This window comes from Bubalus bubalis, chromosome 2 (genome assembly GCF_019923935.1).
Source record: "Bubalus bubalis isolate 160015118507 breed Murrah chromosome 2, NDDB_SH_1, whole genome shotgun sequence".
NCBI classification, from domain to species: Eukaryota; Metazoa; Chordata; class Mammalia; order Artiodactyla; family Bovidae; genus Bubalus; species Bubalus bubalis.
Window position 1 is genome coordinate 156939077 of NC_059158.1, and position 71762 is coordinate 157010838.

A 71762-nucleotide genomic window follows, 5' to 3' on the forward strand; every position below is an offset into this window, starting at 1 on the left:
CTTGGAAAAGTTAATGCAAACCTTTGACAGAAAGGAAGGAAGAAAGGGGTAAAAAAAAAAAAAGAAAGAAAATAGACTTATATGCCTATATATGACTATATGGAGCCTTGTAGATAAATACAAGCCCACTTTTTTTTCAGCCTATCCTCCCCCACGAAGGCTGCACTAGCTGTGAATTGGATGCAATGAAGGGCTGAAACCACAGGCTTCATTCGGCGCTGAGTTTTAGCCACCCTGGAAGCACATGTCTTCCCACTATCGGAGTGTGGATTGATTTCTCAGAGTCTGCATGGGGAGTGAAATATACACACATACTTCATATTCATGGATCTGCTTTAGGAACACCTACCATCTAGTATCACTCAGTTATGAATCTGCCTTGTGTTGAGAAGGATGGAATGCATCTTTGTCTTTGTAAATTGGAGGGAGAGAGAACGCAGCACCGAGGTGGGAAGAGAGCAAGGACAGGGTTTGAGCCGTGCGAGCTGCTGGCTGCAGGAGGAGATTGATCCAGGAGAGGCACTGACACCTGCTGTCTGTTTCTCTCTCCCCCTGTGACCCATCCGAGCTGGGCAAATTCCAAGTGTGGCATCAAAGGCCACACCTGCTCCTGCCCAGATGGCTTCCCCACTCGGGCCAGGGCTGGACGTAAAGATGGATGCTTCTGGCCCAAGCTCTGTTTCTCCTCCTCGTGACTACTCATCCTGCCCTCTCTTACACACGTCTGCTTTCCTCCCTTCTCTTTCTCTTGTTCTTCCTCTCTTGCTCTCCTTGTTCATTCAACTTGCCTCAAAAAGAAAACCTTTTTTTAAAAGGGGGGGGGTCTCCTTAGCTTTTCACATCTCTGTTGTTGCCATTTTCAAACTTGCGACCTTGCCAGAGATTCCGAGGTCCTCAGTTTCCTCAAATAGATAGATATATGTATTTTTTTTTTCCCTTACATGAGATGAAATGAGTGGCGTCCTGGGGTGGAGGGAGGCGCTGGCTGGAGTCGGGGCTGGGGGTGGGATGGGGTGAGGGAAAGACGGGGAGGGGATGCGTCACTCAACATTGCTGCTGTCGAAGGTGTGGCACTGAAAGTCCCCGTCCACGTACTCCATGCCCGGCAGCTTCATCCCGTACTTGTCCACGCACCAGCAGATGCCACGCTTGCGGCCACGGGAAGGTTTGCACTGGGGTGGGGAGAGGGACAGGCCGTGAGCATGGCTGTACCCTGAGGCTCTGCTCCTCCCTGACCCTTTGCCTTCCCTGCCCCAAGACAGACTCTCATCCCCAAAGAGTTGAGGGCACTGTATCACTGACTCAATGGACATGAACTTGAGCAGACTCTGGGAGATGGTTAAGGACAGGGAGCCTAGCGTGCTGCAGTCCATGGTGTGATGACTTAGCGACTGAACAACATCAACACCCAACCCTTGGGGTTCTGGTGTCTGCATTGCATGGGACAACCCGGGGAAAGGTGCTCGTTTAGGCAGTCTGTCCTTGGCTAGCTCTTGCGACTTTGTCTTGTGTCACCCAAAACAAGTTGGTTTATTTCTCCAACTTGGTATTCTCCAGAGAGCGACATAACCTGATCATGATCATGATCATGATAGTGATAATAAATTAAATTCTTAAATAACGTGGTGGTGGTTGAGTCACTAAGTTGTGTCTGACTCTTGTTCCTCTGTCCATGGAATTCTCCAGGCAAGAATATTAGAGTGGGTTGCCATTATCTTCTCCAGGGGACCTTCCTGACCTAGAAATCAAACCCAGGTCTCCTGCAATGCAGGCAGATTCTTTACCGACATATCTGGTTACCCTTGGAGCTCAGCTGGTAAAGAATCCACCTGCAATGTGGGAGACCTGGGTTTAATCCCTGGGTTAGGAAGATCCCCTGGAGAAGGAAAAGGCTACCCACTCCAGTATTCTGGCCTGGAGAATTCCATAGACTGTATAGTTCCTGGGGTTGCAAAGAGTCAGACATGACTGAGTGATTTTCACTTTCACTTTCTTTACTGACTGAGTTATGAGGGAAGCCCATTAAATAATAGTAATAATAATAAAAGGCATCACTTCTATAGCTGTACCATATACAAGACACCACTTAACACTTAACTATACTGTAGATACTGTTCTAAGTGCTTTACAAAGATGAGTTCATTATTCCTCATAATCATGTGAGAACAATAGATACAATTATTCTCCATTTTACACGAGGAACTAGAGCCAGAGACATTAACTGACTGGGGTAAGAGGACACAGCTAGTAAGCAGGACACCCAAGGATCCACCCAAAGTTGCCTGGCTCTTGATTCCTAACTTAGATGTTGTCGTTGTTTAGTCACTAAGTCGTGTCTGACTCTTTGTGACCCCATGGACTATAGCCCATAAAGCTGCACTGTCCATGGGATTTCCCAGGCAAGAATACTGGAGTGGGATGCCATTTCTTTCTTTAGGGGATCTTTCTGACCCAGGGATTGAACTTATGTCTCCTTCAGTGGCAGGTGGATTCCTTACCCCTTACACCACCATCTAAGGGAACTTAGATGCAGGGTGACTTTATGGAGCATCTGAGTCACCCAGGGGGGAACTTATTGAAAACCCAAGTTCTCAGAGTCCATCCCAGACCTACCGATCAGAAACTCTGGGGTGGGACCCAGCAATCCGTGTGCTGCTGATGCCCTAATGTGTACTCCTTAACAAGCTTAGATGACTGGTTAACAAAGGGTAGCCTGGCTGTGAATGGGTCACAAAATTATTTCACGAGGTACATGGTAAAAACATATTTTAGTCATGCGTGTGTCCATGCTAGGTCGCTTCAGTCATATCTGACTCTTTGTGACCCCATGGACTGTAGCCCGTCAGGCTTCTCTGTCCATGGGATTCTCCAGGCAAGAATACTGTAGTGGGTTGCCATACTCTCCTCCAGGGGATCTTCCTGACCCGGGGATCCAACCCATGTCTCTTGCGTCTCCTGTATTGGCAGGTGGGTTCTTTGCCACTAGCACCACCTGGGAAGCCCCATATATTTGTGGAAGTGTATCAGAAAATAACACAGACAACATGGGCTGTGACACAGTGATAGAAAGTTTCCTTTTAGATGAACTCATGTACCTATGGTGAATCATTAAAACATGAGTAGATTACAGTGTAGGCGGGAATGGGGTCAGTCATGATTGTGGGAAGAAAGGGTACTGGTGTTTTGGGACAGTACAGAAATCCAGGCATTTAGAGGTGGAGATTTGGTGGCGTCAGTGGTAAAGAACACACCTGCAATGCAGGAAACATAAGAGACTCAGGTTCCATCATGGAGGAGGGTGTGGCAACCCACTCCAGTATTCTTGCCTGGAGAATCCCATGATCTGAGGGCCCTGGAGGGCATGGGGTCCACAGGGTTGCACAGAGTGGGACACGACCGAAGTGACTTAGCGTGCATGCCCTGAACATGGGATATGGGATGGGGCATGCGGCTTTCTTTCTTTTTTTTTTTCCCCAAGTTTTACTGGAGTCAAGTTGATCTACAGTGCTGTACAGGTGTACAGTCTCTTCAGTAAGTGGAGCTGGGGGCACTGGATGGACCTGCTTTCTCTTGTAGAGAAGGAGCTTCACGTACCTGCTTTCTCTTGTAGAACCCTTTGCGGTCACAGTTGGGCAGGTACACGGCGCGGGGCACCATGCGCGGGCTGGCTTTGAGCTCCTGCAGGGACGCCTCCATGTGCCTGCGGCAGGGCCCCTGTGTGCGGATCGTAGGCGTGAGAGGCGTGGCCAGACCCCAGGGAGTCACCTAGACGTGCAGAATGCAGTGGCCGAGGTGTGTGGGTCAAGGGTCTGCACGGAAAGTCACCACCTTTTGTCGAGATTAGGTGCTACCCAAGGTCTTCCTCTGCCTCCCCTGCCATGACCCCTGGGTGTATAAAGTGCTACTACACATGCTCATTTAGATAGCTGGGGGCCAGGTTAAAAGCTGCAGGTGGCAGAGACTGAGGGTGCGAATATAGAGGAAGATGGAGGGAGGGTCCTTGAGCCTCACCTGCTCAGATTCCTGTCTCATCTCGGGCGCCGAGATGACCCGGGGATGGGCGGTGTTCTCAGCTCCTCCCACGAACTTGGACTGGGTCAGCTTCTTTCTGCGGTCCTTCTTCACAGCCTCGGCCTTCAGCTCAGAGATGCGGGTGTGCTTGGGCCGGAAAATCTTGGGCGAGTAGGTCTCCTCTGCCATCTCGGAGGTGGTGGGCTCCTCGTGCTCACGGGAGTCTCTCTCTGTGGGGAGAAGCGGGTGGAGGATTAGCGTCTGCCAGCTGAGAGCCAATCGTGTGGATCCCAGAGCTCCAAACTTTGGAGCGAGGAGACAGGCTCTCTGCACCCCCACGGGGCTGCCCAAACTATGGAAAGAGGAATGAGAATCAGGATACGAGCCAACACGCCTGTGAGTGGTGGGAAGTCCAGTAGAGCAAGGTAAGGGTGACTTCCTGGAGTAGGAGAATGCTGGGAAAGTCAAGCTGATACAAGGAGGGAAGTGACACAGGAGGAAGAGGGAAGTCTGGGGGCAGGGAAGGGACTTGTTTGCTGGGAAGTAGAAATGGAGGTTAGTCGCTCAGTCCTTTCGACTCTTTGTGACCCCAGGGATTGTAACCTGCCAGGTTTTTCTGTTCGTGGAATTCTCCAGACAAGAATACTGGAGTGTGTTAGCCATTCCTTTCTCCAGGGGATCTTTCCAACCTAGGGATTGAACCCAAGTGTCTTGCATTGTGGGCAGGTTGTTTACCACCTGAGCCACCAGGGAAGGCCCTGTCTGGTCGTGGTGGTGGGGGGTGGGGAGCTGGCTAAATAGATGGGGAAGTGGCTGGAGGTGGGGCTGAGGTGTAAGAACACCATCTGGAGGTCGAGGCTGTCAGAGGAAAAGGGGTTGCCAGGGCATGGACAAGAGGCCAAGTCCATCCTCTAGTGAGATCTGCCTGCTTTTGGAACAGCTGGAGTGGAGATACATCTGCATTTGGGGAACCAAGGGCGGGAGGGCCCTGGGGTGTCTGGACTTGCAGGGTGCGGGGAGGAAATCATAGGAGGAACAGGAGGAAGGGACCCCGGAGAGCCAGAAATGTGGGATCCGGCGGGGATCAGTGCAGACGGGTGGGGGTAGGGGCATGGAAGCCTGAGGCCTTGCTCCCTGCTCAGAGCTGGCCCTGCGCTCTGTGACCTGGGACATAACAGCTCCCAGCCAAGAGCGGCAGACAGCTGGCTGGGGCTGGAGTGGTTATATATAGCAGTGACTTGGTGACAGTCTATACTTAGCTGACTTATGACCTTTAAAGAACTAGGACTTTGTTCATTTATTTGTTGATCTTTTAATTCCACCCCTCACCCCCCCAGCCTTTGGCTTTTTCTTGGTCCACAGATTTCCATGAAATTCTCCTCTCACAGGCACCCTCCCCTGGGTCCCTCCTCTCAGCTCCCTGACCCCAACCAGACCTGGATTGCTCTTCCCAGGTGGGCAGGGCATGGCCAGGATGCCCAGGGCCAGAGCAGGTGCAGGGCAGGATGGGCGGGGGCAGGGAGCCCTGTCTTCCCTGCTTTCTTTTCTTTCTCAATTCTGGAAAAAGAAAATTGGGCTTTGGGGTGGCCCTGGAAAGTGAAAGTGTTAGTTACTCTTTGTGACCCCATGGACTGTAGCCCACCAGGCGCCTCTGTCCATGGGATTCTCCAGGCAAGGATACTGGAGTGGGCAGCCATTCCCTTCTCCAGGGGATCTTCCTGACCCAGGGATGGAACCCCAGTCTCCTGCATTGTAGGCAGGTTCTTTACCATTTGAGCCACCAGGGATGAAGGGAAATCCTCCTCTCACTGGGCTCCCCAGGAGGCGAGAAGAGGTGTGGAGAGAGAGCAGTTTGGTGAGAAGACAGTTGCTATCCCCAGGGCAGGAGTTCTCAGCCCAGGGAAAGTTCCAGGTGTGTTTTGAGGGAGGCATTTGGAGACCCGGCCTCACCTGGTCAGGATGGCAGGTGGCAGAAAGCACCCGAGCACCCGTTTGTCTCTAGGCTCAGGGTTTGTCAGATTTAATCAAATGGATGTCCAGCATTTATGCCCCTTTAGGGAAGCTCCCCGCCCTAAAGAAGCCTCTAGAGGTGTGCAGTGTTCTGGGTGGTTGGCTGATCTGGGTATTTATCCACAGGAGAAGCAGAGAAGTAGTTTCTGGAGAAGAAGGTGGGAGGAGACACACGGCAAAAGAGTGGGCAGGCTCTCCCCGAAGAGAGCCCAGCACCAGGATCTCTGTCCCCTTCTGGCCTTTCACTCCCTCCTCCCACCATGTCCTGCCCTGGGCTCTGCCTCTACTTTATCAAAACCCACTGGGATGATGAACTAACATGGTGATGCACTGGGTCCGTAGAATGTAGCCCTCTGGGGATTAGCTGACAGAGTGAGGTTGTGGCATAAACCAGCTTTTCTTGGTAGTGGGATGAGCTGCGATGGGGGTAGGAGGCAGGGTGCAACAAGCTGATTTGGGGGACTCCGTACAAAGTGAAAGATTAGGGCTTTGTTATCTAGTAACTCAGGCCCAAACCTGAGGCTCCGATCTGGAAGAAGTAGGTGAGGAGAGGAAAAGCTGACCATGGCCTGGCCCCATCTTGCTGAGTGACCTGACACATCATTCAGTCTCCCTGGACATCACCAAGCATCCTGACTGTCACCTGAGTGGTGCGGTAGGGGAGACGGCAAGAGGTGGTTGCCAATGAAAGGTTGGGAGCATTGCTGGGGTGCATGGCCACCTCTTCCCAGTCAAGATTGTAACCAGATGAAGGGAGGGGAAGTAGGGCCAACAAGCCGGGTGCTGACCAGTGCGTGGAAGAAGGGTGAGCTTTCCCCTGGGGCCACAAGTACATGCTTCCATCCCAGTGGCGCTCTTTCTAGTTCTTAAAGACATCTGGGGGCAGGGTGCCACTCATTGTCCTCTGGCCACCTGTTGTCTTCCTTTGGTCAGAGGGTGTCATCCTCCAGATGCCGTTGCACCTTCCCTTATGGAGTTTCTGGCTCTGGCTTTGGTGGTCGTGCAAGTACATTGGCTAATGCCCCCCACCCCCCACCCCACCATCAGCAGCTCTTCTCAAGACTCTTCATATTTTAGGATCTTCAAGAAGTGCTGTGGGCTGCCCTGAACCTGGAGTCACCTTTCCTGGGAGGAGGATGGGCTGTTCACAGTGGTTCAAGAAACTTTAGGGCAGTTTACTGAGACCTCTCTCAGTCTTTCCTGTGAAGGTGTTAGCCTTGAGACTAAGCAAGGACAATACCGGGGAACAAAATGTAGATTCTTGTACCTTCTCTGTGTTAGTCGCTCAGTCATGTCTGACTCTTTTTGATCCCATGGACTGTGGCTCACCAGGCTCTTCTGTCCATGGGGCTTCTCCAGGCAAGAATACTGGAGCGGGTTGTTGCCATTCTCCAAGGAACTCCAGATACGTTTGCAAACCCTCTGTCCTTTCCCTGGCTTCACCAAGGCAGGGTTCCCTCCCCAGTTTGCAGTCTCTTTGGCTGCTTCTGAAGGGCAGGCTTAAAGTTTTGATGTGCCTCCCAGGTTTTGGTGCCACTTAACCCCATGGGACCTATTACTTAGGCAGCGGGAGAGTCAAGTATCAGATACTAATCAGGGTCTTGTGGTCACCTGTAGGTTCCAGAAAGACAGCGGAAAGTTGGATCGGAGCCAGGGCAGGAGCCTGGAATATTAAAGGGCTGGAAAGTAAGACTGGAGCTGGGATGCCAGAGCCAGCTAGTCCTACTCAGCTGCTTTGTGGCCGAGTCATAAATAGGCTTGCAATTTTGGAAAGGTTTAAATTTTAGATAACTCAAGAAGGCACAAGTAGACTGGCAGCTCCTGAGCTGCTTCATTAAAAGAAAATGGGTCAGGGTTGCAAAAAGGATTTAGGACTTCCTGGTGAAGTTGTGCTGCACCTGAACAGCAGTCTCTCAGGTACTTAACAATGCCGTAGGTTCTGGAACTCAGTCGACTGGCAGGTCAGTACCTGCATATGGCCAGTAGGTGGCGGAGGAGACTGATGGCTGCAGAACAGGCTTCCTTGTAGGAACCCTAAGCAGTTTTAAAATCTGGAACTTCTTGTGGTCTCCTTCTCTTACTTCTCTGACCACCACCTCAGCCTTCCCCTCTCAGCATGCATTTAGAGTCAGGAAGATGGACGTGCATAGACTGGGAAGGACCTACGGGAGGCCAGGGATGGTGGGGAGGGGACAAGGCCATCAGTGTGTAAACCCCGGCTGTTTCCTTAGTCAACAGCGCAAGCATAATGATGAGGTAAAGAAGGGAAGCAGATCTAGGACCTCCTTTCCTATCTCTAGCTGTCCTTTTGAAAGGATTCTGCAGCGAGCGTTCACTGTTGTCCCCTTCTCTGGGAAGCTGTGGAGGCAGGACCCTTTAATTCAGTGTCTTAAGAAAGCAAGGGCTCTCACAGCGTCCTGATAGTTATCTTTAGGCTGAGTTCCGATTCTCTGCTCTGTTCTGCCCCTAGTCTTGCCAGCTGGCTTTCTGATGGTCCCAGCCCTGCTGTGTTAGGGCAGCCAACTCAGTTTCTGCTTCATTCCTAAGATGCTGCCCATTCATACTGATACAACAACATCCACTGAGGCACCACCCTTGGCAACATGAAAAGCTGCTTGAGGACTGTGTCATCCTCGTGTCCCAGTGAACTTTATTTTTTTTTTTTTGCTGTGCAACTTGTGGAATCTTGGTTCCCCGATCAGGGATTGAACCCAGGCCCTGGCAGTAAAAATGCTGAATCCTAACCACTGGACCACCAGAGAATTTCCCCAGTGAATGTTGAGGGTGTCTGGGTGCAGGCCCAGCTGCTGCAGACTCAGACGCATCCCCATTTAGGGGGGCACTACTCCTCACAGCACAAGTGCCAATGCATCTTCCCTCCCCAAGCCCACCATGGAGACTCGCTGCTATGATTGAAACTACAATCGAACTTTCTACCCTGGGGCTCTTAGTCCTACCCTGGCACCATTAACAGCCTGGGCCCAGCCTGGTGGTTGTTTCCCACGCTATCTTGACTTAATAGTCAAAACTAGAGAAAAACGGATGGGTCAGATATTGCGACTTTGCTTACAGAAATTGAAGAAGCTGCGGCGTACATGGAACTCGCAGTGCAGGAAGGATGTAGGGCTTTGCCAGGCCACCTGGACCTGGGAGAGGAAGAGTCTCTTTTTCTTGCCAGAAGGCAAGAGGGATTCGCCCAGAATTTCTCTGCCAGGAATGAAAAGGGGAGCTGGGTTTCTACCGGCTCTCATTCTAGCTCCCTCTGTGGAATTCAGACAGTCAATGTCTTAAGGGCAGAACTTTGTCATTTATCTTAACCTCTCCAGCACATAGTTTTCAGTAAAGAATCTTGAAATGGAGAGATGCGTGAATCGGCTCATGGGACAAAGTGCAGGTCTAGCGGCAGTTCTGCAAGGCTAGCTGCGGCATGTTGCAGCTAAGTGGATGCCCTGGGGGGTCATGTCACCCACAGACCTGCCTTTAAACACAGGAATTTACTACAGAGGGAACAAGGGCAGAGAGGTGGGCCTCAGGAGTGGGAAGAAGTAGGGTCCCCTACATTTACTGGGCTTCTTTGGTTTAAGACTGTGCTGTTGAATATGATAACCAGCAGCCACATGTGTCTATTGAAAAGAATAAATATTAAATCAGATTACAAATTCAGCTTCTCAGTTGCTTGAGGCACATTTCAAGTGCTCGATAGCCACATGTGGCTGGTGGCTTCCGTGTTGGACAGCGATGATTGAGAACACTTCCTTCACTGTAGAAAATTCCACTGGACAGCTCGTTGGAGGGCCCTGATCCGAGCCTGGGAATGGCTGGATGCTCTGTGCTTCCTCCCCACTTTGCCCTGTTTCCTAGCCAACCTGCAGCCTTCTGCTCTTTGCTACAACATGAGGCTTCTGGGAAAATGATGGATCAACTGCTCACTGTTGAAAAAAATGTGAGACATGTCTCAGCCTCCTGAAGTCTGACCATTTCCCAGCTGCAGATGCCAAGAGACTGAATTACATTGTGTGTCTCTGCATAAAAAAAAGGGACAGGGACCGTAGCGAGGGCTGTGAAGCCTTCTAGGGGAGCTGCACCATGCCCAGCCCTGCCCATGACATCCCTGACCAGTGCCTACCTTGCCCCAGTCTTCCCTGGAAAATTGTTTTCCTTTGTGGTCAGTAACAGACATGCATATTCTGGGCTCTTTCTTCACCTGAATTATGGGCTAAAAAGGGAAGGAGCATGGACTTTGCAAGAGGAAAAGAAATCCATACAACTGTCATCCAAAGGAACCAGTTGCAGGTAGGGAGGAGCTGCAAATAGACATGCGGAGGGAGTCTTGCTGACTTGGGGTACATGGCAAAGGTGGGGAGCAGATTCAGAGAATCAGTGACTGGACCTTGAGAGCAATAGGCTTATCCCTCTTAGCTCCTTTACAGCCCCCTCTCCATTTCAGGTCAGGAAAACCAACATCTCTATCCTGAGCAGAGAAATAAAGACACCTACAGCAAAGCAGATAAACAGAATCAGGAGTTGGACTACCAGCCCTTGACTGTCAGTCTCCCTTCTTGAGTGGAAGATGGGGCTGCTAACAGTGCTTCACTAAATTCTGGTGCAGGTGTATTTTGCCCTCTCTTAGTTGCTTCCTCCCCTCTCCTTGCCTTAGTCTTCTCATCTGACTTACGGGGAGGATGACAACAGCCCCCTCTTCATAGGGTAATGAGGATTCCATGAGTTGTTACATGCTAGTGAGCTCTCAGTACAGGTCTCTGCCGTTGTAAGGACTCGGTTGCCTCCCACCTCCCCTGTTTCCATCATCAACTAAAAATCTGGTTGCTGTGATACTGGCTGACAGGTGTCTGCTTGTAGATCACAAGGTCTCAGGCGCCTTGGACTGCAGAAAGGTCTGCTGGGAAGCAATGGCTCTACCCTCGTCCCCGGGGAGGCTAGGTTGCCAGCCCCAAGTGAGAGGAACTTTACCCAAGTGCTTCTGAGAAGCAGTTTCCACTTAGAGAACACTGCCTGGAAGTTCGTCCCTTGTGTAACCTCATTCCTTCATGCTGCATTAAGGCACCAGGTCTCCTTCCCTAGAGATGGAGAGAGAAAAGCTGACCTACCGCCTTTCACAGTGCAGATGTGGCAAGTGTCAGGTTGGTGACCCTTCCCTAGAATGAGAGAATGGGGTCCCACTCACACATCCTCTAGGTAAAAGAAAGGATCCTCCTCACTTTTTCTCCCTGAGGACGAACTAGGATGCAGGGCCGTGACTCTGGTATACCTTTCTTGATCCCTGGGCAGCAGCTGGTGATAAATTTACACATGAGAAATACATACTTATGCACAACACCCAGCATGAGTATCTCTCACCAGGTCTCTAGACTTGGGGAAGGTGGAGCATGCTCAGTAAAAATGCTTGTATCTGTTCCCTATACACACCCTCTGGGAAGCCTGGCATGCTGCAGTCCCTGGGGTCACAAAGAGTCAGAGACGACTTAGCGACTGAACAACAACAATGCACACCCCAAACCAGAAGTAATGGAGGAGTGAGGTGGGGAGCAGCCTTTCAATGGGTAAGGGGAGATAATGAGAGGGAGGAAGTGAGGGGCCATTTCTCCGACCTGGCCACACTCCCACTGGTGACTCATCACGGCCCATTCAGAACAGCACAACTTAGCCAAATTCCTGGGAAAGCCCTGCATGACCAGAAGGGGGTGGCAGGGAGCAGATTGTTTGGACTCTCGTCGACGATCGCACCGCCCTGCCCCGACCCCAGGCCAGGTCCTCCTAAGAGAGACTTGCTAGGAGTCAAACAATGTCCTTTTTGGCAATTGAAGCTCAGACTCTTTTCCTTTTTGACTCTTTGGAGTAGGAGCAGAGAGTGGAGACAGGTTCCCTTCACAGCTGTGGGAGGGGCTTGCTGGTGGCCTTTGCCCTGTCTGGTTAGGTACCCACTAGCCAATGTGATTTTTGACACTAGGGCTTGCCTGGTAGCTCAGACAGTAAAGAATCTGCCTGCAATGTGGGAGACCCATGTTTGACCCTTGGGTGGGGGAGATCCCCTGGAGAAGGGAATGGCCACCCACTCCAGCATGCTTGCCTGGAGAATTCCATGGGTAGAGGAGCCTGGCAGGCTCCAGTCCATGGGCTCAAAAAGAGTGAGACACGACTGAATGACTAACACTTCACTTCACTTCACTTATGTGGCCAGTGGGACTGAATTTTAAGATTTATTTTATTTAAATTAATTTAAATTAGACAACCAATACCTTTGGTTATTGGAAAAGTTGTGAATATGTTTGGGACAACTCAGATATATGAATCTACTTTTTCAACTATAAATCTTATGAAACTTAAAAATACAGATCAACTCTTCCCAATGAAAATTCAGTGTTTGAACTGTGATGTGCTCTAAATGTAAAATACACCTCAGATTTCAAAGACAATATGAAAGACAGAATGTAAAATAGCTCATTCAGTTCGGTTCAGTTTAGTCGCTCAGTTGTGTCTGACTCTTTGTGACCCCATGGACTGCAGCGTGCCAGGCCTCCCTGTCCATCACCAACTCCCAGAGTTTACTCAAACTCATGTCTGTTGAGTCCCAACCATCTCATCCTCTGTCGTCCCCTTCTCCTCCTGCCTTCAATCTTTCCCAGCATCAGGGTTTTTTCAAATGAATCAGTTCTTTGCGTCAGGTGGTTCATTAGAATGGCTTATTAAAATAGCTCATTAGAATGGCTTATTTTGAATCTATATGCATATTATTGTGGATATATTGAAAAGATATACAATTAAATTTCATCTATTTCTTTTTATCTGTTTTAAAAATGTGGCTGTTAGAAAGCTTGAAATGACATTTGTATGTGGCTTATATTGTACTTCAGTTGGACAGTGCTGCTCTGAAGGGTCTGGAATGAGAGGCATCTTCCCTGAGGGACAGGGAGACTGGGGAGCATGCTCAGTACAGCTTTACTGGTACAATCTACACAGTTCAGGATGACGAGGACCCACACAGAACATCACTGCAAGTCAGAATAGGTCACATGGGGCTGGATTCTGAGAGCAAATTCAATTTGGATCTTGCTTCAGGATTTGGCAAGAGAAGGGCTGGTCTCTGATGGTTTAGGATGGGGATCAAAAATGAGATAACCTGGGGCTTCCCTGGTGCCTCAGTGGTAAAGAGTCTGCCTGCCAATGCAGGAGACACAAGTTCGGTCCCTGGTCCTGGAAGATCCCACCAAGGAGGGAAAAAAAAAATGAGATTACCTATTTATTTTAAAGGGCTTCAGGTGGGTCAGTGGTAAAAACATCCGCCTGCTGATGCAGGAGATTCGGGTTCGATCTCTGGGTCGGGAAGATCCCCTGGAGAAGGAAATGCGAAACCACTCCAGTATTCTTGCCTGGGAAATCCCGTGGACTGTAGCCCGCCAGGCTACTCTGTCCATGGGGTCACAGAGTCCAACACGACTGAGCATGCACATTTATTTTAGAACCCCTTCCAGGACTTCCTTGGTGGTCTAACCCATTGGGAAGAGGGTTTTGTCTTATCTGTCTCCTTCTTGGGAATCCCCCAAGGGAGCAGCTGCCACAGCCTCCAAGGTGTGTGAGGATGGCGCTCAACAACTCCTCAGGTCAACTGGAGGCTTCCAGCTATAATCTGGACCTCTCCTCTCCTTCGAAAAGGGCTCTGACTGTGTTAAAAAACCTGGCGATCCTCTCTCTCTTTCTTATCAACTTTTGTGGCATGTGGTTTTCTCTCTTTGTTAACGATGTGAAAATCCCCCAATCACTCCCTCATCCCACCTCACCCCACCCCAGCTCGGATCTCAACACCCTGCTGCTCCACTCTGTGGAAGCTCATGCTGGAGGAGGCTGGTTACCACGGGAAGCCGGCCACTTCTATGCCGAGGGCTCCTTAGAGACTGTGGATTGCTGCTCAGCCAAGGGGCAGTGAGGGCCTGCCTGCCTGCCCACATCAGGACAGCTTCCTGTCATTCAGAAAATGAGGTTTGGCACATGGGGCCTGAAGTCTGGGCTGAACAAACCCCTTTCCACCCTCCTTGCCCCGCCCCGCCCCCCCCACCCCCATCCCGCACCAAATCACTTGGCTAAGCCAGCCTTGCCTGTAAGACCATGCAGAAAAAGGGATGGAACAGAACAAGACTGAAAGTAAAGGGGTACTGCTTTCTCCACCTTGGGGCTACTTTGCTTCTCCTCAAACGGAGCACTTCCAGTTCTGAGCTCTTATTTCATCTTCATATCATGCCCCCTCTGCCCCTTCTGCTGAGATGACAGCATTGGGTAATATTTGCCAAAGGCCTCATTGCAGGTTAGACCAGGCCCAGGCCAGAGCCTCAGGGACTTAAGGCAGAAAGCCAGGGAGAGCAGAACTAGGACTAGGAGGACTAGGCTCAACAAGATTCTAAGACTGAATTCTAGCCCTGGCTCTGCCTCTAACCCTGTACCTAATTCTAGGCTCGTGACTTGTGCTTTGGGCTTCAGCGTCCTTATCTGTAAAATGAGGGCCTGACTGCCAAGATGCTGCGATCATGGCAGGTCCCTTCCAGCTGTAGCATTCTTTGGCCAATACCCAGACAATTCCTGGAGAGACACTCAAACCTAGCTAAGCTGAGTGGCCAGGCAGGAAGGGCTACTTCACCTCTGATAAAGATTCCCAGTCACTTCTTTGGATTTATATTGAAAAAGAAGAAAAAGACACCATAACAGAAACCATGGAAAGAATTGGAGGTGGAAACAAGAATGGGGAATTCTGTGGATAGAGGGAGAGGGGAGTGGAAGCTTAGAACTGTTTTTGTTTGTTTATTTGCTTATTTATTTTTGCAGATATGTAATAAATCTTACTGTTTTGGAAAACATGTTTCCAGGTTACAATTGAAGGATGGTCTCTGGGGATGGTAACTTCTGGACCTACCATAGTAAGACATGCAAACAAAACCCCATCAGATAGCATCCATGTCATGGCAGCCATTCTCTGCTTTTCACTTACGCTTCCGGTGGGACCTCATACCTGATCTGTTTACGATGTTCTTCCAGTTTCTGCAGGCAGTGGGCCTGGAGTGTGGTGGTCCCTTCTCCAAAACTTTGTTTTCCATACATTAAATAACCCAGAGTTTTAAATACATCGCTCAAGTACAAAGTAAAAGCTTTAGACAAAAATCACCTTCCTTTCCTGCTAGCTCCTCTCGCCTTCCCCGCCTTAAGGCGACCGAGGTTTTTGTGGGGATTCCTGCTCCCATGCTCTTTGTTGTAACCTTCTGGTGACCCCTGGCTCCTAGGTCAGCCCGGTCCTCCCTCTGCAGCTGCAAGCCCACCTGCCTGCTCAAATCCAACCCTGAGCCCCAGGACTAGCACAGCTGCTCTGATTGAAAAGCCAAGCCCCCTGGGGTTGTCTTGGAGTTGGGGGATGGAGAAGGGGGTGGGATAGAGAAGGGGGTGGGATGGAGAAGGGGGTGGGATGGGAGGGAGGGATAAGAAAGTAGGGGGGAGAAAAAGAGAAATGGAAAAAAAATGAACTCTCACTGTGGCCAACTGTGTTTGCTCTTCCAGTCTGAGCTGACACAGCAGAAAGAGGAGGAAGGGAGAGGAGGGGGGAGGCAAGAAAAGTCAAGTTAAAAGCACCCTCTTCTTGTCTTCCCAGTTCCCATTTTGGTTGGCTCAGGGCACAGCCAGCCTCTCAAAGACTTGTTTCAAAGGCAGGGGATATGGGTGGGAAAGGAATCTGGCTCCTTCAGTTTTCCATGATCTTGTTCAATCCAGACACAAATTTGGCCAATAAACCTAACCCTGGAACTTGATTTCAACAGGGCATTTGGACTAGGCTGGGAATGGAAGCCAGGGTGATGGAGGGCCAAACCCCTCAAAGAAGCAAAGGCTGAATGCAATTTTATTTAGGTAATTTTTCTTTCTTTCCGAGAAGCATATTTTCTGCTCTTCCCCTCTCTCTTATTTCTCAATGACAGAACTGAAACCCAGCACCCACTTCTCCCTGTATCCCAAACTTCATGTCTCACAAGCACAAGAGAGATCTTCCAGACCCGGGTAAAGTATGCGGGCCAGTAAAGCCACAAGGCTCCTTCTCCAAAGAATGCCAGAGCAACGCTCGGTCCTTCCCCGGACTCGACCCAGCTCACCCGTATTTATTGAGCTTGGTCCAATAAATAGCTCCAGCCCTCATACACACCGCCCTCTGTTTCTATATCTATCTCTGCCCCTGAACTGGCCAAAATAAAATGCAGGGCCCAGAGCGCTCCCAGGACCCGGCTTGCAGGCGGACTCCCTCTCCCGTTGCTCAGCAACGCGCCTAGCAAAACACCAGTCCCCGCCGGCCCTGCTCTCTTCCTCCCACAAGCTTTGGCGGCTAGCCATCTCTCTCTCCTTTGCTCCCCATTTATGATTCTAGAAATGCGCTTTGTTGTTATTGAAAAGCCCTACATCTATCTCTCTATACACATATTTTTGGTTATATGTGTATATATACATATATCATCTATGTCTATCTCTACATCTACATCGGAAGGGGCAAATACCAGCTCACACTGCTCGATATTGGTAGAGAGGCGTGGCGGTGGGATGTCGCTGGAGGGGTGGGGGCAGCAATTTTGGCCAAAGGAGCCGACACTCTCCTCCCTCTTCTCTGTTCGTTTTCCTCTCTTTAAGTACTGTCGTTGCACCATCTCCAACTTTTGGGAGACCCACCCAAACTGAACGACTCCAGCCAGGAGGGCCCACTCCCATCTCATCTGTCCAGGGGGAAGGCATCAGTTCCAGCTACCGGTCAAGGGCAGCCATCCAGCAACCAGAGAGGATCAGGCACCTGCTTTAGGCGAGGTGGAGTCTTTCAGAGGGGTTGGGATGGGGTGGGGGGAGGAGGGAGGCCCCTCCGTGCTTCAAGGCACTTTGAAGGTGGGGGCTGAGGAAGGGGCTGCAGAGAAGTCTAAAGGGCATCTCATCTTGCTTGGGACAAAAGCCCTTGTGTGTGTGTTGGAGTGGGGGGAGGGGTTGGGATTGAACAGGAAAGTTGGATGCGCCAGTTTGCTCTCCCAGCAATTGCGCGCGCTCACCCTCCACACCAACCACATCACACCAACCACACGGCTGGGCAAATAAAAGTGGGGCCAGAATGCGGCCAAGCGATACCTTGCATACTTTCGCTGTGACCGGATTCTTACCCAGAGCTCTCTCTCCCAAGCCAGGAAATCGATTCATGCCTTTTCCCCCCTCGGTGCCCGTGCTAAGCTTTTCCACACCACATCTCACAAGATGAAGGTGGGGGGGGGGTGGGGGGTGGGGTGGGGGCGGGACCGCCTTTGAAAATTGGCTCTTAATAAAAATAACTTCACCAACCGTCCTCGGGGGCCTCCGGGGCCTGCACATTGCCCTCTCTCCCTTTTCTGCTGGCCGTAAACTGGAGAAACGCTACTTCTTGCAAAGCTGGACAGACAAAACCTGCAGGATTTGCGGGAATCCACGTCGAGCCCAGGAAAGCTCTCGTACCTCTCTTCTCAACCGCAGACGCACTCCTTTCCTACATGAGAGTGTCTGTAGTTTGCAGTTAAGACAACTCATGTTGGGGTGCTCGTAATGGATGGAGATAGGAGGGAAGGGCATTGTTCCAGTAAGAAAATACCGTGCAGAATAAACACGATTTAGCCAAGTCTTAACTCCTTTGGGGGAAGACCAATGCTCAGAACCCAGACTTTTGTTATAGTTCATTAAACTTAAAAAAAAAAATTAAAATCAAGTAACTTTCCAAGAGGAAGCCGAACTGTTTCAATTGAACAAGCAGCTCTGTCAACCTTTTAAACCCCAGCACTGAGAATTTGGGGGCGGGGCAACCCGGGGGCGGGGCTACTTGGAGGTGGAGGGGAGGCGCCTGGTGCGTGGCTTTTCCGTCTCCGCCCCCTTGATTTTGCATTCTGCGTTTCCAGGGCCCCTCTTCCATTTACACCACACCCACTTGTGATCTTGTTTGAGAGCTCGAGGGGCGACGCGACAGGGTGGGGGATTAGCACTGGCGGGGAAGCTGCAGTGTCTGAATTTCTCATCTCTTCTTGTTTCCCAGCCCTTTATCTACCTTTCTTCCTAGGTAAAATCTGAATAGGAGCAGGGGAAAGGAGTTCGATTCAGGAACACCCAGCCCTGGAACATCAAGCCCACCTTTCCTATTCCTTTCCTTCACTCCCCCCACCGCCGACTTACTCCACCTCCCCGCCGCCTCTGAGCTTGCCCAAAGTCACCTTTCCTTTCCTGGGAGGTAAAAGAGATATTTTGCATTTCAGTATGTTTTACATACGACCAGTCAATCATATCAAGTCAAGAGCAATGAGTGTGCACGTGGGAGGGGCATCAAAGCCCCCGCCCCAAAGGCAAGAGCTACCAAGGGTGCGTGCGTGCGTGTGTTATGTGTGCACGTGAGTGTGCGTGTGCGCCCGTGTGTTGGGGGGGCGGGGTAGGAGAATAGAAACGTCAAGGAGGGACTGGTAGGGGGGTAGGGGGCTGGGAGGGACAAAGGTAGAATTAGCACCGAAAACCGGTAACGCCTCTCTCTCCAGGTCCTCAGTTGAAGCAATATTTTAACAAAAGGCATTTTTTTTCAAGTTCAGAAACAAACAAACAAAACCTACAACATATTGGGGGTGGTGGAGAGGGAACTGATCACGTAAGATGCACACTTTCGGACTGGAGATTGAGTACCTGAGGATTTGCATCTAGAGAAGAAATAGGAGCTCAGAGTCACCGTTTAGTCGAGGGGGGAGGGGTGGGGTGAAGAAGGTGGGGGTAGGGACGAGGAGAAGGAGCGAAAACCCGGAGAGGCTCGGCTAAGACCGACCCCTGGGGTAGCAGGATCGGCTGGGGCTACGATTCCGAAGTGCAGGGACCCTCCCCGCCCTCCTCCCGGCCAGCACCCCGGCTCTAAGCCACTTGCTGGGCAGAGCGCGCGGGGCCAGCCTGTCCCGTGCCCCCCCACCCCCACCCCCCCGCCCGTGCGCCGTGTAGCTGCCTGGCACACGGAGCGCGCTCACCGATCTTGGCTTGCTCGCGGTAGCTCTTTTCGTTCAGGCAAACCCCGCGGCCGTGCAGCAGGGCGTGCAGCGGCTTCTCCTCGTCCTGCCGGGGGAGGCAACGCAGCCCCTGGGCGCAGCGCTCAGTGTAGACGCCGCACGACTGCCCCTCGGCCAGGGCGCAGGTCATGCAACAGCCGCAGCCCGGCTCCTTGACCAGCTCGCAGCCCAGGGGGCTGGGGGGGCACATGGAGAGGGCTTTCTCGTCGCAGGGCTCGCAGTGCACGAAGGAGCCCAGACCCTGGGCCGGTCCCGCACAGGCGGCCAGAAGCAGGAGGACCGCGGTGAGCACCATCTTCTCCGAGTCTCCCCCTTTACCTGGGGCGGGGCAGGAGCGCGAGAGTGCAGGGAGAAAGGGGCCAGGAGGGCGCGCGGAGCAATGTTGTTCTTTTTTGAAAAAAATTTCTGGCAGGTAGAGCAGGTGCCCTCCCCCGGACAATTGCAAAATGTAGGGAGCGATGGAGGGCTGGAGTGCCTGCAAGCAAGTCTGAATTGCAAAGATTACAGACTTGCAACAGGTAGGGGGAAAGGGAGCAGCGCCAGGTGCACGCAGAGGAATCGGAGGCTGGAGAAACAAATCCCCCTCCCTACGAGTCTGACCTGGTCAGAATTGCGGCGGGGGAGCCAAAAATGGTTCACCCCCAAACAACCACCGGAAAAAAGAGCTCGGAGGCTGTGGAGGAGAGGCAGTTGGTGGGAGGAGGGGGGGGGGGGCGGGTTGCGGGAGAAAAATAGATTTCTTCTTCAGAATTTTTGTTTAAGATCTCAAAGTACACCCTGCTCCTTTCTAACCCTCAGCTGCCAGCGGCGCGCGGCTGCTGCGGAACAGGTAAGAGGCGGCGGCTGCAGCCGCGAAGGCGGGGGAAAAATGTGGAAATCAAGAAATTAAAAAAAAAAAAAGAAAAAACACATCAAACCCCCTAACACCTCTTTTCTCCCACTCTGCTAGCACCTTTTCGAAATTCGCAGGTTCTGCGTGAAGCCCGAAGAAAGGTGCAAACGGAGGAGAGGGTAGTAAAGAGGAGGGGAAAAAAAAAAAGGAAAAACCCACACCGCTTTGCAGCTCTTTCCTAGCTCTTTTTCCCTCGGCAGAAGTTTCCAAAGAGACTACGGGCTCCGGTTGAGCCGGCGCTTTTAAATAGACGGCCCCTGGCTGGCAGCCAGTTTGTAGCTGCAATTTGAGCTCCCCAACACCCAACCCAGGCAAGGATGCCAAGGAGTACAAGCTCACACGGGGTGGGGGTGGGGAGAGGCCTTCTAGACACACGGGGGCTCCCCTTCGCTGCCTGAACAGCTCCCTCCTCTCCCTAGAATGGAAGAAAGTGGTGAGGGGATGGGGGAGCGGGGGCGGGGAACAGGGCTGGAGCTGCCCAGAGAGGGAGAGGAGGTGGGGGTCGAGGGGGAGAAGAGTTCTTGCAGCACGGTGGATACAATAAGGAGCAACTCGTCTCCCGTCCCTCCCACCCCTTGGCTAGCCAAGGCTCAGGCTGGAGGGAGAATTTTCTTATTAGCAAACTGGATATATAGAGTGCCCAAGAAATGCTACCTTAGCTTTGGGAAATGGCTGTCTGCTGGTGTCTGAGTGACCAAGAAAGGGGGTGTGTGTGTGTGTGTGTGTGTTGGAATGGGTGTTAGTGTAAGATGGCCAGGGATGGGTGGTGAGGGGAAATAGAAAAGAAAAACTAAATTTCCTCCCTAAAAATCTGGGGAGGGGGATTTAATTTAGTGTTTCTGTTGCTGGTGAAGTGACTGTCTTTGGTCACAGGGGGAAGGGGCCATTTTTCTTTAGTTACACTGTTGGCCCAGGGAAGCTCTGTGTGTGTGTGTGTGTGTGTGTGTTGTGTGTGTGTACTGTGTGTACTTGTACCAAGGGACATGCATAGCAGCAGCATCATAGGCAGCATGGAGTTACAGAGACTGGCACTTGGGAGGAAATGCTGGTTCTGAAAATAGTGCCTGGAGGCCCCCTGTATCCTGCCCTGCTGTGGGGTTGTCAGAGGCAAGGAACGCAGAGTGGAGTGATTCTGCCCCTCCAGGTTCTTTGAAAGGAGTATTTCTATGGGGCCACAGCCCTGGAGGGCATAGGTAACAGACCAGAGGGACCCCAGATTATGAGGGACCCTCCTGGGAGCAGGCATAGCCCAGGAATTGGAGCTGCTGGCCCAGCTGATCCCGACCGGAAACACCCTGATCCCTTTTGAAACCTCAGAGGGTCTATGGGGGACCCTAGGGACCCTTCTTTCCTTAGTGAAAGGAAAGAAAGTGAATGCTTTCAAAGAAGGAAGGTGGGGGTTTTAGCTTTTTCCTGCACTTGGCATGGGGGATGTGGCCTTCAGAGCCCCATCTGAGAGAGCTAAGTAGCTGTGGCTGTCCTGTTTGGGGAACTTGGGTCAGCACTCTTACCCCTTTTACATCTCTCTTCGCCGCTCTGGAAGGGCTCTAACTTCCCTTTGGAGAAGGGGTTGCATTTCATGAAGTTTGCCACTAGACTGCACCCTCCTCTACGATAAGAATTCCTTCTGCTGGTAGAAAATATTTGTCTTCCCGGTTGGGTTCAGAAGCATTTCACTCTATGCTGTTAACACCCCCAGATCCTGATCTCTCTTCCCACTTACCTACTTGCTGAAAGGCACATTTTAAAATCAAGGCAAAAATTTTAAGTTTTCTTTTGTTTGTATTGCCAGAGGGGCTTTAAGTGTTGGCTGGGAGAGGGAGGAGGAGCTGTGTGTAATGATTAAAAAAAAAGGCAAGCAAGACTCCTTAGTATTGCTTCTCCTCTGTGTCTGGGGGCTCGGTAAGGTAGGAGGAAAATTAATATTCCCAACTCTGGTTGGAATATTTGAGGAGTGAGGGAGATCACGTATTATTTTCCCCTTTGTGTCAGGTTCGGACAGGGTGTTGTGTGTGTCCCGGCCCCTGCTCCTATTTCTGCACTGACTCCGCGGCAAAGCCGGCTCTGGGCACACTGGTAGCATTTCAGATGAATGGGGAGATTGTGGTGCTGCTTCCAGAGAAACATGAGTTGCCTAGTTCCAGCCACCCTCTATTCTGAGAGAGACGGCCTCAGTGACACGTCTTTTTGTCTAGCCGACTTCCAGTGGCTGGAAAATAAAATGTGTGAAGACAGGTAAAAGGGAGAGGGGATGATTCACAGAGAAGACGAAAAGGGTAGAGAGAAAGGAAGCCAGAGCTGGTCTGTGGGGTAGGGCGGCAGGGGGCCAGGGAGAGGGAGAGGGGTACTCTGCAGGTCTGTACACATTGTGACTGTCTGTCTCTCCATGGAGAAACAGGCTTATGTCATGAGAGGTTGACAATTGGCTGATGGGACAGAAGCTGCCATCCAAGGGACCCTCAGGTAGTCAGGCTCCCTGGGAGGGCTTAAGAGAGAACTTTCTCAGTAGCCTGGGCTAGTCTATGGCAATTTGGCTCAAAGATGGGCTCCTGGCTGGATGGCTTTGCCCCTAAGAGCTGGTAATTAACATCTGACAGTGGACTGGAGGGTCTGTTCCAGGATGTTGGATTATTGGAGATGCCTTGGAGCCTTTCTTGATTCCATTTTCCCCTCCCCTTAGCTCTGAAGCCTTAGATCTGTCACAAGCACCTTTAGAGGGTTGCTTTTGGGGAAAAAAAGTTTGCATCAATGAATTTAGTTTTGTGGCGGGGAGGGCGGTGGCACATTTATGCCTGCCAGATTCAAATATTAAAAAGCTGGGGTCCCTTTCCTCTATCTCTGTCAGGGGCTTCCTAGTACTGCTTTCCAAGCAGTATTGATGCCTTTCAACTACATCTTTCTTGGAAAAGTAAGAAGTTAAATATCATTCACTTGTGTCCAGTTCCCCAGAGATCACCCTTTCCCATTCCTTTAAACAATTAACCAAATATCTTAAGAAATGCAACCCAGTAAAAGATTTGTGCTTCTGTATGGACAACTTTTTCAAAGGTACATAGCATTTGTGTTTTATAAAGTTTGAGTCCTTTCCTGTGGTCATTTTTTATGAGTTTCTAGGTGATTTTTGAGTCCAGGGTGATGCCTGATGACTTGGGGAAGCAAAGCTTTTAATGGGACATTAAATATCATGGATTCCTCTGATTGGAGAAGAAAAATGTTAGCTAAGGATTTTGTCTTTATTCACTCCTAGTCATTGCTCTCCCCTCTGTCCTTGACAGATTTGCCTAAACTGTGAGTTATTATTCCTTTTTAAAGGTCCTATGGGATTGACTGGTCCCTTTCCCAAAGGAAAATGCCCTTTCACAGTGGGCGTTTCAATGCTACCGCTTCATCCTGGTCCAAATCTAAGGTACGGTGACCTTTAAGAAATAAAGTTTCCCTAGTCACCCAGGTCCTGTGCCTTCCTACTCCCCAAGATTAGGGAAATTCAGCAAGATTGAAATCTGTGCAGAAGAGCTAGTTAAGGCAGCTTTGTTGTAGTGATGGGGCTGAAGGCTAGGTGGCAGAATGGATACATCATTTAAAACACGCCTCCTTAGGAGAAGGAAAAGAAGCTGATGCTGGTGGAAGTCTGACAACAGGAATGGGGGGCAGGGGAAGCAACAGCACGGATGGACGCTCGTATCAACGCCCCTGGGGTGCACTGTCCACCACCCCAACCTTGGCACCACCCTTTGCTGTGATAGTACCAATCCACCTGGAGCGAGGAGATCTTCCAAGTCCCCCCAGCAGCTGTATTCACAATCACTTTCCCTCTGAGCGGAGGACGGGCCAGGTCAGAACTTGATTACTTGGGGTTCATCAAAGGATGCCCTAAAGCTTCTCTGGTGAATAATTAGAAAATAGTCTTCAGCCAAAGTGCAGAGAAATGTCCTTTTGTTTCACATTTTAAAATGCTAATTATGGTGTATTTCCAGGTTTCAAAAAGCAGGGGATAATACAGTAGAGTAGATATCCCCTAGATATACACATTTACCACCTTAAGATTTTGCCGCCATCTTGTTAGAGGTTATTTATGTATTGTTTAATTTTTAAAGAAATACAATGTTACAGAGAACAGCTCACCCCTGGCTGCAGCCCATGCCACTTTTCCCTCTGCAGAGATAGCCCTCCTCCTGAAATAGTTCTGTATCCTTTCTGCACAGTCTTTTTCTAGGTTTTATGAAGTTTCTTAGAACGATTTTGAAGGCGAACCCACGGACTTCTTTTGAGCTCATTTTGTAGCCGGGCTTGCTGTGGCGGCCATTGAACTAGAGGCTAAACAGACCTCAGGCTGTCTTTTGAAGAAGTTGGAGTCAACTGCAGCTCAGAATGATTTGTATTTCTATGCAAGAAATATATAAGTTAATAGTTTTAAGAGTTTATGTTGGGAATTCCCTGGCAGTCCAGTGGTTAGGGCTCTGCACTTCCATTGCAGGGGCCATGGGTTTAACCCCTCGGGAAGCTGAGTGGGCAGCACCCGCCCCCCCCGCCCCCCCCTCCCCACCACCACCAAATAATAATGCCTATGGAACCAGAAAGATATGCAGAATAGAGAGGGTTTCATGTTTCTGGTTGGAGGGCTCTTGTCTTCTTGGGTCATGGGACCTGGTATGTCCTGACAATGTGAGTTTTGGGAAAATGAGATTAGCCAGGAAGAGTGAGAGAGTTAGAACATAAAGAAGGCTGAGCACGGAAGAATTGATGCTTTTGAGCTGTGGTGCTGGAGAAGACTCTTAAGAGTCCCTTGGACAGCAAGGAGATCCAACCAGTCGATCCTAAAGGAAATCAACCCTGAATATTCATTCATTGGAAGGACTGATGCTGAAGCTGAAGCTCCAATACTTTGGCCAGCTGATGCAAAGAGCTGACTCTTTGGGAAAGATCCTGTTGCTGGGAAAGATTGAAGGCAGGAGGAGAAGAGGACAACAGAGGATGAGATGGTTGGATGGCAACATCGACTCAATGGACATAAGCTTGAGCAAGCTCTGGGAGATGGTGAAGCACAAGTAGCCTGGAGTACTGTAGTCCATGGGATCTCAGACAGGACTTAGTGACTGAACAACAACAACAACAACAGGAAAAGTGATCCTTTGAGTCAGAGGACAGTGTGGATAGACCCACATCTTGGAGGGATACAGAGGGACTGATTAGGGAAGATGGAATGGCATGGGATAGGAGGAAAGTCAAAGTGTTACCTGCTTGAAGCAGGTTTGATGTAATGCATTTGCATCATGAAAAGGTCAAATAAAGTAACAGTGTGTGATTGGAATAGGTTTCATCACAGCGCAAGAAGGAGAATCGTTAAGAGCTAGTTTACCACCAGTAGCCCATAGGGCACATTTGTGTGAATTAGGAAAAATGCCCTTCCCCAAGATGTTAGTACCTTTCTTCTATTTGTCAGAAAAGTGTTATAACATACCGATTTTGTTAGGGAAAATCAACTTTCTTACCCTTTCCTGTAAAGTGTCATAATGAATGTATGTATCTATGCTGTCTGCTGTGTGATACATGCCTCTTAATTGGGGCTCTTATTGTGCAGTGCACAATCTGTATAGCTGTATATAATGGTTCTATTTGGAAGAGTTGAGCCTGGTTTCCAAACCATCAGGAAGCACTGCTTTTCTACTAGTGTGGGAAGGATGGGTCCAGTGACATGACTTAGCTTGATCCCTTCCTAGGGTTGAGGGATGGGCGAGAACCCCTTCAAGGCAGCCGATTCAGCTGGGCCAGTCTACACCTTTGTGCCATTCCTCAGAGAAACCATGAGTTTCTGTGCCCCCATGGCTTTGAACAACTGTCCCTTCTGACAAGAATGCCTTTCCCTCTCTGTGCTGCCTGGTGAAATACTAGTCATCATGAAAGACCCAGATGAAACCATGTCTACGTTGGAAGGTTTCTCTGACTCCCATGTGTGATTTTCTAAGAGCACCTAGCTGAGTAGCAGTGTTTATCCCATGAGGTCCTCTGTGTCCTCATCAATAAAATGGGGGAATAATATTGCCTACCCCTTAGGGTTGTTGTGAGCCTCGAATGAGGCCATCTATATGAACCAGGTGGAGCTAGTGGTAAAGAACTTGCCTTCCATTGCATGAGACAAAAGAGGCTCTAGTTCGATCCGTGAGTTGGGAAGGTCCCATGGAGGAGGGCATGGAAACCTACTGCAGTATTCTTGCCTGGATAATCCCATGGACAGAGGAGCCTGGTGGACTATAGTCCATAGGGTTGCAAAGAGTTGGACACGACTGTAGTGACTTAGCATGCATATGAACCTCATTAGCACTTAAGATTACCTATTGTACCCTTATCTTCCCATTAGACTATATGTCCTGAAGGACCCAAGGTCTTACTCATCTTGATATCATATTTTCACTTCTCCTTCTTTCCCTACCTCTTGGCTGTGAGTTCCTAGTACAGTTCCTGGAGCAGAGAGCACTCCATAAATTATTTTTGAATGAAAAACATTTACCACCCCCTAATCATCCCAATATCTTCCTAAATGAGCTTTATCTCTTTACCATTCTGGCTGTTTTAAAATTCATGTTGATGTGTTTCTACTTTGTAACTTTATATACTGATCTGGTCAACCTTTGTGTTTCAAATGTGAGTAATTTATGAACTCTTTAAAAATTACAATAAATTCCAATATACTCCTATTGTTGGACTTAAAATATGTTAATTGTAGTGTAACCTGAACATGTAGAAACATATTAAGGTATGGGCTCCATATACTTATCTCATTGTAAACTCCAACAAATATGTAAATAAACTCAATCAAAACTACAAACCCAACAAAACCCAAAATGACAACATTAATTTAGTGTGTTGGTTGATGTTTGGTTGATGTTTTGCTGGAAATAAATCACTGTTCATGTTGTGATTATGGTTTAACTGTTATGGTGCAGAGTTTTTGAGCTTGGCATGCACATGTTTGATGTCCTGTCTGATGATTTAAGTCTCCCACTATTTTTTTTTTTAAGCCATAGTGGAGTCATGGCTTAGATAGTGGTTAAAGTCAGCTTGACATACAAAAACTGAGTATAAGCAAAATTTCCCAGGAAAACCCCTTAAATCATTTGTAAAACAAAACAATACTGCAAAATCTTTACTTTTATAACAGTCTCAGCACACCCAGCCTTTGCTCAGCTCCTACGGGTTGTCTCAGGATCAAAGCCATACCTACTCTTTGGCCCATTAGCACATGACAATCACAATGCAGTTAAATGACTTCTACACCTTTGAAAAATGAAAAATGTCTTCTATTGCTGGATACAAGGCTGAGGTAAGGAACTTGCACACAACTGGGTGATGAGCTTTGGAGAAAAAGCTCCAAATAAATAACATGAATAGCCTGTACTATTATGGCTGATATGTGTGTGTGTTTGGGGGCGGATATTGGAGGTTGCACACAGAGAGGTCATGAAGCCAGGGTGGTCGGCCACTTGTTTGTTGGTGAATGGGTGCTACATTCAGCATGCCATCATGACTCACTAGGTCATCCTGCTTGTACAGACTTAGAACAGGTAGAGGCACCAATTTGACTACCAAATAGGAAGTAGGAGCATCTTAACCATAAACCAACAGAAGAGCAAAGATCCAAAGATCCAAAGACTGAGTGGAGAGAGAGGTGGGGTTTACTGAATTAGAGTGGACTGAGTGTGGAGGGCAGCATTCCCTGAGCCTCAGGCTTTGAATACTTCTTTCATTTTAAGTTATAGCAGCTCAACCTTGGACAAATTACTTAACCTTCTTCTGGTTCAATTTATTCTATAAAATGGGTTATGGTCCTTGTCAGTGGGTGTGAGGGTTACGTGAGATAATTGTGTAACTTGTTTAGCACAGCACCTATTGCATTGTGAATTAATTTGCTAGGGCTGCTGTAACAAAATACCACAAATTGAAAGACTTAAACAACAGAAATTTTATGTCTCATGGTTTATGTCTCAGTCCAGAAGTCTGAGATCAAGGTGCTGGCAAGGCCACACTATCTTGGAAAGCTCTAGGGAAGGATCTGTTCCAGGCCTGTCTCTTAGCTTCTGGTAGCGCCTCGGTTTATGGCAGCATAACTCCAATCTTCACACGCTGTTTCCCTGAGTGTGTGTCTGTGTCCGAATTCCCCCTTTTATAAGGACACTGGTCATAGTGGATTAGTGGCCCATCCCACTCCAGTGTGACTGCACCTTAATCAGTTAAGTCTGCCAAGACCCTATTTCCAAATGAGGGCACATTCTGGGAATGAGGATTTCAATATATGAATTTTGTGGGGACACAATTCCATCTACAACATGGAGTTAACACCCCTGTGGTAGTTATTATTATTCACAATGCCTTCTTCAGTCCCCTTTCCATGGGGGTAGTTTTATAGTTGAAATTTTCAGATCTTCTTTATTCTCATTGTCTTTCCTGGCCTGTTTATGTCTAGAAAGTGCCCCGAGACCAGCCAATTGGATAATTGTGTTCACCATTGTGTTGTTAGATGCTTAGAACAGCGATGGGCACACCGCAGACACTCTGAAGTTTTGTGGATAAGTGAACAAAGTCTGTTTCTTTCCTCTTTCTTCCTTCCCATTCCCGCCCCCCCTACCCTCTTTGGATTGATTTCTCAGTTAGCCAGGCTCTTTCTCTAGTTATCTTTTCTTGACTGCCAAGTATCAAAGGGGAAAGAAATGAAATCAAACAAATTTTAATTTCCTCTGTTGATAGTTATTAAATCCTCCTCAATCACTTACTCTCTGCAGCCAGTTAGAAACCTGGCCAGATGGCAATGGGCAGTGGGGGTGTGGGTGGGGGAGGGGGGGAGGGGCCTGTGTTAGAGCCAGCTGGAGCCTACTTGGAGCACTTCCTGGGACTTGATGTTGGCCAGGACTAGGACTTGGGAATAAAGGGCACCCAACTGTATCCTGAGAGTCTGGGAAGAAACCCACGAGGTCAATATTGGCTCTAGAAATTGAGAGTCAAAATCTACATCAGGAGCCACAGGCTGGAAATGTGTGTGTTTGTGTGGGTTAGTCGCTCAGTCATGTCCGACTTTTTTCGACCCCACAGATTGTAGCTCACCAGGCTCTTCTGTCCATGGAATTCTCCAAAGACTCAAAAGCCACATCAGGAGCCACAGGCTGGAAAGGTACAGGGGTTTTATTTAGTCTTCAGAAAGATGCATACCCACTTTGTCTGGTGCAGTGACTCTCTGCTCCACAAACCACCAGTTCAGGTCCTGAAGATGTGACCACTGTGTCATATGGTGCCCTGGTCTGAAAACCAGGAATTCTATATAAATCCTGCACTCAGGCAGGAACTGGAGTGTCAGTTGTGGTAGTTTGAGGAGACAATGCTCTGTATTTTAGAGACCCAGAGGTGAGTTGTCATGGTCTAAAAACAAGTGACTGAAAACTGAAAACACACTAATAATTTACTGATTGTCACCACCTATGCGTATATATAGCTATCCATCTACTTAGCTGTTTTCTCACAGCTGTAGAACAGATGTCACAAATGCTCATAGCCCCTGGCAAGTCACACGATGCAGGCTGGTTGGGGGCTGGGGAGAAACTTGGGTTCGAGAGGTGCTGTTACAACTCACTTTCAGACTATCATTACCCTTTGAGATTATGAAAGCAGCACCCTACTCTGACTTTTTTTTTTTTAAATTTACTGGGTGGCAGGGTGGTTTGGGGGAGAATGGATACATGTATAATATGGCTGAGACCCTCAGCTGTCCACCTGAAACTACCACAACATTGTTAATCAGCTCTACCCCAACGCAAAATGTTTTTGTGTTAAAAAAAGATTTAATTGGATATTTAATTTTATTACAAAACACATCGTATTTTTATCATGGAGACTGTCAAGTATACATAAAAGTAGAGAGAATAGTATAATAAATCCCCATGAGTCCATTCTTCAGCTGGAAACAACCATTATTCCATAGCTCCACCACTCCACTAAGTTGCTCAGTTGTGTCCAACTCTTTGTGACCCTATATTATGTAGCCTATACCGGAGTGGGTTGCCATTTCCTTCTCTAGGGGATCTTCATGATCCAGGGATTGAACCTGCATCTACTGCATTGCAGGTGGATTCTTTATTGCTGAGCCACTAAGGGAAGCCCATTCCATGGCTGTCCTGACCCATATACACAGCTCTCTTCACTTTTTCCATTCCCTTTGACTGAACTTTTAAAACAAAATGAAAACATAATGCTTCACCTTCAGATACACGGTTATATTTATAGAGCTGCTTTCTTCTTGCATGCTGAAAATCCACCCAAACGTTTCTACCTAATAAGTAGGGAGATGCTTTCTGTCTATATTATGGAGGAGGAAATTGGTGATCAATAAAAGAATATTTGAGGAAAGTGGGTTAGTGGAGGATAAGTGACTTTGAGATTTCCGAGTTTGGACATCTGAGAGGATGCAGTGGGAGACTGATGATCCAGAGGAAGCACTGAAAAAAGATGGAGAGAAGGTGGCAGACAGGGTACATCCTCTGAAGCTGCCCTGAGCGCAGAGACGACAGCAGGGACGGTGGGAGAGATCTAAGGACTGTCCATAGAATTGTGGCAGTGTGAGCAGGAATGCCCAGATGGAGAGCGCTATGCAGAGAAGAGCACCCCATTCTGAGCTTAGAAGGAGAATTCAAGTTATTGCCTGGAACCTGGTTATTGCTCAGTTTCCCAGGAAGGCAGCGAGGTGGTACTGGGAGGAAGAAGTGATGGAGGACCCTTGTTTGATTTGAACTGGTGAAAGAAGTCAAGAACTGGTCATTATGTCAAGGTAGGAAGAGATTGGGGCATGTGGAGAGAAATGAACCTTTGAAACAGCTGGGATGGACTGGGCAGGAGAGAGGAGTCCCAGGAAACTCAGAGGCAGAAGTGACTCCCTGACTCTACAGATGGCAAACCTCTGTACCCACACCAAAAATTTTCTGTTCCAGGAGAGAGAGAAGGAGAAGAAAAGGAGGAGGAGAAGGATAACCTCTGCTAGTTTGAGTTTCTAACTTCAAGGAACATTTAGAGCCTCTCTTAATAGTTCACCTCATTAGGGTATACCTATAATCTGAGATATGCAGATGACACCACGCTTGTGACAGAAAGTGAAGAGGAACTGAAGAGCTGCTTGATGAAAGTGAAAGAGGAGGGTGAAAAAGCTGGCTTAAAACTCAACATTCAGAAAACTAAGATCACGGTATCTGGTCCCATCACTTCATGGCAAGTAGATAGGGAAACAATGGAAACAATGACAGACTTTATTTTTTTGGGCTCCAAAATCACTGCAGATGGTGACTGCAGCCATTAAATTAAAAGACATTTACTCCTTGGAAGAAAAGCTATGACCAACCTAAGCAGCATATTAAAAAGCAGAGACATCACTTTGCTGACAAAGGTCCATCTAGTCAAAGCTATGCTTTTTCCAGTGGTCATGTATGGATGTGAGAGTTGGACCATAGAGAAGGCTGGGTGCTGAAGAATTGATGTTTTGAACTGTGGTGTTGGAGAAGACTCCTGAGAATACCTTGGACAGCAAGGAGATTAAATCAGTCAATCTTAAAGGAAATCTTAAAGGAAACCCTGAATATTCATTCTGCTGGAGCAGAAACTCCACTACCTGATGCAAAGAACTGACTTATTGGAAAAGACCCTGATCCTGAGAAAGATTGAAGGCAGGAGGAGAAGGGGACAACAGAGGATGAGATGGTTGGATGGCACCACCGATTCAATGGAAATGAGTTTGAGTAAACTCTGGGAGTTGGTGATGGACAGGGAGGCCTGGTGAGCTGCAGTCCATGGGGTCGCAAAGAGTCGGACACAACTGAGCAACTGAACTGAACTGATTGGGGCAGGCCCACCCAGGATATCTACCTTTTGATTCACTCAAAGTCAACTGCAAATTAATTGAATCTGCAAAGTCCCTTTACCTTTGCCATATAAGGTGACATAATTACAGGAGTTGACATTCTATTGCCATATTCTAGTGGTTAGAAGCAAGTTACATGTCCCACCAACACTCAAGGGGAGGGGATTAGAGAAGAGTATATGGGTCATTGGTCATTTTGGAATACTGCCTACCCCAGTGTTTGACAGGTCAATGCCATTTTTGTCCTCAGATTCCCCATCAGTACATTAATAGGACTTTGAGTCCTTGGGACAGTACTAAATCTCATGCATAGAGCTAACTGTCAAGAGAGAAAAGAGTTAAGAGAAGAAGAAATATTAAGTTATTTTCAAGTTTCTCAAGTTCTGTAGTGTTTATAAAAAGTCAGAGGAAGATACCAGCAAATGAAGTTAGCAGATGTTGAATGAGAGCACTTTACCCCAGGCACTGTCCTTCACTTTGTGTTACCAGAGACACAAAGATGAGTGTGTTTGAGTGCATAGGTCTTTACAGTTTTCAATAAGAAATTGGACATATATAGTTAGTACCCAGTAGTCTAAAGGAAATACCTTAAGAGATGTAGGCAGCCTGGGGGCCGTAAGACCCACACTCAGGAGTATCCCAATAATACACACACTTTAGTTGATGTCCTATGGCTTCTGGTCACTTGCATGCATGCATGCTAAGTCACTTCAGTCATATTTAACTCTTTGAGACCCTGTGGAGCTTGCCCATCAGACTCCTCTGTCCGTGGCATTCTCCAGGCAAGAATACTGGAATGTGTTGCCATGCCCTCCTCTAGGGGATCTTCTCGACCCAGGGATCAAACCTGCATTTCTTATATCTCCTGCACTGGCAGCCAGGTTCTTTACCACTAGTGCCACCTGGGAAGCCCTCTGGTCACTTAGTACCTCCTTTTGTTTCTGATTGCCATGGAAATGATAACCAGCTCCAGGGATAAACATACAGACTCTATTATTGTCAGGCTGGTCTTTGGCATTGGCTGACATCTGGTCAACCCCACAACACTAAAGCTGTGCAGGCTGGCAGTGCAAAAGAGAATGACAATAAAGCCCTGGTGAAAAATTGGGTTTTCCACTTCTAACTTCCAAGGATCATTCAAAGTATCAGGGATATGAGAGGAAGGGAAGACATTCAAGAAAATTGACGAGAAGTGTTTGGTCTGGGAGGGGAATCTACTCCCTTCCTAGGAAGCTGGTCCAGCCCACTCCATCTCACCCCCAAGCCTTTGAAGTGTGTTACCTGGACAGTGAGCTAAGCCATGCTTGGCAGGAGGGGCAGAGAGGTTGTGTGGTCTGGCAAAGAGCAGGGCAGGGGGCAGAGGGATGGACTTGGATCTGCGATTGACTCACACCACCTCTCATGCCAGGCATTTCACCATTCAGTCCAGCTGGAAAATGAGGAAAAAAACCCAAGTCAAGATCGCACCGAGAAATCCAGATGCCTTTCACAAGAATAAACAAGGCAGCTTTCCCTCCTCTCTGGTCTCTGTTTCTCTGTGTGTATTTATGTCTATTTCTAGGTCTTTAGGGGTATGTGTATGTGTGTGTTTTAGCTGTGTTCACTTCTCTCTGTTCCCTGTCCTCTTACTTTCTCTGTGGAGTAGCTTCAGGATTTGTTTTTGGTCTCCACTTCTGTCACTGTCTTTAGGTTATAATTGGGCCGAGCCCATGGTGCCCCCGATGGACAGAGGAGACTGATGGGCTACAGTCCATGGGGTTGCAAAGACTCAGACATGGCTGAGTGACTAATATTTTTTTCATGGTGCCCCTCACCTCTCATGCCTCTCTTTAGCTTCCCTTCTAATTCAAGTGAGGTCTGAATTTCTGTCATATCTTCTGACTGGTGTGTCTCAGCAAACCTCTGCCCGTCATCTTGACAATGGAAATGTTAGGGGTGGGGGAAGTAGAGAAAGCTCTTGACCTGGCAAAGGCCTTGCAGAGTCCTGGCTCTAGTACCTGGGAGTTAAACTTTTCATATGAGCTATACTTGCAGCCTTTTCTTAGTCTAAACCAGAACTGTTGTGGAGGGGAAAATTAGAATAAGTGTGCTAATAATCTTTTGGGATACCACAGATCTTTGGCACTTGGTGAGTTTGCACACTGCAACACCTCAAACTTTGAGCCACTGACTGCCTTCCTAAGTGAGATCAGGAGTAAGGCAAATGGGTGAAGAGCCTGAAAATAGCCTTCTTCTCCCTGTATCCTTAGCCCTGGTAATTTTCAGATAAAAATTGAGAAAATTCACAATGGATCAAAGTTCATGTTCAAGGTAGAATGTCTATATGGGGCTAGGTGAGAGTACTTTTGTGGGGGACCTAGAGGTAGATCCCTTAGGGGTGCCAGATAGGGTTTAGAATGGCCAGTTCAATTGGAATTTCAAATAAACAGTGAATAAATTTAATATAAGTATATTCCATGTTCTTCTAGGGCTTCAAAATCAGTGTGGTTAGTAACTGGAGCCATGAAATTAAAAGATGATTGTTCCTTGGAAGAAAAGCTAGACAAACCTAGACAGCATATTAAAAAACAGATATATCACTTTGTCAACAATGGTCCATAGAGTCAAAGCTATGGTTTTTCCGGTAGTCATGTAGAGATGTGAGAGTTAGACCATAAAGAAGGCTGAGTACCGAAGAACTGATGCTTTCAAATTGTAGTGCTTTAGAAGACTCTTGAGAGTCCTTTGGACAGCAAGGAGATTAAGTCAGTAAATCCTAAAGGAGATCAACCCTGAATATTCATTGGAAGTACTGATGCTAAAGCTAAAGCTCTAATACTTTGGCCATCTGATGTGAAGAGCCAATTCATTGGAAAAGGCCCTGATACTGGGAAAGATTAAGGGCAGGAGAGAAAAGGGGCAACAGAGGATGAGACAGTTGGATGGCATCACTGACTCAATGGACATGAGTTTGAGCAAACTCAGGGAGATAGTGATGGACAGGGAAGCCTGGCATGGTGCAATTCATGGGATTGCAAATAGTTAGACATGACTTAATGACTGAACAACAACAATGCAATATTTGAGACATATTTAAATTGTATCTGTTGCTTATCTGAAATTCAAATTTGACTGCTATATTTTTGTATTTATATATTTTTGTATTTTTTTGACAAATCTGCTTAGGGTGTGCACAGTCCCTGGTGACTCTGAGTTTGTGTGAAGGTGAAATATGCATAGATTTGCATGTGGGAGATATGGGTACCAAAGAGTTTCTGTATAAAAGTGTGTCTGTATCTTAGGAGGAAACAATATCTGGGTCTGAAATAATTTTTTGTGTGTATTTTGAATGAGTCCAAAATTCATTAATTTTTCTTTCTAAACATTTCCCAAGAACTTGGAGATCACTGGGGAATTCCAAGGGCCCTCCTAAAATTTGAGTGATTGATCTTTCTAAATTCAATCCCCATTAGGCCATTTGGAAGAATGAGCTAGCTAAAATTCTAAGAGTAGCATGTAGATCTTTCCCCCTTCTCTCTCTCTTTTTTTAAAAAAATCATTATTGAGGATTGTTCTCATCACCCTCCTCCTTCTCTTTGATGAGCCACTGAGGAGATGAAGACAAGCTATAGGAGCTTAGGCGTGGTGGAGGAAAAAGAAATAGACTCTTAGAGGTTCCTGTGCAAGAGAGGGGCTTGCAGCAGGGCTTTGTGGGTGCGGTGAGAACAGGCTCTGGGCTGTGCGACTCAGGGAAATCTGGCAGAGGATGAATCAGTCCCAGGCAGGTCTAGGAATGGAGGACTCCACACAGCTGGCTCCGGGCGGTGCAAAGGGAGTGGCAAGTGAGGGCTTTTAGCCTCAGGCTCGATCCTGGAGGAGCATGGGAGGAACAGGCAGCTTTACAGGTTACAACAGAAATCCAAAGCATTGCCTTGAGCTCTTTGGTTGTCCTGAAATGGAGGTGTAAGCTCAACTGCCAGTCTGGGGTGTCTGGATGTTTCTGTTCAAGGCAGATTTGTTACTGCATGATGCTAATTGTCAGAAGACTTGACCAGGATTAAGCAGTGTTAAGTGCAGGGCAGGGGTGGGAGGCGGGCTGATCCTAGATTTTCAGCTCTGGCAAGCTTACCCTGCTTGTGTGGGTAGGACGCACAGTCTTGAACCAAGCATTCCTGTGACATTTGGGCGAGCATCTCTCCTTCTTGATTGCCTTTTCTGGGGATGCACTGGCCCCAGCTCTGATACCTGGGGGCACACGCCCTGTCTCAGCGAGCGGCCACCAGCCAGTAGAAGGATGTTCAACCTCACTAGTGTCTCATTTTCCAATCCCAGACAATATGCCTGGCTGCAGATCCTATAAAACTTGGGTTTGATCAAGTTGGAGGCTCAACCTGTTTGTGCAAGTGGGAAGTCAGGGTTCCTGCTGGCTTCCCTGTTCCCTGGCCAATGCACGCACCAGCCCGTTCTCTGCAGACACTGCCAAAGCATTTCCCTTCTCTGCTACATTTTGACTCCCATTTAGCTGAGGGCCACAGACAAATTGATCTCTCCCCTTGGCCTCAGTTTCCTCATCTGTAAAGTGGGTGGCACTTTATCCATCCCTCAGCTTCAAACAGATATCCTTGAAGCTTATGATGCTAAAGATTAGGTATGGAGTTACAGTTTCTCTCCCTTTTAAAACTATTGTTAGATCTTTATTTTAAATACATTTTTTCTCTTTCTGTTTAAAAAAATTGCAGTATAGTTGATGCACAATGCTATATGTTACAAGTGTGCAATCTAGTGATTCACGATTTTAAAGGTTATAATCCATTTACAGTTATAAAGTACTGGTTGTGTTGTTGTAGAATATATCCTTGTAGTTTATTTTACACATAATAGTTTGCAACTGTGAATTCCCTACTCCTCTCTTGCTCCTCCTCCATCCCTCTCCCCACTGGTAACCATTAGTTTGTTCTCTATATCTGTGAGTCTGCTCCTTTTCTGTTATATTCATTAGTTTCTTGTATTTCTAGATTCCATATATAAGTGGTATTTGTTTTCCTCTTATTTCAGTAAGCATGATAGCCTCCAAGTCCATCCATGTTGTTGCAAAATTTCATTCTCTCTTGTAACTGAGCATATGAATATTCCACTATATATAAAATAAATATATATTTATATATGTAAATATATGTAAAAAACATAATTTTGGGACTTCCCTGATAGTTCAGTGGTGAAGAATCCATCTGGTAATGCAGGAGATGCAGGTTTAATTCCTGGGTCACGAAGAGAAGAGAATGGCAACCCACTCCAGTATTCTTGTCTGGAAAATCACAAGGACAGAGGAGCCTGGAAGGCTACAGTCCTTGGGTCACAAATGGGTCTGACATGACTTAGCGACTAAACAACAGCATAATATAATGTTATCCAGCCATAAAAATAAGATGAGATATATATAGATATAAGATGTGATATATATGATGTATATATAAAATGTGATATATATATAAAATGTGATATATATATAAATGTGATATATATATATAATGTGATATATATATAAAATGTGATATATATATATATAATGGAATATGTCATATCTTATTTATCTATTTGTATGATACTAGACACTTAGGTTGCTTCCATGGAGTTAGAATCTCTTTGTAAAACTTCTTGAGGTTGGTTGCCCCTAATATTTCCTTTTTCTTTAAGGCAAAAATTGTATCTATATATTATATATTATATTTATCTATGATTGGAAGATATATTCCTGATATATTATCTCCATGTTCAAATTTCAAAGTAACAAAATAATAATTTTATACACCATACAATCCAGGGTAGGGGTGGGCTCAGGGTGACCAAATTCATTGTTCACAGGGTGGGCAGAACCCTCTGCCTTCAAACAACTTTTTAAGCTAGTTTAACTTTCAGCTCTGAGTCCTGGTGGCAATCTTGAAATCACAGAAGGTTAGGGACTGCAATTACTCAGTCATAGGGATGAGCTTCTAGTTCACAGGTGAGGAGAGGGTGCCTGGAAGTGACCAATGAAGCCTCTGCAGCAGAAACGGAAGACAAGGGCAGAGGGCACAGGGGCTGAACCAGAGGGGCGTAGACCAGGGGCTGCCTCAGAGCAGCAGCAGCCAGTAAATCTGATGTGAGAACGTTCTTCTTGTAGCTTCCAGAATTTAAAGGCAGGACCCAGACGGACCCTTAATTGGACCCAGGAGATCCCAGGAAGCCAGGAACTACAAGCCCTTGATTACTGAGGTGGCCCAGACAATAGTTCCAGCTCCTGGAAGGTACAGTCAGGTTGTTTTTACAAGAATGGCCTAGGGACGGCCCCATACAACGACACTGGATTGGGGCCTACAGACTCCACATTGCTCAGGCCACGAATCAAAGCCCTCAACACTGTGGTCAAACAACACAAAGTGGACGCCCTTCTTGATGTTAGTCAATGTACGCACGATCCAAAAGGAGAAACTCTCTGTCTGCCACTGGATGGAAAAACGTTTATGAAAGAAATACTGCAGGACGGCATAGTTGGCATCTAGAAGTCTGATGACTGGCTGATACGTACGGTCACTGCCTTGTTCTGTCCAGCAGCGAGAGACAGAAATCAAATCTTTCCACTCTCCAGAAGTTCCAGCCACAGACCCTTCTTCTCCAAGTCTAAAAGTTCTCCCTCGTATCCACACCCATAGGCAGGACAGTAGCTCGCCTCCCAAGAAGTCTCCGGCCTGACCTCCACGCTTTCCCCCTCTTCCTCTGATTCATCGCTACCGCTCAACGTCATACAGTTCCAGTTATCTTCGCCCATGGGGTTCACGCTGGGCTTACGTCCTATGGGTCTGTGGTCTGTGGTCTGTGCTCATAAAAGCGGCCCAGGATGCAGGGCCTGGGGCCCTCAGCAGGGGGCAGGCAAGTGCGGGTGACGGGCCACAGCTTGGCATGGTTATAGGGCAGGATGCTCTGCCACACGTCCTGGCCGTCTCGCCGGCACACCTGGAGGCAGGGCCTGAGAAGCATGCTTGGGGCAAGTAGCTCAGCACCTCCCTGTATCTCAGCCCGTGCTCCTCTCCAGTGGGCCTTCACTTTGCCGCCTCATTTTTCTTAAATTTGGAGATTCATGAAGATCTTGAAATACAGTTCTTGGGAATGTCAAGAATTTATTGTACATCAAAATATTGATAGTGTGTTATCTCTGGTGGTTGGAAGAATGATCTTAAGTGTCTTCTTAGTAGCTTTTTCATGAATATGCATTACTTGTACAAGGAGAAATTAACATTGCCTTTAAATGCTGTCTTGAGGGAAAGGTTAGGCTTTTTGCTAACCTTTTTCTGGAGGATGCTGATGGGTGAGCAGTGTGTAGAGGTGGGGATCCAATTCGAGTCTGTGCTCAGTGGGCCCAGCCAGCTCCTACCTACCTGCAACAGAGTGTTGCCAGGAATCAGATAATGGGGAAGGGAGATGGAGGAGGAGAGAGGAGAGTAAAAGAGAAAACCGCACTGTCACGAAAAGCTCAGAACTCCCCTTTCAACCTTTCCCTTGTAATTAGTTGGTACAGCTAGCGGGGAAGAGCTCTTGGTAAGTTAGAACTTGTCGGGCTCGAGTCCTCAGGATGTTTAAGACTTGCTCAAGTGTTTGGGGAAAGCTTAGTTCTCAGATAGCTCCTCCTCCTTCCCTGTCTTTTTGTTTTAATTCCCTGCCTGGAGGGGGTTTGCAAAGAGTTGGAAACTCTAGTGCGCTGACCAAGGAGCCTTCTCTCCAGGGCTGGTCGGGATGCCGGGATGAATTTGGTTGAAGCAGGTTTCTCTCTTCCGTGATTTGTGAGCTGACTCTGCAAAGCTCTTGAGGGGAGCAGTGGAGGAGGAAGAAAAGTGGCCAGGGCCCCAGAGGGTCAAGTGCATCTGCCTCTTATAAGGACTCTGTGATTGCATCATTAGGTCCACTCAGATAATCCAGGACAATCTCCCCATGTCAATATTATTGGCTTCCATCTATAAAATCCTTTTTGCCATAGTTGTGTCTGACTCTTTGCAACTCCATGAACTGTATCCTGCCAGGCTCCTCCGTCTATGGAATTTTCCAGGCAAGAAAACCGGAGTGGGTTGCTGTTTCCTCCTCCAGGGGATCTTCCCGACCTAGGGATTGAACCCACGTCTCTTACATCTCCTGAATTGACAGGCTTATTCTTTACCACTAGCACCACCTGAGGATGCCCCTTTTGCCATATAAGGTAGTCTATTCACAGAATAGGGATTAAGAAATGGACATGCTTGGGGGGCATTATTCAGTCTACCACAGATGTTTTGCTGAAAGTTTTGTTTTAGGTTTGCAGGATTTGTTTACAAAAGAAACCGCTGGTTACCCAAAAACAATTTCAATTTTTTATAAAAGATTATTTAACTTAATTTCAATACACAGTTCTTAGAAGAAAAGAAAGAGAAACAGTAGAGAGGAGTAAGCAGCATATACATCACCCAGTTGGGCTGAAATCCATGTCCAGACTTGAACAGTGCTGGGAAATCCCGAATGACAGCAATCTGAAGTCCCAATTGGGAAAGGGTCCCCGGTGGTGTGTCCACTCCCTGGGTGAGACTTCAAATTGTAGTTTTGTGGGTTTGTCATCAGTTTGCATGCAAAAACCCAGCTCTGGTTTTTCTTTAACTCTTACAATGCTGTCTGTTTCACCTTGTGAGTCACAAGATTTTCTAGACCCCTGGGGGCTGACCAGGTCCCCAGGGGATCCAGAAATTCCAAGACCCACAGCCTCTCTTATCTAAAGTGCCTCCTGATTGGCTGGTGACAGTCGTGCTTCCTGGCAGGCACACTGTCCAGGCAGAGTCAGAAGGCAGTCAGAGGCCTGCCCACCTGCTTCTGAAGCCTGAGCAAGACTAATTCCATTTTAATTTCCCTAACAACAGAGATGGTTTTTGCTTCTAGAACAGTTGTTTCTACCTGTCTGTGTTGTAATCCCAGTAAACAAACTCCCATTTACCAAACACAGCCTCTGGGCTTGACCTGGACCAAAAGTTTTATGAGGAACACCTTGTAACTTCCTGTACTCTTTCTGATGCTGGAGCTATTATTTTTCTCCTCATTCTGTGCTGTGCTTAGTTGCTCAGTTGTGTCCGACTCTTTGTGAACCCATGGACTGTAGCCTGCCAGGCTTCTCTGTCCATGGGAATTCTTCAGGCAAGAATTCTGGAGTGTGTTGCCATGCCCTCCTCCAGGGGATCTTCCCAACCCAGGGATCAAACCCAGGTCTCCCGCATTGCAGGTGAATTCTTTACCATCTGAGCCACCAGGGAAGCCCCCTCATTCTACAGAAAAGAAATCAAAGCCTGAGATTTCAGCTGAGATCACACAGGGAGTAAGTCAAGGACCTGAGATTTGAACCCAGGTCTGTTTGGTCCCAAGATCATTCTCTTCCATATCTCACTCTTCTGACCATGGTAGCAATCCCCTTGAGAAAACTCCCATCAGTCCTTGCTCATTCCCTTATGTAGACCCCTCCCACATCGTACTGGGATTAGTCAGTGTGACCAATAAAATACCATGAAAGTGAAGGTGGGTGTCTTCTGCAGTTAGGGCATCAAAGATGTTGTAACCATGCTCTCTCTTGGACACTCACTCTGGGGAGCTAGCGGCCATCCCACAAGCCTCTCAAGCAACCCTGTGAAAAGGTCCACATGGTGAGTGATGGAGGTTCCTTGCTGCAGCCTGGAAAATCCCATGGGCAGAGGAGCCTGGTAGGATGCAGTCCATGGGGTCGCTAAGAGTCAGACACGACTGAGTGACTTCACTTTCACTTTTCACTTTCATGCATTGGAGAAGGAAATGGCAACCCGCTCCAGTGTTCTTGCCTGGAGAATCCCAGGGACGGGGGAGCCTGGTGGGCTGTCGTCTCTGGGGTTGCACAGAGTTGGACACGACTGAAGCGACTTAGCAGCAGCAGCAGCAGCAGCTGCAGTCCTAGCTGGCATCTTGAAACACCTAGAGCCCTGACCTTCCAGCTGGGACACTCTCAGGAAACTGTAAGACGATAAAGTTTTTTGTGTTGTGCTTTTTAGCCATTACTTCTTGAGGTAATTTGTTACACAGCTATTTATGACTAATACAAGGCCCAAGTTCTGGAAATGTGGGCAAGTTTGCTCTGAGCTCTAGCTATGCAAAAGAGGTGCTGGTCAGACCTTGATCCTCTGAAACCTGTGTTCTGTTCCAACCACTTAGCACCTAGCCCTGGAGTGAAGAACCCAACAGTTATAGAATGTGTCCCATTCTTCAGCCACTTTCCCCAAAGAGCAGAAATACTGTTCATCTATTATCCTACTACTCCACGAACATCCATGGCTCCACAATGTCCATAAATGATTCTCTCAAGCCCAAACTCCTTTGGCTGGCATTTCTCCTTCCCATCTCCCTCATGTCACAGCCCTTCTGGTCTCATTTTTCACTGATCCTCAGGCTGACCCTTCAGGTTTGGTTGGACCAAGGTGTTCACCACTACACTCTCTTCTTGGTTGTTGATTTGTACTGCTCTTACTCCATTAGTTGCAAAGGAATGCACAAATCCAAGCTGAGAATCTGTTAGGTAGTAGGAGCCAATGAAGGATACTCTTTGTGTGCAGTGTCTCTATTTGCACATAAGCCATTTTTACAGAGAAGGAAATGGAGGTGAAATGACCTGCCCAAAGTCCTAGGGGAAGTAGGTGACGGAATCAGTACTGACAGTCAAGCCTGCTCAGCTCTGTGGCTGTAAGCTCAGGATTTTTCCACTACACAGTCTTGCAACTGACTCACACTTCTGTAGAATTTTACAATTTTAAAGCCCCTGCCTATGATCATCTTTATTGAGCTTCACAACAACCCAGGGTGATAGAGCAGGGACTGCTCACCCCATTGCACAGATGATAAACTCCACGGGGAAGAGTATTTGTCCCCATGGGGACAAGTGTCAGAGCTGTGATTCCAAGTTAATATCTGCCTCCAGACCCACCGCTCTCTCCTCTGTCTTCTCTTTGAACCTCTCCCCAAACTTACCAGAGAGTTCTGTGTATCACTGATACTCAGTGCATATTTGTTGGCTGATTAATTTTTTAATGTATTCTTTAGTAAATGGAACTTCCCTGATAGCTCAGTTGGTAAAGAATCTGCCTGCAATGTGGGAGACCTGGGTTTGATCCCTGGGTTGGGAAGATTCCCCTGGAGAAGGGAAAGGCTACCCGCTCCACTATTCTTGCCTGGAGAATTCCATAGACTGTATAGTCCGTGGGGTCTCAAGAGTCGGACACGACTGAGCGACTTTCACTTTCACTGTAAATGGTACAGACAGAGTCTGATGGCTGGAGAATTATCTGTGATGACTGAGATTGACTTAAAAAAAGCAAACTTAAAAAGGTGTAGCAGAAAGCTATGAGGACAAACTCCAGGAGGAGCTTTATGATTGAAAGGCTGAGAATAGTAACAAAGTGTTGAACAAAGGAAATATGGGACTAACTCTGCTGGGGAATCTCTAAGAATGACCCATCCTTGCCTGGATTTACAAAAGTTCTGTTTGTTTTTAGGGGCAGGGGATGGACAAAATGAGCTATAGAGGGTCCAGCATCCATCACTCAGGTATGGATGTCATTGTTATCTGAGTCACTGAGCCAGAGCAAACAAGAGGAAGAACGTGTCACGTTCTTTGTAGGGGATTCCCCAGTGCTCAGGAATTCAGCTGATGAAGTTCTACAGAGAGATTCTTGGGGACAAGTCACACAGGATCAGGTTCCTTGGGCCTCTGAAGCTTCACAGGTTGTCCCACCCATGCACAGTCCTTGCATATCATCAGACACTCCAGAGGGTGCTCAACAAGTATCTGCTGAATGTCACATAAATGGATAAATGGATAGCTGTGGCTTTCTCCTGTTTCTCTAGGGTTCTCATAGTGTTTCACCCTGCCCCTGACACCCATTCCAGTTCCAACTGTTCTTTGTTGTTAGGGCTTCCTTCTGCCCTAACCACTTGAAAATCAAATCCAGTGGACTCTTGTCCTGCTTTCTGTGGGCATAGTCCAGGACTGGTTACCCCCAGCCTGTGATCATCATCCCTGTTTTTTTTTTTTTTTTTAAAGCACCTTTTCATTTGGATTCAGAACATACTTGGAGTAAGAGATGTGAAGAGATTCAGGTGTAGCCAGAAAGCAACCTTGAGCACTGGGCTGTCTGGGGCTAAGTTTCCCTTTCAGAATCCACTCTGGGGGGTTTGTGAGTGAGGGGGCCATTCCCTGGATTCCACTGGCCTCCCTCTGGGGGTCAGGAGACATGGCTGACTCAGGATCTATCACACACGAGTCTGCATTATGATCTTGAACAAGTTCTTCCTGACCTGAGCCCTGGCTACTTCACTGTGAATGAGGTGGTCAGATTCCTTCATTCTGCCATGCACTCAGCAGTTGTTTTCTGAGCATCTGTGATGTGCCAGGTTTTGATGACATGTTGGTAAACACAATACAGTTTCTGCAATCAGGGACAGTATGTACAAGGAGAGGCAGAGAAAAACCAATGGAAGCAATGAACAAGTGGGGAGAAGATGTAATGTCAGGCGAGTTTGGGGGAGGTAAGTACAGCAGGGCAAGTAGGGGGTGACTGATGGGGGTCTGCTTTAGGTAAGGTGGTCATGGTAGGCGTTTCCCAAGAGGTGACATTGGAGCAGAGACCTGAAGAAAGGAGGGAGCAGACCAGGCATGTCTCTGAAAGAGTGGATCCTCAGAAAAGGGACAGCAAGTTCAGAGGGCTTTGAAAGGAACCTATTTAGTGTATTTAAGAAGCTGCAAGGGACTTCACTAATGGTCTAGTAGGCTACCCTGGTGACTCAGATGGTAAAGAATCTGCATGCAATGGAGGAGACCGGGTTTGATCCCTGGGTTGGGAAGATTCCTTGGACAAGGGAATGGCAACCCACTCCCATATTCTTGCCTGGAGAATTCCATAGACAGAGGAGGCTGGCAGGCTACAGTCCATGGGGTCACAAAGAGTTGGACACAAGTGAGTGACTGACAAGTTCAGTGATTAAGAATCTGCCTGCCAATGTAGGGGACACAGGTTTGATTCCTGTTCCGGAAACTAAGACCCACATGCTGCAGGGGACCTAAGCCTGTGGGCCGCAACTAGAGAAGGCCCGTGCACAGTAACAAAGACCCAGCACAGCCATTAAAGTGTCCAACTCTTTGCCACCCCATGGACTGTGGCCAGCCAGGTTCCTCTGTCCATGGGGTTCTCCAGGTAAGAATACTAGAGTGGGTTGCCATTCTCTTTTCCAGGGGATCTTCCTGACCCAGGGATAGAACCCCGGGTTCCTGCACTGCAGGCAGATTCTTTACCATCTGAGCCACTAGGGAAAGAAAGTGAAAGTGAAGTCACTCAGTCGTGTCCGACTCCTTGCGACACCATGGACTGCAGCCTACCAGGCTCCTCCTTCCATGGGATTCTCCAGGCAAGAGTACAGGAGTGGATTGCCATTTCCTTCTCCAGGGGATCTTCCCGACCCAGGGATCGAACCCAGGTCTCCCGCATTCCAGGCAGACACTTTAACCTCTGAGCCACCAGGGAAGCCTTAACTGAATACTTAAAAAAAAAAAAAAAAAGCAATAGCAGCAGCAAGGAAGCCAGGTAGGGACAAAGTGCAGAGAAGTCACCAGGGGCCGGATCACATGGTAAGGACCTTGGATCACCTCTTGAGTGATTGGGGCAGTCATGGGTCACTGAGAGCAAGGGTCTGGCAAGGTCTGACAAGTGGTTAAAAGGGGAAATTGATCCCCAGTGATCCGACTTGGGCTGCTCCCAATCCCAGGCTAAGGAGATCAGGCTTGGTATAGGAGGGGGTAGGGTAGACCCAAAGCGAGGTCCTGCCCAAGAGGCAGACTTTGTGAGCTGTGCCAGGACAGACCGAGGGAACCTGCCTGCCCATGCCTCATCCTGTTCCTGCTCCAGGGCGGCAACCCAGACCTCGGTGAGCAGTAACACAGAGCTGACTGACAGATGAACCCACACCCCCAAACCATAGGCTGTGGTGGCCTCAGGGTTGGGGTGTGAGATACTAACTTAGGGGTTAGATGTTTGGGGTCTCGGCCACTCCCAAATGATATGTTCTTCCCTCTTTAGAAAAATCCTTCCTCTTCCCTCACCTCTTCTCTCTAGTTTCCCTCAGCACCATCTTTATTCTTCTGGTCAATTCCCTTTTCTTCCTTTTCTATATCCAGCCTCCAAGGACTGCATAGCATCTCCTAAAAGTCGAGGGCTTATTAAATAAAATCTAGTAAGATGAGCTCCCTGGCCCACCGAAAAGCTAAGACAGTTGCCTTTGTTCCGGAAACTAGAAAGTTGTAGCATCTGATGTTAAGGACTGTGATTCTGGAGTCCTCTAAAACCTCCTAGTAGGGAAAGGGGAAGTCGCTCAGATGTGCCTGACTCTTAGTGACCCCATGGACTGCAGCCTACCAGGCTTGTTCGTCCATGATTTTCCAGCCAAGAGTACTGGAGTGGGGTGCCATTGCCTTCTCTGAAAACCTCCTAGTAGGTGCCAGGGAATTACATATTGTGATAAGACTGAGGATGTAGGTCCACCCAAGGCATTCTGGGAAGACAGGGAAGGGCTTGCTGATCCAGCAGAGTGAGGTGGGGCCATCAGGGAAGTCTTCACAGAGAAGGGGCTGTTTGCAATAGGGTTTGAAAGATGGGTTGGATTTTGCTAGAGAGAGACAAGTTGTATGTGAGAGAATGTTAGGAAAGGCCAAGAGCAAGGAGACTAGTGTGTTTGGGAAGTGACCAGTCAGTTATCTAAATTAAACACCAAAAAGTCTTACCTTAGTGGAAAAATCAGATGTCCTGGTTATTTGATCCCATCTGGTAGTTTTTGTTTTGTTTTCAAGTAACTATCACTAAATAAACACAGATGATCTTCAGGTAATAAATGAGATTAAATATTTATATTATGTTCAGGTCAAAGGGTAAATATAATGAGGAGAGAAGGGAGGAGAAGGTTGGGGTCAGGGAAAGGAGATTTCCTGTTTAGACAGAATGGTGTCTGGTCAGTTGGCGACATTTGATCCTGAAAGGAAAAAAAAAGAAAGTTTGGGAAACCTGGTTGAAAGGTTCCAAAACACTCCACTCAACTGGAAAACCACTTCTCAGATCTCCTACTCCCTTTTCCTAGAAATGGTTCATTTTGTTAAGAGTATTAAGAGAAGAAGGGATTTAAAGAGAAGACATTCTGATTCAGAATAAGAATAGTTAGTGTTCCTACCACACCTTTCTCCCAAGGAGCTCGGGTTGCTGGAGAGAAATTATATCATTAATTCTTCACCTCATTCCCGCCTCCTTTTCCCCCAAATTATCCCCCTCACCCCAGCTTCCCTGGTAGCTCAGACAGTAAAGAATCAGCCTGTAATGCTGGAGACCGAGGTTCGATCGCTTGATCCCTGGTTCGGGATGATTCCCCTGAAGGAAAGAGCAACACACTCCAAAGCACCGGTAGAGTGAGGAAGTTCTTGATACCTAACTCAAATCTCTTTAGCTGTAGTGGAGCCTCATTTTTTGGGTGTTGTTTCCAATTGGCACAAAGAACAAATGTCTTGCCCCCATCGTGTCAAGAAGCTTCAGAAACTTCCCTTAACTGGCCAATTTTTAAAGTTAATTTGTTAGATCCTCCATCTTGCAAACGAGAAAGCTAGACTTTTCCAAAGCTGATGGGAGGGAAATCCTTGCATCCCACCAGCTGACTCAAGGATTCTTCGGCGAGTACTGAGCTCAGAGCCCTCTCCTGTGCACCACAGAAGAGAGCAGTCAGTTCTGATGGTTCCCTGTCCTGAAGGAGCTTTCTGGAAAGGATGAAGCATGTATGTGTGTGTGCTGAGTCATTCAGGCATGCCTGACTCTTTTTGACCCCAGAGACTGTAGCCCCCCAGGCTCCTCTTTCCATGTGGATTCTCCAGGCAAGAATACTGGAATGGGTTGCCATTCCCTTCTCCAGGAGATCTTCCTGACCCAAGGATCAAACCTGCATCTCCTGCAATGCAGGTGGATTCTTTCCCGTCTAAGCCACCAGGGAAACATGTATCCACAAAAAGCTAAACATCAGCTTAAGTGATAAGTGTCAATGCAAGATAACCATGGACAATATCATGAAGAAGAGTATTATTATACTTTAAATAATAATCTATTCAGTTCAGTTCAGTCGCTTAGTCGTGTCCGACTCTTTGTGACCCCATGAATCGCAGCATGCCAGGCATCCCTGTCCATCACCAACTCCCAGAGTTCACTCAGACTCACGTCCATTGAGTCAGTGATGCCATCCAGCCATCTGATCCTCTGTCGTCCCCTTCTCCTCATGCCCCCAATCCCTCCCAGCATCAGAGTCTTTTACAATGAGTCAACTCTTCGCATGAGGTGGCCAAAGTACTGGAGTTTCAGCTTTAGCATCATTCCCTCCAAAGAAATCCCAGGGCTGACCTCCTTTACAATGGACTGGTTGGATCTCCTTGCAAGGAGTCCCTTGCAAGGGACTCTCAAGAGTCATCTCCAACACCACAGTTCAAAAGCATCAATTCTTCGGTGCTCAGCTTTCTTCACAGTCCAACTCTCACATCCATACATGACCACTGGAAAAACCATAGCCTTGACTAGGCGGACCTTTGTTGGCAAAGTAATGCTTTTGAATATGCTATCTAGGTTGGTCATAACTATCCTTCCAAGGAGTAAGCGTCTTTTAATTTCATGGCTGCAGTCACCATCTGCAGTGATTTTGGAGCCCAAAAAATAAAGTCTGACACTGTTTCCACTGTTTCCCCATCTATTTTGCATGAAGTGATGGGACCAGATGCCATGACTTCATTTTCTGAATGTTGAGTTTTAAGCCAACTTTTTCACTCTCCTCTTTCACTTTCATCAAGAGGCTTTTTAGTTTCTCTTCACTTTCTGCCATAAGGGTGGTGTCATCTGCATATCTGAGGTTATTGATATTTCTTCCGGCAATCTTGATTCCAGCTTGTGCTTCTTCCAGCCCAGCGTTTCTCATGATGTACTCTGCATATAAGTTAAATAAGTGGGGTGACAATAATCAGCCTTGACATACTCCTTTTCCTATTTGGAACCAGTCTGTTGTTCCATGTCCAGTTCTAACTGTTGCTTCCTGACCTGCATACAAATTTCTCAAGAGGCAGGTCAGGTGGTCTGGTATTCCATCTCTTTCAGAATTTTCCACAGTTTATTGTGATCCACACAGTCAAAGGCTTTGGCATAGTCAATAAAGCAGAAATAGATGTTTTTCTGGAACTCTCTTGCTTTTTCCATGATCCAGCAGATGTTGGCAATTTGATCTCTGGTTCCTCTGCTTTTTCTAAAACCAGCTTGAACATCTGGAAGTTCATGGTTCATGTATTGCTGAAGCCTGGCCTGGAGAATTTTGAGCATTACTTTACTAGCGTGTGAGATGAGTGCAATTGTGCGGTAGTTTGAGCATTCTTTGACATTGCCTTTCTTTGGGATTGGAATAAAAACTGACCTTTTCCAGTCCTGTGGCCACTGCTGAGTTTTCCAAATTAGCTGGCGTATTGAGTGCAGCACTTTCACAGCATCATCTTTCAGGATTTGAAATAGCTCAACTGGAATTCCATCACCTCCACTAGCTTTGTTGATAGTGGTGCTTTCTAAGGCCCACTTGACTTCACATTCCAGGATGTCTGGCTCTAGGTGAGTGATCACACCATTGTGATTATCTTGGTCATGAAGATCTTTTTTGTACAGTTCTTCTGTGTATTCTTGCCACCTCTTCTTAATATCTTCTGCTTCTGGTAGGTCCATACCATTTCTGTCCTTTATTGAGCCCATCTTTGCATGAAATGTTCCCTTGGTATCTCTAATTTTCTTGAAGAGATCTCTAGTCTTTCCCATTCTGTTGTTTTCCTCTATTTCTTTGCATTGATCGCTGAAGAGGGCTTTCTTATCTCTTCTTGCTATTCTTTGGAACTCTGCATTCAGATGCTTATATCTTTCCTTTTCTCCTTTGCTTTTCTCTTCTCTTCTTTTTGCAGCTATTTGCAAGGCCTCCCCAGACAGCCATTTTGCTTTTTTGCATTTCATTTCCATGGGGATGGTCTTGATCCCTGTCTCCTGTACAATGTCACGAACCTCATTCCATAGTTCATCAGGCACTCTATCAAATCTAGTCCCTTAAATCTATTTCTCACTTCCACTGTATAATAATAAGGGATTTGATTTTGGTCATACCTGAATGGTCTAGTGGTTTTCCCTACTTTCTTCAATTTCAGTCTGAATTTTGCAATAAGGAGTTCATGATCTGAGCCACAGTCAGCTCCTGGTCTTGTTTTTGTTGCCTGTATAGAGCTTCTCCATCTTTGGCTGCAAAGAATATAATCAATCTGATTTCTGTGTTGACCATCTGATGATGTCCATGTGTAGAGTCTTCTCTTGTGTTGTTGGAAGAGGGTGTTTGCTATGACCAGTGGATTTTCTTGGCAAAACACTATTAGTCTTTGCCCTGCTTCATTCTGTATTCCAAGGCCAAATTTGCCTGTTACTCCAGGTGTTTCTTGACTTCCTACTTTTGCATTCCAGTCCCCTATAATGAAATGGACATCTTTTTTGGGTGTTAGTTCTACAAGGTCTTGTAGGTCTTCATAGAACCATTCAACTTCAGCTTCTTCAGCATTACTGGTTGGGGCATAGACTTAGATTACTGTGATATTGAATGGTTTGCCTTGGAAAAGAACAGAGATCATTCTGTCGTTTTTGAGATTGCATCCAAGTACTGCATTTTGGACTCTTTTGTTGACCATGACGGCTACTCCATTTCTTCTAAGGGATTCCTGCCCGCAGTAGTAGATATAATGGTCATCCAAGTTAAATTCACCCATTCCAGTCCATTTTAGTTTGCTGATTCCTAGAATGTCGACGTTCACTCTTGCCATCTCCTGTTTGACTACTTCCAATTTGCCTTGATTCATGGACCTGACATTCCAGGTTCCTATGCAATATTGTTCTTTACAGCATCAGACCTTGCTTCTATCACCAGTCACATCCACAACTGGGTATTGTTTTTGCTTTGGCTCCATCCCTTCATTCTTTCTGGAGTTATTTCTCCACTGATCTCCAGTAGCATATTGGGCACCTATCAACCTGGGGAGTTCCTCTTTCAGTATCCTATCATTTTGCCTTTTCATACTGTTCATGGGGTTCTCAAGGCAAGAATACTGAAATGGTTTGCCATTCCCTTCTCCAGTGGACTACAGTCTGTCAGATATCTCCACCATGACCCGCCCATCTTGGGTGGCCTCACGGGCGTGGCTTAGTTTCATTGAGTTAGACAAGGCTGTGGTCCTAGTGTGATCAGGTTGACTATTTTCTGTGAGTATGGTTTCAGTGTGTCTGCCCTCTGATGCCATCTTGCAACATCTACCATCTTACTTGGGTTTCTCTTACCTTGGAAAAGGGGTATCTCCTCACCGGCACCCCTCCTAACCTTGAACATGGAAGAGCTCCTATAGGCCCTCCTGCGCCCGCGCAGCCACAGCTCCTTGGACATGGGGTTGCTCCTCCTGGCCACAGCCCCTGGCCTCGGACGTGGGGTAGCTCCTCTCAGCCTTAATAGCTGTGCCTTAATAGCTAATATTTATTGAGCACTCCTCCTCATGCGAAGAGTTGACTCATTGGAAAAGACTCTGATGCTGGGAGGGATTGGGGCAGGAGGAGAAGGGGATGACAGAGGATGAGATGGCTGGATGGCATCACCAACTCAATGGACGTGAGTCTGAGTGGACTCTGGGAGTTGGTGATGGACAGGGAGGCCTGGCGTGCTGCGATTCATGGGATCACAAAGAGTCGGACACGACTGAGTGACTGAACTGAACTGAACTGTTATGTGCCAGGCCTGTCCTGAGTGTTCTGGAAAAGGTCAGTTTTCATTCAAATCCCAAAGAAAAGCAATGCCAAAGAATGCTCAAACTACTGCACAATTGCACTCATCTCACACGCTAGTGAAGTAATGCTCAAAATTCTCCAAGCCAGGCTTCAGCAATATGTGAACTGTGAACTTCCAGATGTTCAATCTGGTTTTAGAAAAGGCAGAGGAACCTGATCAAATTGCCAACATCCTCTGGATCCTCGAAAAAGCAAGAGAGTTCCAGAAAAACATCTATTTCTGCTTTATTGACTATGCCAAAGCCTTTGACTGTGTGGATCACAATAAACTGTGGAAAATTCTGAAAGAGATGGAATACCAGACCACCTGACCTGCCTCTTGGGAGACCTGTATGCAGGTCAGGAAGCAACAGTTAGAACTGGACATGGAACAACAGACTGGTTCCAAATAGGAAAAGAGTATGTCAAGGCTGTATATTGTCACCCTGGTTATTTAACTTACATGCAGAGTACGTCTTGAGAAATGCTGGGCTGGAGGAAGCACAAGCTGGAATCAAGATTGCTGGGAGAAATATCAAAAACCTCAGCTATGCAGATGACACCACCCTTATGGCAGAAAGCAAAGAAGAACTAAAGAGCCTCTTGATGAAAGTGAAAGAGGAGAGTGAAAAAGTTGGCTTAAAGCTCAACATTCAGAACACTAAGATCATGGCATCTGGTCCCATCACTTCATGGCAAATAGATGGGGAAACAGTGGAAACAGTGTCAGACTTTATTTTTGGGGGCTCCAAAATCTCTGAAGATGGTGATTGCAGCCATGAAATTAAAAGATGCTTACTCCTTGGAAGGAAAGTTATGGCCAACCTAGACAGCATATTCAAAAGCAGAGACATTACTTTGCCAACAAAGGCCCGTCTAGTCAAGGCTATGGTTTTTTAAGTGGTCATGTATGGATATGAGAGTTGGACTATAAAGAAAGCTGAGCACCAAAGAATTGATGCTTTTGAACTGTGGTGTTGGAGAAGACTCTTGAGAGTCCCTTGGACTGCAAGGAGATCCAACCAGTTCATCCTAAAGGAGATCAGTCCTGGGTGTTCATTGGAAGGACTGATGTTGAAGCTGAAACTCCAGTACTTTGGCCACCTGATGTGAAGAGCTGACTCATTTGAAAAGACCCTGATGCTGAGAAGGATTGAGGGCAGGAGGAGAAGGGATGCCAGAAGATGAGATAGTTGGGTGGCATTACCGACTCAATGGATATGGGTTTGGGTGAACTCCGGGAGCTGGTGATGGACGAGGAGGCCTGGAGTGCTGAAGTTCATGGGGTCGCAAAGAGTCGGACATGACTGAATGAGTGAACTGAACTCACAAAAGAAAAACCAGAATTTAAACCAATTATGGAATCCTAGTAAGTGAACAGCCCTGGGTGACTGTATAGGTCATATGCCCATGAGGTTGATTATGGCCCTATGCTTATTTTTCTTGGGCTAACTTGAACTAATTATTGTGATTCCCAGAAGGGTACCATGAACTGATTGGCTTATTTGAATTATTGTTCTTTCTTGGGCCAATTCTTCCTTTTTTTAAAAAAAATTAATTTTTTTTTATATTGGAGTATAGTTGATTTACACTATTGTGTTAGTTTCAGGGGTACACCAAAGTGATTCAGTTATACATATATCCGTTCTTTTTCAGATTCTTTTCCCATATAGGTTACTATATAATATTGAGTAGAGTTCTCTGTGCTTACAGTATGTCTTTGTTGATTGTCTATTTTATATATAGTAGTGTATATATGTTAATCCCAAACTCCTAATTTATCACCTGTACCCCCTGGGTCCCCCTGGGTAACCATAAGTTGTTTTCAAAGTCTATGAGCCTGTTTATGTTTTGTAAATACATTCATTTATATCGTTTTTTAAGATTCTACATATAAGAGATAGCATATGATATTTGTCTTTCTTAGTATGATACTTCACTTAGTATGATAATCTCTAGGTCCATCCGTATTGCTACAAATGGCATTATTTCACTCTTTTTTATGGATGGGTAATATTCCACTGTTTATATGTAGTTCATCCTCTTTATCCATTCCCCTATCAATGGACATTTAGGTTGCTTCCATGTCTTGGCTACTGTAAATAGTGCTGCAATGAACATTGGGGTGCAAGTATCTTTTGGAATAATTGTTTTCTCTGGATATATACCCAGGAGTGGGATTGCTGGATCATATGGTGCTTTATTTTTAGTGTTTTAAAGATCTTCGCTACTGTTCTCCATAGTGGCTGTACTAATTTACGTTTTCACCAACAGCGTAGGAGGTTTTTCTTCAGACCCTCTCCAGCATGTATTGTTTGTAGACTTTTTGATAATGGCCATTCTGACTGGTGTGAAGTGATACTTCATTGTAGTTTTGATTTGCATTTCTCCAATAGTTAGTGTGGCTCAGTATTTTTTTCATGTGCTTTTTGATCATCTGTATGTCTTCTTTGGAGAAATGTCTTTTTAGATCTTCTGCCCATTTTTGATTGGGTTGTTTGTTTTGTTGATATTGAGCTGCATGAGCTCTTTGTATCCATATATTTTGGAGATTAATCCCTGTCAGTCCCTTCATTTACAAATATTTCCCTCCATTCTGTAGGTTGTCTTTTTGTTTTGTTCATGGTTTCCTTTACTGAACCCATTCCTATGATAGTTCACTTCAGTTCAGTTCAGTCGCTCAGTCGTGTCCGACTCTGCGACCCCATGAATCACAGCACGCCAGGCCTCCCTGTCCATCACCAACTCCCGGAGTTCACTCAAACGTCCGTCGAGTTGGTAATGCCATCCAGCCATCTCATCCTCTGCCATCCCCTTTTCTTCCAGCCCCCAGTCCCTCCCAGCATCAGAGTCTTTTCCAGTGAATCAACTCTTCGCATGAGGTGGCCAAAGTACTGGAGTTTCAGCTTTAGCATCATTCCTTCCAAAGAAATCCCAGGGCTGATCTCCTTCAGAATGGACTGCTTGGATCTCCTTGCAGTCCAACGGACTCTGAAGAATCTTCTCCAACACCACAGTTAAAAAGCATCAATTCTTCGGCGCTCAGCTTTCTTTACAGTCCAACTCTCACATCCATACATGACCACTGGAAAAACCATAGCCTTGACTAGATGGACCTTTGTTGGCAAAGTAATGTCTCTGCTTTTCAATATGCTGTCTAGGTTGGTCATAACTTTCCTTCCAAGGAGTAAGGGTCTTTTAATTTCATGGCTGCAGTCACCATCTGCAGTGATTTTGGAGCCCCCCAAAATAAAGTCTGACACTGTTTCCACTGTTTCCCCATCTATTTGCCATGAAGTGATGGGACCAGATGCCATGATCTTAGTTTTCTGAATGTTGAGCTTTAAGCCAACTTTTTCACTCTCCTCTTTCACTTTCATCAAGAGGCTCTTTAGTTCCTCTTCACTTTCTGCCATAAGGGTGGTGTCATCTGCATATCTGAGGTTATTGATATTTCTCCCGGCAATCTTGATTCCAGCTTGTGCTTCTTCCAGCCCAGCATTTCTCATGATGTACTCTGCATAGAAGTTAAATAAGCAGGGTGACAGAATATAGCCTTGATGTACTCCTTCTCCTATTTGGAACCAGTCTGTTGTTCCATGTCCAGTTCTAAACTATGGCTTCCTGACCTGCATACAGGTTTCTCAAAAGGCAGGTTAGGTGGTCTGGAGTTCTCATTTCTTTCAGAATTTTCCACAGTTTCTTGTTATCCACACAGTCAAAGGCTTTGGCATAGTCAATAAAGCAGAAATAGATGTTTTCTGAAACTCTCTTGTTTTTTCCATGATCCAGAGGATGTTGGCAATTTGGTCTCTGGTTCCTCTGCCTTTTCTAAAACCAGCTTGAACATCTGGAAGTTCATGGTTCATGTATTGCTGAAGCCTGGCTTGGAGAATTTTGAGCATTACTTTACTAGCATGTGAGATGAGTGCAATTGTGCGGTAGTTTGAGCATTCTTTGGCATTGCCTTTCTTTGGGATTGGAATGAAAACTGACCTTTTCCAGTGAGTTTTCCAAATTAGCTGGCATATAGAGTGCAGCACTTTCACAGCATCATCTTTCAGGATTTGAAATAGCTGAACTGGAATTCCATCACATCCACTAGCTTTGTTCGTAGTGATGCTTTCTAAGGCCCATTTGACTGCATATTCCAGGATGTCTGGCTCTAGGTGAGTGATCACACCATCGTGATTATCTTGGTCATGAAGATCTTTTTTGTACAGTTCTTCTGTGTATTCTTGCCACTTCTTCTTATATCTTCTGCTTCTATTAGGTGCATACCATTTCTGTCCTTTATTGAGCCCATCTTTGCATGAAATGTTCTCTTGGTATCTCTTATTTTCTTGAAGAGATCTCTAGTCTTTCTCATTCTGTTGTTTTCCTCTATTTCTTTGCATTGATCGCTGAGGAAGGCTTTCTTATCTCTCCTTGCTATTCTTTGGAACTCTGCATTCAGATGCTTCTATCTTTCCTTTTCTCCTTTGCTTTTCTCTTCTCTTCTTTTTGCAGCTATTTGCAAGGCCTCCCCAGACAGCCATTTTGCTTTTTTGCATTTCATTTCCATGGGGATGGTCTTGATCCCTGTCTCCTGTACAATGTCATGAACCTCATTCCATAGTTCATCAGGCACTCTGTCTATCAGATCTAGTCCCTTAAATCTATTTCTCACTTCCACTGTATAATAATAAGGGATTTGATTTAGGTCATACCTGAATGGTCTAGTGGTTTTCCCTACTTTCTTCAATTTAAGCCTGAATTTGGCAATAAGGAGCTTATGATCTGACCCACAGTCAGCTCCCGGTCTTGTTTTTGCTGACTGTATAGAGCTTCTCCATCTTTGGCTGCAAAGAATATAATCAATCTGATTTCTGTGTTGACCATCTGGTGATGTCCATGTGTACAGTCTTCTCTTGTGTTGTTGGAAGAAGGTATTTGCTATGACCAGTGTGTTCTCTTGGCAAAACTCTATTAGCCTTTGCCCTGCTTCATTCTGTGTTCCAAGGCCAAATTTGCCTGTTACTCTAGGTGTTTCTGGAGTCCCTGGTGGCTCAGAGGTTAAAGCATCTGCCTCGAATCCAGGACACCCAGGTTCCTTCCCTGGGTTGGGAAGATCATGTGGAGAAGGAAAATGGCAACCTACTCCAGTACTCTTGCCTGGAGAATCCCATGGAGGGAGGAGCCTGGTAGGCTACAGTCCATGGGGTTGCAAAGAGTTGGACACGACTGAGCGACTTGACTTTCACTTTTCAGGTGTTTCTTGACATCCTACTTTTGCATTCCAGTCCCCTATAATGAAAAGGACATCTTTTTTGGGTGTTAGTTCTAAAAGGTCTTGTAGGTCTTCATAGAACCATTCAACTTCAGCTTCTTCTGCATTACTGGTTGGGGCATAGACTTGGATTACTGTGATATTGAATGGTTTGCCTTGGAAAAGAAGAGAGATCATTCTGTCATTTTTGAGATTGCATCCAAGTACTGCATTTTGGACTCTTTTGTTGACCATGATGGCTACTCCATTTCTTCTAAGGGATTCCTGCCCACAGTAGTAGATATAATGGTCATCTGAGTTAAATTCACCCATTCCAATCCATTTTAGTTTGCTGATTCCTAGAATGTCGACGTTCACTCTTGTCATCTCCTGTTTGACCACTTCTAATTTGCCTTGATTCATGGACCTGACATTCCAGGTTCCTATGCAATATTGTTCTTTACAGCATCGGACCTTGCTTCTATCACCAGTCACATCCACAGCTGGGTATTCTTTTTGCTTTGGCTCCATCCCTTCATTCTTTCTGGAGTTATTTCTCCACTGATCTCCAGTAGCATACTGGGCACCTACTGACCTGGGGAGTTCCTCTTTCAGTATCCTATCATTTTGCCTTTTCATACTATTCATGGGGTTCTCAAGGCAAGAATACTGAAATGGTTTGCCATTCCCTTCTCCAGTGGACCACATTCTGTCAGACCTCTCCACCATGAACCGCCCGTCCTGGGTGGCCCCACACCGCATGGCTTCCTATGATAAGTTGGATGGAATTATCTGATTAGCTTAGACCAATCAGGACTCAGCTTTGAAGTTCAGGTTGGATCATGCTCTACCCAAATTACAAGTGCTGCAAAACAAAGATGGCAGAGTGATGCATTGTTGGCTCTGTGCATGGCTTCATAATGCATGGATTAGACAGTACCTCCCAGCCAGATGAATATCAGGAATAGGCTCCCATTTCAAGAAGTAGCCTTGCTGTGTTCTCCTTCCTGTTGTTCAGAGCAAATCATGCTTCCCTTTGGTGAGCAGAGGAGATCATAGATATCAGGCAGTGTGGAGTTAGGGAAAGAACTCTTGAATTTGCACTTCTAGGTATCTGTTCAAAGGAATGAAATCAGGATCTTGAAGAGTTATCTGCATGCCCATTCTCATTGCAGCATTGTTCACAATAGCTAAGCTATGGAGACAACCATGCAGTGTCTGTCAAGAGATGAACGGATCAAGAAAATGAATATATTTACAATGGCCCCCTGATGCAAAGCACTGGCTCATTAGAAAAGACCCTGGTGTTGGGCAAGATTGAAGGCAGGAGGAGAAGAGGATAATGAGTTGGTTGGATGGCATGATTCGATGGGCATGAGTATGAGCAAACTCTAGGAGCTGGTGATGGACAGGGAAGCCTGGTGTGCTGCACTCCTTGGGGTCACAAAGAGTTGGACATGACTGAGTGATTGAACTGATTATTCAGCTTTAAAAAAGAAGGAACATCTGCCATTTGCAATAATGTGGATGAACTATTTCTCTAGTTCTACATTTTTAGAGTTCACATGTATGTGATACTATGCATTCTTTGTCTTTCTGTGTCTGGATTATCTCACTAAGCATAATGGACAGAGGAGCCTGGAAGTCTGCAAAGAGTTGGACATGACTGAGTGACTAACCACACAGAGAAATAGAGAGCAAGATGGTGGTTTTTAGGGGCTGGGGGGTGGAGTGGGGAAAATGGGGTGATGTTGGTTTAAGGGCATAAATTTCAGTTATAAGATGAGTAAATTCTGGGAAGCTAGTGAAAAGCATGGTGACTATGAAAAGAAAGAGTTAGTCACTCAGTTGTGTCCGACTCTTTGCCACCCCATGAACTGTAGCCTGCCAGGCTCCTCTGTCCATCGGATTCTGCAGGCAAGAACACTGGAGTGGGTTGCCATCCCCTTCTCCAGGGGATCTTCCTGACCCAGGGATCGAACTCAGGTCTCCTGCATTGCAGGCAGATTCTTTACCGTGTGAGTCGCCAGGGAAGCCCCCTAATACTGTACTGTATACTTAAAGTTTCCTAAAAGAATAATAGGTCTTAAGTGCTGTCACCACACACACTACACACATCAAGAATGGTAACATGCGAAGGGATGGATATGTTTAATAGCTTAATTGTGGTAATCATTCAGTTCAGTTCAGTTCAGTCGCTCAGTCGTGTCCAACTCTTTGCAACCCCATGAATCAGCACGCCAGGCCTCCCTGTCCATCACCAACTCCCGGAGTTCACTCAGACTCACGTCCATCGAGTCGGTGATGCCATGCAGCCATCTCATCCTCTGTCGTCCCCTTCTCCTCCTGCCCCCAATCCCTCCCAGCATCAGAGTCTTTTCCAATGAGTCAGTTCTTTGCATGAGGTGGCCAAAGTACTGGAGTTTCAGCTTTGGCATCATTCCTTCCAAAGAACACCCAGGACTGATCTCCTTTAGAATGGACTGGTTGGATCTCCTTGAAGTCCAAAGGACTCTCAAGAGTCTTCTCCAACACCACAGTTCAAAAGTATCAATTCTTCGGTGCTCAGCTTTCTTCACAGTCCAACGTTCACATCCATACATGACCACAGGAAAAACCATAGCCTTGACTAGATGGACCTTTGTTGGCAAAGTAATGTCTCTGCTTTTCAATATGCTATCTAGTGGTAATCATTAGACATCTACTTATATCAAAACACTATACTGTACACCTTAAATATATACTTTTTTTTTTTTTTTTGTCGATCATACCTCAGTGAAGTTGGGGGAGAAAGATGCTTCTGTGAGCTACCTGCAAGCAGATTTAAGATCAGTGCTGTTGCAGTTAATGAATGTGACCACCACACTGTAAAACTTGTGAATAGTGTTTAAACATATGTGTATGGAAGATATTTTTAATTCTAAAAAAAACACATTGAGGTTAACCTCTCTGCTTGATTCCTCACCAGGTACAGTATTATCTTGAACGTATAACCTTATTTCACTATTACTGTTTCCTAACTTTGAAGAAAAACAAGGCCAGCCTTACCCTTTTCACAGGCTGATGTGACAATCAGATGAGATTGTATAAGTGAAAGTGCTTTTCAATCTGGTCAGGATAATATGCATGAAAAAGATAGCTGCTATTTAAAGTCTGTGGGCTTTAACATCTTGAAGGCTTAACATGCACATCTTTCCCAGATTTTAAATAGGAAATAGGGGAATGGGAAGTGGAAAGAAAGATAAATTGGGCAGGGTAATTCAGGAAGGTCATGAAAAAAGGCTCTTGAGCTTTAAAAATGAGGAGAAAGGTGATGGATATTAAATCTAGAATACAGAATAGAATTTCTTGTCCAAAGCAGTAACTCCAAAGGCAAATCGTTCTAGTTTCTTACTGACATAAAATCACCTCTTGGTCTCCCCTACTGGGTCTCCTACCAACTCCCCTCTGATTCTCCTTCCCCTCTCCTTTACCTAACCCCCACTCCCCACAAATAATTCTTAAGCTGCTCTTACTATCTTTCTCATCACCTTTCTGGTGCCTTGGATCCATGTCCTCTAGGCAACTTGGAAAGGATCACCAGTCCTTAAACAGTCGAGGGAAAAAAGAATAGAATTATGTTCCAACAGGTTCCCAGGGCTCAGGCCTCTGGTTCATGCCTCCTTCCAACCTGAGATTCCAGCATCCATCATTCTTGACAGTTGCTTGCATGGGGAGGCCTCTTCCAAGTCTGTAAATCCCAGGTGCTGCTCCAACAGGGAGGGCAATTTGCCTGCAGCCTATCAACACATCTAGATGGCTATCTTGACGTAAACACCTGCAACACTGAAGGCGCGTCTACACGTAAATTAGATGTTACCCAGCCAGCCTAAAGGTGGTTATTGGAACAGTTCACCCCATCGTGTCCCCTTCTGCCTCACCACCACCACGCCAAGAATGCCACAGCCTGATTTTGTACTATCGCACATAAAATGATATACTAAAGGACAACATCAACCCTTCCAGGCCCCCTTGGTTGTCCTGAAACTTTGATTCTTGTAGATGTGGAAACAACTAAAGATGTTACCTTGCTCATTCTTCTATTCTAGGCAAATCTATCCATTCAGATAGTCTCAGGAAGGGGTTTGTCTAGGCCTTTCCCTAGAAATTACCATAGAAGGAGTTGTTGTAGTGTCCTTGGGTCGTCTGTTCTAGTGCTTTTCAACCTGACATTTTGGTGAAATTTCATGATTATGAGAACATGTGTATCAGTTGCTCAAGATCCATTTTCTCTTTTTTTCTGAAAACACCACCCTGATTTCACAGGGTGGAATTACCCGTGGGTGCAGTGCGTGTGTTCACTCAGTCGTATCTGACTCTTTGTGACCCCATGGACTGTGACCCGCCAGGCTCCTCTGTCCATGGAATTTCCCAGGCAAAAATACTGGAGTGGGTTGCCATTTCCTCCTCCAGGGGATCTTCCTGACCCAGGGATTGAACCTGTATCTCTTGCACCTCCTGCATGGACAGGTGGATTCTTTATCAACTGCGCCACCCAGGAAATGGGTGCAGACTTGGTCTCAGTAAAGTCCTGCCCTGGTCTAACCAAGAGGTGGCTCCATGCCCCAGGCTAGCGGACTTTCTCTCCTGAGACTTAGTGGAGATTAGTGAGCCGGATGAGCCATGCTGGTAGAGCCCATTCCAGAGGGGCTCTTGGCACACTGGGCTTCTTCTCTGCCCCACACTTGCCCTGACCCACTCTGGACCCAGCCTTCCTGAACCTGGCCTCCAGTTTTTCCTCTGATCTTGGGAGCCACCTATGTCAGCCCCCAGAGTAATCCCCAGTCCCCAGGTGAGTTATCTTTGTGAGGTCCAGGTGCAGCTGGATGGGAGCTGGGTACCCTCTTCTTGAGCCCGATAGCTGTACCATCCCCTTAGGCAGCTTAAGCCCCTGGCCTCGCTCTGTGTTCTTGGAGCCTTGGGAAGCCATCCAGCTCTCAGGTGTGAATACACACACTTTTCAGATTTTCAGCCTTTGCTCATTGCCACGGCTGTTTCTACCTAGAGGTCGGGGTGACACCCACATAAACTCTGAGTCCCTTCTCTCCTGCCACCTGCCACTTTACCAGCAGGAGTCATCACAGGATGATAGTGTTAGCCTTGGATCAGATTTTAGTGAGAGATTGTCTGACCTGGTTTTCTCATTCTCCAGATGAGGGAATGGAGGTCTAAGAAAGATCAGAGAGTTTGTCAAGATTAGCAGTGATTCGTCTTTTTTGGAAAACTGAAGAAATGAATCAGGAATCCTGGAGAACACTGGCAGGTGGGTTTGAGTTATTTTGATGAAAGTCTCTAGCCCCAGTGGCCACAAGAGACAGCAGAATGGGTTCTTGGGATATTATGGCTTGGCTATCAACCAGGCCATACGTACTATGATAATTCAGGACATCTGTCCAGCATGGGATGGACATTTCCAGAGATACTTGTGTAATGTCTTTCCAAGTGTCTGTTAATAGAACAGGTTCTTTGGGAAACCAGGGAGGTGTGGTCAGATGGGGGTTGGAGGGTTGCCAGATGGTGAGACAGTGGGAGGGATTTACTTTGGATGGGGGAGGGAGATGAGAAAATCCCTGAAGTCCCCACAAACCTCCAGATTCTACAAATCTCGCTAAGCTGGGACTCAACCCAGGCCAGGAGTTGTTTTGTTATTTGCTTATTTGATTTTCAGCTAGGGCATGCTGCCTCTGCCCAGGCCATTAGGGCCATCGAAGGTCACCATGGCCATCCTTCCACCTCTTCACTCCTGCAAAGCTGACCGAAGTCTTATCACAATGGGAAATACCCCAGGGAGGCAAATTCATTCCCTCTGGACCCCATGCTTTGGTTTCACATGCTTTAGATTAGGAAGTTCCTCCCAGTGTTACCCCTGGGTGTGGATTTCATTCTTCCCTTCTTTGCCGGTCATTTGTGAAAATGAAAATCATATTAACTAATTCGTGAAACATTCACTGAGCCCTATGGTATAACACTGTGCTAAACTAAAGTGATATCGAGATGGACGAGTCAGAGTTCATATGTTCTTCAGCTCCAACTGTCCACATGCTGCCTGGCCAGGTTGCCAGGTTTCAGATTCAGGTCACTGGCCTACCCCCTGCCGCCCCTCCCCAGTCCAGGATTCAGTTACAGCCATGGCCCCTGAGGGGTTTGCTTTCATTGGGGGATTACCATCCCCCCAATTCCCTTTTTTTTTGGGAGCTATTCTTTGGAGCTCAGTTAGTCCAGGTGTTGGTGGGCAGTGAGATGCCTTTGGAGTCTGAGACATTTTCCCCTCGTTTCTCACAATTGCTGATGAGAGATCACACTCCTTCCATTTATGAGTTTGCTGCTCATTGAAATGTAAATCTTTCTAAAGAGAGGATTCAGATATGCTCTGATCAGTTGCAACTGATGTCTATATAATTGGTGATGAAATAAGATGTTTTCTTATTTTCCTATAATTAAAAAGTTACCCCTGATCACTAGAGAAAAACTGGAATATAGAGAAAATGCATAAATAAAGAAACAAAAATCACCCATATTCTTAAAACCCAGAGACAACTGTGGTTGAAGTTTTGTTCTAGTTTCTAGCAGGCATATTGCTTAGCTTACTGAGAGGATAAAAGCAAAATCTCTTAGCAAGGTGTCAGGCCAGTTACTAGCTTTGTGTTCTTCTACAAATGACCAAAATTTTTTTTGCCTCAGTTACCTCATCTGTAAAATGGGGATAATTGCGGTGGCTATGCTATAAGGCTGTGATGAAGATTTAGTGAGTTGATATATGTAAAGTACTTAGAGTACTGCCTGGTATAGAGAAAGTGTTCAAAAAATGATAATTGTTAGTAGTATTATTATTATGACTGTTGGGCTTCCCAGGAGGTGCTAGTGGTAGAGAACCCACAGGGGTTTGATCCCTGGGTCAGGAAAATACCCTGAAGAAGGGCACAGCAACCCACTCCAGTATTCTTGCCTGGAGAAACCTATGGACAGAGGAGCCTGGTGGGCTATGGTCCATAGGGTCACAAAGAGTGGGACACGACTGAAGCAACAGCATGCATTATGGACGTTTTGGTTTAGTAACTCACGCATAGCTAAGCCCCCCTGGGTTGCCTTCATGGTTGTTGTTCTGTGCTCTCTGGAGCCCAGTTCTTGTGGTCCCCAGTCCTATCCAATGCCAGCTCGTAAATCATTGCTGAGCGAAGTAGACTGTTGCAGAATATCTAGGGAAATGATGGAGGTGTTTACATCACACTCCGCAGCAAATTCTGCCCCTTTCTGTAGACGTTAAACATCTGTGAGCTTTCTCCAAAGTTTAATCCTGGTGGAAATGGTCCCATTTTCTCATCTCTCTCTTTCCCGAGAAACTCATCTTCAGCCTCTCCAGCCACCTGGCACTTAATCCTCCCACCACCCCCTCAAAGTCTCACCAGCTTACAAAGCTAGCAGCTGCAGTCAATAGAACTGAAGAGCCAAATCCTGACCAAGCACACCCCCGGGGCCTCATTTCATCCAACCCCGTGTGGGTCAACTTACACACATGGATACACTTAGAGCAAAGTGTCTAGGTAGACCCCAAACAGGAGTCTTCCTTACACTGTTTGGTGTCTTTTTTTTTTTTTTTTCTTTTCACTTGCTAAAGTATTGTTAGCACTTCCTATTACATTATGGTACATCCATGGGGCAAAAGATTAGATGGTCATTAAAAATATTCTTAGAAATTCTTTTATGCAGGTTGCTTGTTTTTTGTTTTTTTTTTAAATAGGGAGGAGGCTGGAGGCTGCAGGAGTCAGAGGTATGAGGCTAGCCAATAAGGCTGCCAGCAAGTGAGGTTCTGTGCCCACATTCACAGACTTCTTGCTTGCTTGCTCACTCTCTCAGTTGCTTCAGTCATGTCTAACTCTTTGCGACCCTATGGACAGCTCCTCTGTCCATGGCGATTCTCCAGGTAAGAATACTGGAGTGGGTTGCCATGCCCTCCTCCAGGGGATCTTCCTGATCCAAGGATCGAACCCATGTCTCTTTATGTCTCCTGCACTGGCAGGCAGGTTCTTTACCACTAGAACCACCGGGGAAGCCCTGTAAGCTGGCTTAATCACACCTGCTTCGTCATCATTAATCCCTTCCTGAATGCACTCAAGACCATGGATTGGAACATGTTTTTGTAGCTTTCTGTCAACTTCTCTTCCTTATCCTCTGCCTGTCTTTCCTCTTCTACCCACCCTTAAAAATGGCAGTCCTCAGGATTCTCCCTGGGCTGTCTTTCATCTCCTGTCTGTGCGGTCCCCCAGGGCACCTTCCCTATCACAGAGCCTTCAGTCATCATTCACTCGCCTAGGATCTTTTCCCTCAGCCCCAAATCTCTGCATTGGGTCCTGACCTCTCTACTTGGCTTTCTCCCAGACCCCAGTCAATGTATTCAAAGTGGAATTCATCATTTCTGCCCCAAACTTGCCCCCTGTCTGGTTCTCTGTTTCAGTCCATGCCATTCTGTTCGCCTGCTCCTCAAGCTAGAGACCATCTGCGTCTTCTCTTTCCGCTTTCCTCCCGTGTCCCATCATTGTAGTCAGTGTTTCCTAAATTTTTTGTAATCAATCCAAACTACTACTCTGTACTCCAAATTGTGTTCATATTCTGTCTTTAATATCAAAATGCTTAGAAAAAATGAAGCATGGTAGATGGCAGCGGTTTTTGTCTGTTGGTGTGTTTTTAGTATCAGTGATGGAGTTGCTGTTGATTGCTGCTGAAACCCAGACTCTTTCCTTTTTTCTAACAGAATTCAGTTTTGTTCAGATTTTCACTTCATCTCCTGCTTCAGAGGGCAATTCCAAATAGTCTAAGGCACCAATTCTCCAAGTCCCTGAGACCCTTCCAGGGGGTCTGGAAGGTCAAACCTATTTTTATGCTAAGCCATTATTGGCCTTTTCACTCTCATTCTTTTATGGGTATACACTAGACTTTTCCAGAGGCTGTCATGTGATACTGCAGTAGATTGAATGCAGAAGCAGATATGAGAACTCAGCTGTCTTCTATTAACTAGAAATTAAAGGGATTTGCAAAAATGTGGAACACTGCCACACTTCTCACTAAGCTTTAACAAGAATTTTTTAAAAAATAACATATGTTATGTTCACATGTAATGAGTTTATTATTATTGTTTTAAAATAAGCTGACAAATGTTTTAAAAACTTTCCAGTGTTAATTTATAATACAATACGCATCAATACCTTTAATCCACCTAAACACAAGTTCTCTGGTGACCAGTTTTAGAATATTAAAGGGGACCCAAGTGGAAAAAAATTTGAGAACCACTGTTCTAACTTGGTGACAGCTATTGGTTATGTAAGTGACCCAAATTAACCCAATCAGATTAGATCATGGAAAGATTTATATTCCATGTCTGGGGCAGCGATTTCTCTGCTTCCTCTTGTTGGGTGTGAAAATTTTTAGTCTCCGTTGCCACTAGTAGGGTGTTGCAAGGATGCTGACGTGACCTTGTCTGAAGCCCCGCTCTGCTCTTCCTGTGATATGAGAAGGTAAATCTCCATACTGCTGGATCCATTTTGAGGTGTATTCTCCATTATTTACCTCTGAAAGCCTGTTCACTGATATAGCACTTACCAATGATCCCAATTCTACATCCAGTTCTGGTGTGTGTGTGTGTGTGTGTCTTTCTTCCAATACCACCAATTAACCAAATTCTGATACTATCTGGAGAATTAATAGTATCACATCCCACAGGCTAAGGATTCACTCCCACAAAACTGTCCTCCTTGGAGCACTCCCCACGCCTACTTCAGATGCCAGTGTACCTGTGCTTCTGACTGATGGGCTATGATTGAAGGTTCCAGTGGCTCCTCCCTCAGTTCAGTTAATTTGCTAGGGTGACTCACAGAACTCAGAGAAACATTTTACTTACTAGATCACTGGTTTCTTACAAAAAATACCAGGAGTAGCCAGGTGGAGAACGTGCACAGGGCAAGGTGTGGGGAAGTGACTTGGAGCTTCCATGTCCTTTCCTTGTGGTCCTCTCCCTGCAGCAACACGTGTTCATCAACCTCAAAGCTCTCTGAATGCTGTTCTTCTGAGCTTCTATGGAGGCTTCATTATGTAGGCGTGATTGATTACATCATTGGCCATTGGTGAGTGATTCAACTTCCAGCCTCTCTCAATTCCCCTGAGGCCAAGGAGGTGGGACTAAAAGTTTCAACCTTGTAATCACACTTGGCTCTCCAGGCAACCCACCCCCATGCTTGAGTGCTGTCCAGAAGTCACCGAAGACATCTTTATGGCTTTTATCTCTTGGGAAATGTCAAGGGTTTAGGGGGTCTGTGCCAGAAACATGGACAAATACAAAATATATATTTATTATCAGAAATAACAATGTCAGAGTTAGAAAATGAGGAGTTGGCACCCCCTCCTCCCTCTCCACCATTGGTCCTAAACTTTGGAAGATGTCTTACTGTCCTGTATAATCTATAAAGAGTTTCCCAGGTGGTGCTAGTGGTAAAGAACCCATCTGTCAATGCAGGAGACGTAAGAGACACAGGTTCCTGGATCGGGAAGATCCCTGGAGGAGGGCATGCAACTCACTCCAATATTCTTCCCTGGAGAATCCCCATGGACAGAGGAGCCTGGTGGGTGATAGTACGTGGGGGTCACAAAGAGTCGGACACGACTGAAGCCACTTAGCATGCACATATAACCTATAAACTGTCGTATTAGATGAACACAGAGGTTTCTCCAAATGTGAGAAACCATCTAGAAGGAAGAAGGTGCTGAGAAGGATGGGACAGCAGAGAATTGAAGCTGTACAGCATAGGAGGTTCACTGCACACAGATGTTCCAGTGCACAGGGAGAGACAGGTCAGAAGTAGGGATGCCACAGAAATCGCAGATTTGGTGTGTCCTTTGAGAGCCAGACTCCTCAAAGCTGCATCCCTTCCCCTTCCCCACTCCGAGTCCCCACCCCTCCCTCCCCTAGCTCTCTTCTTTGTAAACCACACTGTCAACATCTGTTTGGCTGAACTGACTCGGGGTGACAGCTGTGGAAGTTTACTCCATCACCTGGCGAGGGGTGGACTAAACCTCACAGCCCTGGGACAGAGGCATGTTTTCTACCCCCAGCATCCACACTGCCAAGCTGAGAACAAAGAGGCATGGGTGGGGCAAGAGCCACCCGTGGCAGCTTGGTGACTGTCCCTGGTACCTTTTCCTTCTGTTGGCAGTTGCGCTAGTCTCTATGTTGTCGCTTTATTCAGGACCTTCAAAGGATCTTGCAGATAAATTTGGGTGCAATGGGTGGGATGCAAACACGGTAGAGACATTGCTTCCTTACCTTTGAAAAGAGCATTCTTGCCTGTTTAAAATTAGCTTGGTGTCATGGGGCAATAACTGATACCTTTCTTTCTTTTTTCTTCTGGTTTACAGCTTTTTTGAACTTTTTATTTTATATTGGAGTATATCCAGTTAGCAATGTTGTGAGAAGGCAATGGCACCCCACTCCAGTACTGTTGCCTGGAAAATCCCATGGACGGAGGAGCCTGGTAGGCTGCAGTCCATGGGGTCGCTAAGAGTCAGACACAACTGAGCGACTTCACTTTCACTTTTCACTTTCATGTGTTGGAGAAGGAAATGGCAACCCACTCCAGTGTTCTTGCCTGGAGAATCCCAGGACAGGGGAGCCTGGTGAGGTGCCGTCTATGGGGTCGCACAGAGTCGGAAACGACTGAAGCGACTTAGCAGCAGCAGCAGTGTTGTGATAGTCTCAGGTGGACAGCAAAAGGACTCAGCCACACATATAAATGTATCCATCCATTCTCCCCCAAACTCCCCTCCGATCTAGGGTGCCACATAACACTGAGCAGAGTTCCCTGTGCTATGCAGTAGGACCTTGTTGGTTATCCATATTTTAAATATGGCAGTGTGTGCATGTCCATCCCAAACTTCCTAACTGTCCCTTCTCCCCATTCTTCCCCTCTGACAGCTGGAAGTACATGTGTTAGTTGCTCAATTGTGTGCAACTCTTTGCCACCCCATGAACAGTAGCCCACCAAGCTCCTCTGTCCATGGAATTCTTCAGATGAGAATACTGGAGTGGGTAGCCATTCTCCTCCAAGGGATCTTCCCAATCCAACGATCGAACCCGGGTCTCTGCATTGCAGGCAGATTCTTTACCGTCTGAGCTACCAGGGAAGCCCATAAATTCATTCTCTAAGCCTGTAAATCTGTTTCTGTTTTGTAAATAAATTCATTTGTATCATGTCTTTTTAGATTCCTTTCTTAACAGGACACTTTTTAGCCACAGCAGATATTTCCTGGCAGTGTAGGAGTGACTATCTGCAGATTTACAGGTATTTCTTGGGTTGGAAATCTCAAAGTGAAGTTGTAGAGAAGCTGAAAAACATTTGTTTGACTTACATCTTTTTGGTGGGCAGCAGAGTGGGAAAGGAAGCAGAAAAAGAGCTTGGGGGCCCAAAAGGACAAACTGGACTTTTCTCTAATAAGTTGCAAGTAGGATACTAAAAGTCTTTCTTGTTACAAAGAGATTAAAGCTGGATAGAAAGAAGCTCCTTGAACTTTTTTTTTGGTTACAAAATAAAAAACTGCTAGGAAGGCACAAAGCACACTAGAGTTGGGATAAGCCCTGGGGAGACTTTATGTCCAAGTTAGGATAATCAAAAAGAGTTTAATTTACTCAATTCTGGAGTAAAACCAAAGCTGCATTCAGCAATATTTGAAGCCAGTGAAAGGTCAGCGAATGAGATGCCCAGTTGTGTTTAAATGTTTGCTTCTATTTATTCATGTCTTACTTTGTATTCTAAATCACATGCTTTCTTTTTTAACTAAAAAAAAAAAAAAGATAATCATCATGCCTAATTGTTTTATCATAGCTTTTAATTTTTAAAAAGCACAAGGAATGAAAAAAGCATTTCCTAATCTTCAGTATTTACTTTTTTACTCTCAGGGGTCCTCAAAGCCAAAGACAGTGTCTGCTAGTGAATTAGAATAAAGCCACAGGATAATTACTTTCTGGGCTACCAACGCAACATGAGTTGCTTTCCGTTGTGAGAATGCTGAAAAGTTGCCACAAAATTAAACCAATTAGGATAATAAGGGGAGAAGGAGAAGATTAAATTTATTTCCATCTGATTTAACTTATTAATTTCTCAGGGGAGAAAGATTCCCTGCCGTTAACCTCTAGGTTTTAACCCATGAACCCCTTTTGTTCTCAAGATGTACTTGGGATTTAATTCATACCCCAAAGCCTGGGCCCTTTCAGTTGACTCAAATGGCTCTGGTTTTGTTTTTTTTTCCTTTTTGGTTGTGCCCCACAGCATATAGGAACTTCGTTCCCCAACCAGGGATTGAACCTGTGTCTTCTGCAGTGGGAGTGCAGAGTCTTAACCACTGGACCACTAGGGAATTCCCCCTCTGATCTTTAGGAAGTAGGTTTGAGGAATGAAGAGTCATTGAACAAATCAGTCAGTCAACAGATTTGTTTTGGAGCTCCTACTGTGTGCCAAGCATGTTTTACAGTCTGGATACTCAGCATGAACAAGTCAGAACTCCTGACCTCCATGGTCTTACACTCTAATGGGGGAAAACACATAATAAACCCACAATAAAGCAATAAAGTAACTGATGAGAGCTACAAAAAGATAGAATAGGGAAATATGATAGCAAGTCACTTCCAGAAGCTAGGACAGCAAGTGAAAAGGTCCTGGGGCATGGAGACACTTGATGTGTTTGAAGAACACATGTGATGTGAAGAAAGAAGTCCTGCATGACCGAGAGCTCAGGGAAGAAAGAATGCAGTGTTATAGACATCTCTTCCTTTACTACTTCACTGTGTAACTTTACTACTTCTTTGTGCCCTGTGCAGCTAAAACCTTCCAAACTGTTCTCTGTCTGGAGCAGGGAAGCTTACTGTAAAGACAAACACCTGGGAGGGATTTGTTGAATCTCATGCCAGCTCCTACTGTTGGTGCTAGCCAAAAGCTAGAGAAACTGGTGTCTTCCTTCTTTGTTCCTTGAGGGCAGTGGTCCCCAACCTTTTTGGCACCAGGGACCGGTTTTGTGGAAGACAGTTTTTCCAGGGATGTGGCAAGTGTGGGTTAGGGGATGGGTTAGGGTTAGGGTTAAGGTTCAGGCAGTAACGTGAGCAATGGGGAATGACGAAGCGGAGCAGCAGATGAAACTTCATCTGCTTGCCCACTGCTCACCTCCTGTGTGCAGACCAGCACGGGTCCTTGGCCCAGGGTTTGGGGACCCTTTCCTTAGGGAATACAGTTTTCTCATTAGGTTTAGGCTTTGGTTCAACCGTAATTACATTGTTAGGGATGGTCAGTTCTAAATAGGCTCTCCCATTTCTAGTTGCCAAGAGTGAAAACCACTCCAACTAGTACAGGCTGAAAAGGATTTTTTAAGAAATATAGAGATTGGGGCTTCCCTGGTGGTTCAGTGGTAAAGCATCTGGCTTCAATGCAAGAGACATAGAAGAGACAGGTTTGATCTCTGGATAGGGAAGCTGCCTTGGAGAAGAAATGGCAACCCACTCCAATATTCTTGCCTGGGCAATCCCATGGACAGAGGAGCCTGGCAGGCTATAGTCCATGGGGTCTCAAAGAGTTGGACACAACTGAGCATGCACAAATGCAGGGCATGCATAGATATATCACGGACCAAGCAGAATGGCTGAAGAAAAAGA

At 46.5% G+C, this 71762-nt stretch overlaps 1 protein-coding gene and 1 non-coding gene across 2 annotated transcripts; both read right to left on the minus strand.

Moving 5' to 3' along the window:
• Positions 1-935: 935 nt before the first annotated feature.
• IGFBP5 (insulin like growth factor binding protein 5) lies at positions 936-19413 on the minus strand (the record flags this gene model as incomplete). Its single annotated transcript, NM_001290940.1, is given in 4 exon segments — positions 936-1172; positions 3595-3714; positions 4012-4241; positions 19053-19413. Coding segments are annotated over 4 exon segments (816 nt in total). The 3' UTR covers positions 936-1040.
• A 50991-nt stretch (positions 19414-70404) lies between these two features.
• Positions 70405-70477, minus strand: TRNAG-CCC. The gene has a single exon. It is a non-coding gene; the product is annotated as a tRNA-Gly (tRNA).
• Positions 70478-71762: the final 1285 nt, after the last annotated feature.